This window comes from Lynx rufus, unplaced genomic scaffold (genome assembly GCF_022079265.1).
Source record: "Lynx rufus isolate CCGP_SWC_20201006 ecotype Redwood Valley unplaced genomic scaffold, mLynRuf1.p SCAF_9, whole genome shotgun sequence".
NCBI lineage: Eukaryota > Metazoa > Chordata > Mammalia > Carnivora > Felidae > Lynx > Lynx rufus.
Window position 1 is genome coordinate 100584043 of NW_025814897.1, and position 72089 is coordinate 100656131.

Sequence of the window (72089 nt, forward strand, 5' to 3'; positions counted from 1 at the left end):
TTTTTAAATTTTTTTTTTTTTGGAAGTAAAAGTCTTTATACGAAAACTAAACAATGCTGCTGAAAGCTATTCTAGAAGACACAAATAAATGGAAGAGTTTCATGAACTGATACAGTTCATATTAAGATGTCAATGCTACCTAAAATAATCTACAGATTCAATGCAATCCCGATAAAAATCCAAAAAGTATATTTTTTGCTGAAAGAGATAAATCCATCCTAAAATTCAGGTGGAAACTCAAGGCACTCCAAGCAGCCAGAATAACCTTGGAGAACAAACAAACAAACAAACAAACGGTTGGAGGACTTCCTGGCTCTAAAACTTACTACAAAGCTACAACAAACAAAACAGAATGATATTGGCATAAATAGGGACATAACAATGGAAGAAAATACAGAACCTGGAGAGAGACCTTTGCATATGTGATCAAATGATTTTCAACGGGTGACAAGAACATTCATGGGGAGAGGACAGGTGGTTCAAAACATGGTGTGGTGAAACTGGATATCCACATGCAAAAGAATGAAGCAGAACCCTTCATGTACACCATTTACAAAAATTGACTCAAAAGGGATCAAAGACCTCAATTGTCAGCTAGAACTATGAAACCCTTAGAAGAAAACATGACAATAAAGTTCATAACTTTGGATTTGGCATTGATTATTTGGGTACAACATGAAAACCACAGGCAAGAAAAGAAAAAACACAGAAATTACTTGATCAAATTTAAGAAATTTTGTACATCACAGGACACTATCAACAGAGAGATAAGGCATCCCACAAACAACAGACAATATTTTCAAAGGATATAGTTGATGATGTGTTAATATCCAGAATATATAACAAATTTCTACATCTCATTAACATAGAAAAACACCATCATGGTAAAAAATGGACAAAGGACGCTATGAAATTAGAAGACAACCACAAGAAAAATTTGGTCAGCCCTCAAACACATGGAAGTTAAAGAAAATCGTACTAAAGAATGAATGGTTACCTAGAAAATTAAAGAAGAAATAAAAAATATATGGAAGCAAGTGAAAATGAAAACATGAAAGTCCAAAACCTTTGGGATTAGCAAAGGCAGTCCTAAGAGGGAAGTATACTGCAATCTAGGCCTTTCTCAAGAAGCAAGAGAGGTCCCAAATACACAACCTAATGTTACACCTAAAGGAGCTAAAAAGGGAACAGCAGATAAAACCTAAAGCCAGCAAAGGGAAATAATAAAGAACAGAGCAGAAATAAATGATATAACAAAAACAAACAAACAAAACAGCACCACACATCAACAACACTAAGAACTGGTTCCTAGAAAGAGTCACAAAATTGATGAACCCTTAGCAGACTTCTCAAAAGTAAAAGAGAAAGGTCCCAAGTAGATAAAATCATGAATGAACAAGGAGGGATCACAACCAAGATCACAGAAATACAAACAATTGGGAAAGAATACTATGCCAAAAAACTGGGCAATCTGGAAGAAACGGACAAATTCAGAAACTCATAAACTAGCAAAACTGAAACAGGAAGAAATAGAAAATTTGAACAAAACACTAACCAGCAAAGAAATGGAATCAGCAATCAAAAATCTCCCAACAAAAAAAGTCCGGGGCTTTTTTTGCCAGAAAAATTCTACCAGACATTTAAAAAGAGTTAATACCTATTCTTCTCAAACTTTTCCAAAACAGAAATAGAAGGAAAACTTCCAAATTCATTTTCCAAGGCCAGCATTACTTTGATTCCAAAATCAGACAAAGACCCTACTAAAAAGGAGAATGACAAGCCAATATCCCTGATGAACATGGATACAAAAATTCTCAACAAGGTATTAGCAAATTGAATACAACAGTACATTAAAGGAATTATTACTCACCACAATCAAGTGGGATTTATTCCTGGACTACAACACAAATCAGTGTGATCCACCATATTAATAAAAGAAAGGATAGGAACCATATGATCCTGTCAATAGATGCAGAAAAAGTATGTGACAAAATATGGCATCCATTCTTGATAAAAGTCCTCAACAAAGTAGGGATCGATGGAACATATCTTAACATCATAAAGACCACATACGAAAGACCCACAGCTAATATCATCCTCAATGGGGAAAAACTGAGAGCCTTTCCCCTATGGTCACGAATAAGACAAAAATATCCACTCTCAACATTGGTATTTAACATAGTACTGGAAGTCTTAGCCTCAGCAATCAGACAACAGCAGCAGCAGCAGCAGCAAGAACAACAACAAAAGGTATCCGATCAGCAAGGAAGAAGTCAAAATTTCATTATTTGCAGACAACATGCAGATGACACTATTTTCTACACAGCTTTTCTATGTAGAAAACCCAAAACACTGTGCCAAAAATTGCTAGAACTAATACATGAATTCATCAAAGTCACAGGATATAAAATCAACATGCAGAAATCTGTTGCACCTCTATACACCAATAAGGAAGTAGCAGAAAAGGAAGTGAAGGAATCAATCCCATTTACAAGGGTACCAAAAACAATATGATACCTACGAATAAACCTAAGTAAAGAAGTGAAAGATCTCTACTCTGGCGGCACCTGGGTGGCTCAACTAGTCTGACTCTTGATTTGGGCTTAGATCATCATCAGTTTGTGGAATCAAGAACCCTGTCGGGTTCTGCACTGATAACATGGACCCTGCTTGGGATTCTCTTTCTCTGCCCCTCGCCAGTGTTTGTACTTTCTCTTTCTCTTTCTCTCTCTCTCCCAAATAAATAACCATTAATAAATAGAAGATCTATATTCTGAAAACTGTAGAACATTGATGAAAGACATTGAAGAGGACACAAAGAAATGGAAAAGCATTCCATGGTTATGGATGGGAAGAACAAGCATTGTTAAAATATACTACCCAAAGAAATCTACACATTTAATGCAATCCCTATCAGTAACACCAGCATTTTTCAAAGAGCTATAACAAACAATCCTAAAATTTGTATGGAACCACAAAAGACCCCAAGTAGCCAAAGCAATCATGAAAAAGAGAAACAAAACTGGAGGCATCACCATTCCAGAATTCAAGCTATATTACAACACGTACTCATCAAGACAGTTTAAAAAAAAGACAAATGTGATATAGACACATTATCAATGGAACGAAAAAGAAAACGGAGAAATGGATCCGCAACTATATGGTCAACTAGTCTTTGACAAAGCAGGAAAGAATATACAATGGAAAAAAGACAGTCTCTTCAACAAATGGTGTTGGGAAAACTGGATAGTGATATACAGAAGAATGAAATTAGGCCACTTTCTTACATCATACACAAAACTAAATTTGAAATGGATGAAAGACCTAACTGTGAGACAGAAAACCATCAAAATCTTAGAGGAGAACAAGGCAACATCCTGTTTGACTTTGGCCACAATAGCTTGTTACTAGACACGTCATCAAAGGCAAGGAAACAAAAATAAACATGAACTACTGAGACTGTATCAATATATACATCTGCACAGTGAAGGAAACAATCAACAAAACTAAGGGCAACCTACAGAATGGGAGAAGATATTTGCAAATGACATACCTGATAAAGGGTTGGTATCCAAAATCTATAAAGAACTTCTCAAACTCAACACCCAACAAACAAATAACCCAGTTAAGAAATGAGCAGAAGACATGAATAGATATTTCTCTAACGAAGACTTCTAGATGGCTAGCAGATGCATGAACAGATGCTTAACATCACTCATCATCAAGGAAATACAAATCAAAACCACGATGAGATATCACCTCACACCTGTCAGAATGGCTAAAATTAACAACACAAGAAACACCAGGTGTTGACAAGGATGTGGAGAAAGGAGAATCCTCTTATACTGTTGGTGGGAATGCAAACTGGTGCGCTCACCCTGGAGAAAAGTATGGAGGTTCTTCAAGAAATCAAAAAATAAAACTACATTATGACCAAGTGACCTAATACACTATTAGGTATCTACCCACAGGATACAAAATACAGATTCAAAGGGGTACAAGCACCCCAATGTTATAGCAGCATTATCAACAATAACCAAACTATGGAGAGAGTCCAAATGTCCATCGACTGATGAATGGATAAAGATGTGGTATATGATGGAGTATTACTCAGCCATCAAAACAAATGAAATCTTGCCATTCAAATGATGTGGATGGAACTAGAATGTATTATGCTAAGCGACATAAGTCAATGTGAGAAAGACAAATACCATAGGATTTCACTTATATGTGAAATTTAAGAAACCAAACAGATGACCATATGGGAAGGGGGGAGAGATAAGAGAAGAGAGGGAAACAAATCACAAGAGACTCTTAATGATAGAGGGAAAAAAACTATGGGTTGACAAAGGGAGGCAGGTGGGAGATGGCTTACATGGGTGAGGGGACTAAGGAGGGCACTTGTTATGATGAACACTGCATGTTGTATGTAAGTGATGAATCACTGATTTCTACTCCTGAAACCAATATGGCACTGTATGTTAACTAAAATTTAAATTTAAAAAGGGGGGACGGGGGACAAAAACTTCTTTTTTATTAAAAACCAAAGAGGAAGGAACTTTAAGAGACCTTGCTCCAAAGAATATATGTGATGCCATTTGCAGCAACGTGGATGGAACTGGAAGATATTATGCTGAGTGAAATAGGTTAGTCAGAGAAGGACAGATATCATATGTTTTCACCCCTACGTGGATCTTGGGAAACTTAACAGAAATCCATGGGGGAAGGGAAGGGGAATAAAGTAGTTACAAACAGAGAGGGAGGGAAGTATACCATAAAAGACTCTTAAGTACAGAGAACAAACTGAGGGTGGCTGAGGGGGTAAGGGAGAGGGGAAAATAGGTGATGGGCATTGAGGAGGGCACTTCTTGGGATGAGCACTGGGTGTTGTGGGTAAGCGATAAGCCACGGGAATCTACCCCAAAAACCAGGAGCACACTTTACACACTGTATGTTAGCCAACTGGACAATAAATTATATTATAAATAAATAAATAAATAAATAAATAAATAAATAGCAAGGAACACCTGTGAATTCCCTATAAAAAATTACACACTAAATGAAAAAAATTTTTGCACACCGAAAGTGTTCCTTATAGTGTACAAAAGATAAAAATACATCACAAGACAGAACAATAATAGTTACATACACAATACTAAAAGAATCATTTCTTTAGGATGTAACCGATCATCAAAATATGTATGGAAAAGAGCAAAGACTGAAGAAATAGGTAAAGGCATGAATAGACAATTCACAGAAAAAGAAATACAAATCATATCCAACATGTGAATAGGTAAACTCAATAATATGAAAAAGATTGCAATTTAATCGGACTGTTTATGCCATAAATCCATATCAGGTATGGGTGGTTGAGAATGTGGACTGAAGTATTCTCACAGACGGTGAGCATCAGTGTAGCTACTAGTACAAACTCTAGGTTGGCAGTTTGGTGATAACTATGAATATCGACATTAAACTATCTGATCACTGTTCCAAATACATACATCAACAATTCCACTCCAAGGAACTCATACTTGCACACATTCACAAACACATAATTATTATAAACTTCTTTGTCATAGAAAAAGGTTAGTAATAACATGAATAGAAATGGACACATTTATTTTACATACATTTTTATTGATTTTATAAGGGAGTAATATGGAGTACAAGAAAAACTAAGAGATCTCTCCGGAGTGGTATGCGGTATCCTCAAGATGGTGCAAATGATTTCACTTATATGTGGAAGTAAAAAAAGAACACATGGACAAAAACAGAAAAGGACTCATCACACAGAGAACAAACTGGGGGTTGCCAGAGCTGCGGAGGTTGGAGGGATAGGTGACATGGGTGAAAGGGACGAAAGGAACAAAGTTTCAGTTACGTCACAAGAATGAAAAGTACAGCATAGGGAACAGAGTGAACATGTTTATAGCAACTTTTTATGGTAACAGAAGTTACACATATCATGATATGAGCATTTCTTAATGTACATGATTGTTAAGTCGCTATGTTGTGTACCAGAAACTAGGATAATATTGTATGACAACAATTTTCAATTGAAATATCAAAAATAAACAAAACTATCCTAAACTTAAAAGTTTATTTTAAAGAAAGAAGTTGTATAATAGGAGCAAAAGTTAAATACACAGAGAAAAATTCACATTACATATACTTGAATACAAATGTCGTTATTATCACAGTAGTCTTAAGAAACAGATTAAATGACGCCCTCTGAGGAAGAGGACTAGACGGTGCTGAGAGATGAGTAGGTAATTTATTCTCATTTTATTCCATTATATAAGGTTTTCTCTATAATTATTTATTACTATCCATTATACATCAATTTTTCTTATAAAAACAAATGTCAAAGTGTTTTACATAAAAGGCCACAGATATTTACTTAGCAAGACCATCTATACATCATTAAATATTATAAACAGTAAAATAAAAAGAATTTCCTTAAATAAGAATCTAACTAAAAATAATACTAAGTATCAGGAAAAAAAACATGTTGATAAAAAAGTGTAATCATTTAAAAATTTCTTCATTAATTCATTACCTATTGTTGACTCCTTCTTTTAAATATGAAATTTATTGTCAAATTGGTTTCCATACAACACCCAGTGCTCATCCCAACAGGTGCCCTCCTCAATGCCCATCACCCACTTTCCCCTCACCACCCCTCCATCAACTCTCAGTTGGTTCTCAGTATTTAAGAGTCTCTTATGTTTTGCCTCCGTCTCTCTCTGTAACTTTTTTTCCCCCTTCTCCTCCCCCCGGTCTCCTGTTGAGTTTCTCAGGATCCACATATGAGTGAAAACATACGGTATCCATGTCTTTCTCTGCCTGACTTATTTCACTTAGCATAACACTCTCCAGATCCATCCACGTTGCTACAAAGGGCCATATTTCATTGTTTCTCATTGCCAAGTAGTATTCCATTGTATATATAAACCACATCTTCTTTATCCATTTGTCAGTTGATGGACATTTAGGCTCTTTCCATAATTTGGCTATTGTTGATAGTGCTGCTATAAACATTGGGGTACAAGTGCCCCTATGCATCAGCACTCCTGTATCCTTGGGTAAATTCCTAGCAGTGCTATTGCTGGGTCATAGGGTAAATCTATTTTTAATTTTTTGAGGAACCTCCACACTGTTTTCCAGAGCGGCTGCACCAGTTTGCATTCCCATCAACAGTGCAAGAGGGTTCCCATTTCTCCACATCCTCGCCAGCATCTATAGTCTCCTGATTTGATCATTTTAGCCACTCTGACCGATGTGAGGTGGTATCTGAGTGTGGTTTTGATTTGTATTTCCCTGATGAGGAGTGACGTTGAGCATCTTTTCATGTGCCTGTTGGCCATCTGAATGTCTTCTTTAGAAAAGTATCTATTCATGTTTTCTACCCATTTCTTCACTGGGTTATTTGTTTTTCAGGTGTGGAGTTTGGTGAGCTCTTTATAGATTTTGGATACTAGCCCTTTATCTGATATGTCATTTGCAAATATCTTTTCCCATTCCACCAGTGGCCTTTTTTTATTTTATTTTTTAGTTTTTTTAAATTTACATCCAAATGAGTTAGCATATAGTGCAACAATGATTTCAGGAGTAGGTTCCTTAATGCCCCTTACCCATTTAACCCCTCCCCCTCCCACGACCCCTCTAGCAACCCTCAATTTGTTTTCCATATTTATGAGTCTCTTCTGTTTTGTCCCCCTACCTGTTTTTACATTATTTTTGTTTCCCTTCCCTTATGTTCATCTATTTTGTCTCTTCAAGTCCTCATATGAGTGAAGTCATATGATTTTTGTCTTTCTCTGACTGACTGATTTCACTTAGCATAATACCCTCCAGTTCCATCCACGTAGTTGCAAATGGCAAGATTTCAATCTTTTTGATTGCTGAGGAATACTCCATTGTATATATATACACCACATCTTCTTTATCTGTTCATCCATTGATGGACATTTGGGCTCCTTCCATACTATGGCTGTTGTTGACAGTGCTGCTGTAAACATGGGGGTGCATGTGTCCCTTCGAAACAGCACACCTGTATCCTGTGGATAAATGCCTAGTAGTGCAATTGCTGGGTCAAAGGGTAGTTCTATTTTTAATTTTTTGAGGAACCTCCATATTGTTTTCCAGAGTGGCTTCACCAGCTGGCATTGCCACCAATAATGCATAAGAGATCCTCTTTCTCCGCATCCTGGCCAACATCTGTTGTTGCCTGAATTGTTAATGTTCGCCATTCTGACAGGTGTGAGGTGGTATGTCATTGTGGTTTTGATTTGTATTTCCCTGATGATGAGTGATGTGGAGCATTTTTTCATGTGTCGGTTGGCCATTTGGATGTCTTCCTTGGAGAAGTGTCTATTCATGTCTTTTGCCCATTTCTTCACTGTATTATTTGTTTTTTGGGTGTTGAGTTTGATAAGTTCCTTATAGATTTTGGATACTAACACTTTATCTGATAAGTCATTTGCAAATATCCTCTCCCATTCTGTCAGTTGCCTTTAGGTTTGCTGATTGTTTCCTTCGCTGTGCAGAAGCTTTTTATCTTGATGAGCTCCCAATACTTTATTTTTGCTTTTAATTCCCTTGCCTTTGGAATGTTGACTCCTTTTATGTAAAGGAATTACACTTTTCTAAATGAACTGATCCACAAGGTATTATCGACCTTACATTCTACTGGAAGGGAAGCTGTTATTAAAGCACAATCATCCAGTTCGTTCTTTATAATTAACTTAAAACTTGACACAAAGACAGTCAGGATCATTTTAAGGAGTCTTCTGCATTCTTAGAAAATGCAGGCCAATGTCAAGTAATTCTCTTCATGGTAGAAAATGCACTCCTTTACTACTTGATGACATTTTTCCTCCAGAGCTTCCTCATAGCATTCGTCATCTCAGAATTTCTCAGAGTGTAGATCAGGGGGTTCAGCATGGGGGTAAGACTGTATAAAACACACTCACTGATTTGTCAATAGGGAAGGTCTTAGCAGGTCTCATGTACATGAAAATATATGGCACAAAGAAGAAGACCACCACAGTGATGTGGGAACCACAGGTCTGGAGGGCTTTCCGCCTCCCTTCCGGACTAAGGTTCTTTAGAGAGTGCAAGATGACACCATAAGAGATGAGCAAGAGCACAAACGCAATTGTGCAGATCAGTCCATCATCGCCCACCACTAACAGGCCAATGATATGGGCGTCAGTACAGACCAGTTTCAGTAAGGGGTACATGTCACACAAAAAATGATCAGTGAATTGGGACCGCAGAATGGGAGCCCATAAATAGTGCTAACTTGAATTACTGAATGCAGAAAACCTCCAACCCAGGACCCTACCAGCAGCACAACACACACCCTTTGCCTCATGATACACAAATAATGCAGGGGTTTACAGATGGCCACATAGAGGTCATAAACCATCACCAAGAGAAGAATGATCTCTGATCCACCAAACAGCTGCTCTGTAAACAGCTGGGTCATACAGTGTTGAAATGACCTGGTATTTTCCCCACATATCAAATCTGAAATCAATCTGAGGGAAATAGAAGAGGAGTAAATGACATCCATAAAACGTAAGTTAGCAAGAAACAAGTACATAGGTGAGTTCAGGGTCTTACTGACAGTTACAGTCGCCAAAATGAGGAGGTTGCCCACCACAGTGAAAATATAGAAGAGTGAGAACACAACCAAAAGGAGCTTCTGTTCCTTTGGATTCTGTGTGAGACCAAGAGGATAAAATAAGTTACATTGCTCCTTGGTTCCATCTAGTCTGCATAGAAGCTGGCTTCTCATATTAGAAGCAGCTGATCTACAAAACAAGGAAGATAAATGCATTATAAGATTACTGGTTCATTCAATTAAAAGAAAGTAGAAGGAGTACCTATTTGTCTCACATGTGTGACATGTGTCATAGACATTAGGATTTCAAGTTGACTAAGCCACGGTTTCCTACACTCAGTGATATCATACATAATAATCACCAATATAATAGGTGCCATTATAAAAATACAGAACACGAAATGTCCAGGGTAGGAGTATATCTACCAAATGGGAATCAAAAAAGTTTCCCAAAGGAAGCAATGCTTCACCTGAGTTTTAAAGGAAGAGTGGAAGAACAAGAGAAGAGGGAAAGGGAATTTCATGGAAAGATGCACAGTTTATAAAGTCCCAAAGGTGAAATACTTGAGACCCATTTAAGGTAACTGACATATTCAAAGTGAGTAGATCAAATTAGGAACAGAAGGTCACTTCCCTAGGTTGTCTCTTCCCCCACTGAGACCTCTTTATTAGGATCTTTGGTTGGATATGCCTCCTTTCCCTGATCAATAAATGGGGAAGCATTCCACTTTTGTGTCTCTCCCTTAATTGTTAAACTTCATATATGCAACATCTCCAACTTCAGAAATCTCCATTGGATATCAATTAGGACTTATAAAACTAATTTTTTTTTGCACAATAAACATAGATGCTTCCCACATTATTAAATGGTACCACCTACCACATCATTGCTCAGACAAGAAATAATCACAGTGTCCTTCATGCCGTCTTGCGGTCATGTCACATATTAATACCTTTAACAAATGATATTTATCCCCTTTAAAATTTATCACAAATTTAATCATTCCCCTCCCCTCCCCACTTCCTCTGGCCCACTGCACTAGCCTCCTACCACGTCCCTCCTCTTTCATTCTGGTCTCCATCAATTTGTTCTCCTGATGAAACTTAAAATGGATTCTCTTTAAATATGATTCTGATCTATCACTCCACTGCTCACAATGCCTACAGTTGCTTCCAATCACACACTCAGAACTTAATGAATCACAGTTCATCTTACAGTAAAGGGAATTATAATCCTCATTTCACAGCTGAACAAACTGAGGCTCAGAACATCTAATTAATTTTCCCAAGGTCAACCATTTTTAAGTGATAAAACTGGAATTGGAATCAAAGTTTGCTTTCTATCAAAGTGATCTCACTTTCACATAATAAAGATAGTTACACAGTTGCAAAGGCTGGTTTCCACTATTTACTGTTAGTCTTACCTTATAGAGGCATGTCCACAATCTGAAGGAACACATTTGACTCTGTCATCCAGTTTGGCAAGAGGGCAAAAGCTGCATTATTGCTTGAAGACATATTTTTTTTTCATTCGACTGTCTATCCATTTTCTCCAGAGTTTCTCCTGGTTATTCAGAAGGTTGCTTTTATTAATACCGTAGATGACTTCCTAGCAATTCCATGGTCCACGCAGAAAACAAACATTTATCACATTAGGATAATATATCAAAAAGACAAGATTAACTCCTATCCTTACATAAGGAAAATAGCCACCAGCCATCTCCCAGGGAGATTTTTCTCAAGTAACTTCTTTCCTACTAATTTCTAAATAGAAAAATACCATTCAATGGCTTAGGCATCCTCATTCTATTGGTTTGGTCAGATTAGCAGACTTGATACTTTAAGAGACATCATTGGGCTTCTCCTTAGGTAATGCTTTAAGCCTAACAGAAACCTCCTAAAAATGTGTATCAGTTGTTAAGAGCATAGCCTCTTCTTCCCCATACGGGCAAATATCACTGGACATTTTATCCCTTCTAACCACATTCTTCATTAAGTCCTACAATTGGAAAATGTCCAGGACCAATTCTTGCTCATAAATTCACTGGGAATTTTCACAAAATTTTTCAAAAATATCTATGTAAAGATACTATTAGGCCAAATCACATAATTAGTGTCAGAAATATGCGACATAAAAAAAAATAGCTTTAGAACCATTGTAAGGCTACTGCCAGTTAAGAATAAAATTTCAGCCCAGTCATTTTGTTTTAGAAAGATTATTTTTCATGTATTTCTCCACTTCCCATAGCAAGTTTCTCTTCCCTTTTATTAATATTCAATTTATGCTTCCTTGAAGTAGGGTTGGGCATTTTATTTTTTTGCAGATTTCAACATAACTCTTTTTTCAATTACAATTTTTTTTAATTTGGAGGGCTTATTTACTGTCAGGAACTGTGCTGCGAGTGAGAATACAGCAATTTATGAAATAGGAAAAAATTATGCAAATAGTCCTTCCTGCATGGTCCTGCACGGACCTTATATTCTCATGGTAGAGGGAGGCAGTATATAAGGGAACAATTTAGTGCGTTAATTACAGTCTTCATCAGTGGTAATAAGACAGCAAACAGGGTACTCAGGGAGAATTCTACTATGGAGAAGATAACCAGGGAAGTCTTTTCTTCGACAGGATAGAAAGTGGCTACCATCAGAAAAATTGTTACAGGTAGTAAAATTAAACAATCTGTTCTCACTTCACTGATGGCATGTCCTATATGTAGAAAATGCTAAAAAGTTACACAGGAATTTTTATTTCAGTGCCCTTTGAAAAGGAGTGGTAAGTGTGGGCACTCTCGTGTTGTGCTGGATAGTAGTGGGAAAGCTTTCAACCTTGACTCGAGTGTCATATTAGCTGTGGATCTGTCATATATGGCCTTTATTATGTTGAGTTACATTCCTTCTATACCCAATTTTTTGAGATTTTTTTTTTAATTCAGGTTAGTTAACATAGAGTGTAGTCTTCACTTCAGGAGTAGAACCCAGTGATTAATCTCTTACATATGACACCCAGTGTTCATCTGGAAAAGTGCCCTCCTTAATGCCCCCCACCCATAACCTGTCCGCCACGCATTTACTTTCCAGCAACCCTCATTTTCTTCTCTGTATTTAAGAGTCTCTTATGGTTTGCCTCCCCAATAAGAGAGTTCTTTAAAATTTCATTCTAGTAAATGATTTTTATCTTACATTTTAGTATGTTTACTGAGCATCTAATTTATTGTGCTACTGGTGAAAGCTATGTGAGAATTCTATATTATGTTTGCAACTTCTTGGAAGTTTAAATTTATTTATTTTTTAACAATAAATAAAACATTTCATTTTATTTAATTTGTTCCTTCTTCGGTGGACTGTTTTTCTTATGTAAATTCAACTTCCTTTTTTTTAATTTTTTTTTATGTTTATTTATTTTTGAGAGAGAAAGAGAGCATGAGCAGGGGAGGGGCAGAGAGAGAGGGAGACACAAAATCTGAAGTAGGCTCCAGGCTCTGAGCTGTCAGCACAAAGTCCAATGTGGGGCTCAAACCTATAGACCGTGAGATCCTGACCTGAGCCGAAGTCGGACGCTCAACCGACTAAGCCACCCAAGTGCCCCTCAACTTTCTTATTTTTTTAATTTTTCATTTATTTATTTAAGTTTTTATTTAAATTTTAGTAAACATATAAGGTAATCTTAGTTTCAAGTGTAGAATTTAGTGATTCATCCTTTACATACAACACCCAATGCTCATCACAAGTGGCCCTCTTAATGCCCATCACCATTTAATCCATTTCCCGACCATCTCCCCACCAGCAACCTTCAGTCTGTTCTCTATAGTTAAGAGTTTCTTATGGTTTGCCTCCCTTACTTTTTTTCCCTTCCCCTATGTTCACCTGTTTTGCTTCTTAAATTCCACATCAGTGAAATCATATGGTATTGTCTTTCTGACTTATTTCACTTAGCATAATATACTCTCTCTCCAACCACATTGTTGTAAATGGCAAGATTTTATTATTTTTCATGGCTGAGTAATATTCCATTGTATATGCCAATCTTCTTTATCGATTCATCAGTCAATGGATGTTTGGGCTTTTTCCACAATTTGGCTATTGTTGGTAATGCTTCTATAAACATCAGGATGCACGTGCCCATTTGCATCATTATTTTTATATCCTTTGGGTAAACACCTAGTAGTGCAATTCCTGGGTCATAGGGTAGTTCTGCTTTTAGTTTTTTGAGAAACCTCCATACTGTTTCCCAGAGTGGTTGCACCAGTTTGCATTCCCACCAGCAGTATATTTCTGCATCCTTACCAACATCTGTTGTTTCTTGTGTTGTTAATGTTAGCCATTCTGACAGGTGTGAGGTGGTATCTCATCATGGCTTTCATTTGTATTTCCCTGATGATGAGTGATGTTGAACATCTTTTCATGCATCTGCTATCCATCTAGAAGTCTTTGGAGAAATGTCTATTCACATCTCACTACCCATTTCTTAACTGGATTATTCGGGGGATGTTGAGATTGATAATTTCCTTATAAATTTTAGATACTAACCCTTTATCAGATATGTCATTTCAAATATCTTCTCAATTCTTTAAGTTGGATTTTAGTTTTGTTGATGGTTTCTTTTGCTGTGCAGAAGCTTTTTATCTTGATGAAGACCCAATAGTTCATCTTGCTTTTGTTTCCCTTGCCAGCAGTGACATGTCAGTAAGAAGACATGGTATGGTCAAGGTCAAAGAGGTTACTGCCTGTGTTCCCCTCTAGGATTTTGATGGTTTCCTGTCTCACACTTAGGTCTTTCATCCATTTTAAATTTATTTTTGTACATGGTGTAAGAAAGTGGTCCAATTTCATCCTTCTGCATGTTGTTGTCCAGTTTCCCCAACACTCTGTTGAAGAGGACTTTTTCCATCTTTTCCATTTTCAATTTGTTTTGTTGAAGATTAGTTGACCATATAGTTGTGGGTCCATTTCTGGATTTTCTATTTTGTCCCATTGATCTACATGTCTGTTTTTGAGCTAGTACCATACTGTCTTGATCACTACAGCTTTGTAATACAACTTGAAGTCTGGAATTGTGATGCCTCCAGATTTCTTCATTTTCAAGATTGCTTTGGCTATTTGGTGTCTTTTGTGGTGCCATACAGATTTTAGGATTGTTTTTTCTAGCTTTGTGAAAAATGCTGGTGGTACTTGATAGGGATTGCATTAAATCCATATATTGCTTTGGGTAGTATGGACATTTTTTAATATATTTTTAAATGTTTCTTTATTTTTGCGAGAGAGGGAGAGAGAAAGAGAGAGAGAGAGAGAGAGAGTGCACACAAGTTGGGTGGAGGGGCAGAGAGAGGGAGGCACAGAATCTGAAGCAGGCTCCAGGCTCCAAGCTGTCAGCACAGAGCCTGACACAGGGCTCCAACTCACGAACTGTGAGATCATGACCTGAGCTGAAGTCAGACGCTTAACCCACTGAGCCACCCAGGTGCCCCTGGTAGTATGGACATTTTTAACAGTATTTGTTCTTCCAATCCATGAGCATGGAAATTTTTTTCCATTTCTTTCTATTCAATTACTTGCATCAGTATTGGTATTGTTATAATTTTCAGAGTAGACATCTTTCTCCTCTTTGTTTACATTTGTTCTTAGGTAAGTTGTGGGTTTTGGTGCAATTGTAAATGGGATGGATTCCTTAATTTCTCTCTTTCTGCTGCTTCATTATTAATAAATAGAAAAGCAACAGATTTCTACACGTTGATTTTGTGTCCTGCAACTTTCCTGAATTCATGTATCAGTTCTGGCAATTGTTTGGTGGAGTCTTTCAGGTTTATACAGAGTATCATGTCATCTGGGAATAGTGAAGTCTTAACTTCTTCGTTGTCAATTTGGATGCCTTTTATTTCCTTTTTGCTATCTGATTGCTGAGGCTAGGACTTCCATTACTATGCTAAATAACAGTGGTGAGGGTGGAAATCGCTTGTTCACGACCTTAGAGGCTCTCAGTTTTTCCCCATTAAGGATGATCTAAGCTGTGGGTCTATTGTTTATGGCCTTTATTGGGAGCTATGTTCCATCTATCCCTACATTGTTGAGGGTTTTTATCAAGAATGGATGCTGTATTTTGTCAAATTTTTTTTCTGCATCTATCGACAAGATCATATGGTTCTTACCATATCTTTTATTAATATGGGGTATTGCATTCATTGATTTGCAAACCACCCTTGCAGCCCAGGACTAAATCCCACTTGATTGTGATGAATAATTCCTTTAATGTACTGTTGGTTTCTATTTGCTTGTTGAGAATCTTTGTATCCATGTTCATCAGGGATATTGCCCTATCATTCTCTTCAGTGGGGTCTTTGTCTGGTTTTAGATTCGAGGTAATGCTGGCCTCGTAAAATGAGTTTGTAAGTTTGCGTTCCATTTCTCTTTTAAGGAACAATTTGAGAATAGATATTAACTTCTTTAAATGTCTGGTAGAGGGCACTTGGGTGGCTCAGTAGTTTAAGCATCCAACTTCAGCTCAGGTGTGTAATGCCCCCAATTTCGAATGGAGAGACCATCAAGGAGCCGATACCGATGCAAACGCACAAGGGTTTATTTGCAAGCTCGAGCTTGGGCCCAAGTACACCCGACACAGCGGAGCAGGGACTTGGATGCCTAGGTTAAAAGGTGTAGCAGTTTTATAGGGGCCAGTGGCCAATGAGATTGTAACACACACAGAAAGTTACATAGTCATGTCAGTCCACACACAGGTAGCCAATTGAACTACAGTTTACCCTGTTTGAACTAGCCTATCACTCTGGTCAGAATTGGCGTGCAAGTTTGGCAGGCAAAAGGCGGGGTTTACATTCTTTGGTGGTTAGGTGTTCCGCATTCCTATTTGAGCCGGTTTCCGGTAAGGGTGCACTCAGCGGCTTGACTAGGGTAGGGGAGTGTCTTAAGCAATAAGCAGGTCATGTGGGGGTTATACATGAGATGGTGGGTGTAGCACAAAATGGAGTTAGTCTTGCTCTGCTTGTCCAGGGGTAGGGGATTTTTGTTAAATTCCTTGGGTCCCACAAGGTCATGATCTCAGAGTTCATGAGTTCAAGTCCCACATCAGACTCTCTGCTGACAGCTCAGATCCTGGAGCCTACTTCAGATTCTGTGTCTCCCTCTCTCTCTGCCCCACCCCTGCTTATGCTCTGTCTCTGTCTTTCAACAATGAACAAACATTTTTAAAAAATTAAATGTCTGGTAGAATTTTTCTGGCAAGCTACTTAGCCCTGGATTTTTTTTGGGGGGGGGGAGATTTTTTCAATACTGTTTCCATTTCTTTGCCAGTTATTGGTTTCTTCAAATTTTCTATTTCTTCCTGTTTCAGTTTTGGTAGTTTATATGTTTCTAGGAATTTATCCTTTTCTTCCAGATTGCTGACTTTGTTGGCATATGATTTTTCATAATATTCTTTTATAATTATTTATATTTCTTCAGTGTTGGTTGTGATCTCTCCTCTTTCATTCATGACTTTACTTCTGGGGGGTACTTTCTCTTTTCTTTTGAAAGTCTGGCTAAGGGCTTATCAGTTTTATTAATTCTTTCAAAGAACCAGGTCCTATTTTCATTGATCTGTTCTACTGGGGGGGGGGGTGTTGTTAGTATATCATTTATTTCTGCTCTGTTCTTTATTATTTCCCTTCGGCTGGCTTTAGGATTATCTGCTGTTCCCTTTTTAGCTCCTTTAGGTGTAACATTAGGTTGTGTATTTGGGACCTCTCTTGCTTCTTGAGAAAGGCCTACATTGCAGTAAACTTCCCTCTTAGGACTGCCTTTGCTAAATCCCAAAGGTTTTGGACTTTCATGTTTTCATTTTCACTTGCTTCCATATATTTTTTATTTCTTCTTTAATTTTCTAGGTAACCATTCATTCTTTAGTACGATTTTCTTTAACTTCCATGTGTTTGAGGGCTGACCAAATTTTTCTTGTGGTTGTCCTCTAATTTCATAGAGTCCTTTGCCCATTTTTTAGAGTCCTTTGCCCATTTTTTATCACAATGGTGTTTTTCTTTGTTAATGAGATGTAGAAATTTGTTATATATTCTGGATATTAACACATCATCAACTATATCCTTTGAAAATATTGTCTGTTGTTTGTGGGATGCCTTATCTCTCTGTTGATAGTGTCCTGTGATGTACAAAATTTCTTAAATTTGATCAAGTAATTTCTGTGTTTTTTCTTTTCTTGCCTGTGGTTTTCATGTTGTACCCAAATAATCAATGCCAAATCCAAAGTTATGAACTTTATTGTCATGTTTTCTTCTAAGGGTTTCATAGTTCTAGCTGACAATTGAGGTCTTTGATCCCTTTTGAGTCAATTTTTGTAAATGGTGTACATGAAGGGTTCTGCTTCATTCTTTTGCATGTGGATATCCAGTTTCACCACACCATGTTTTGAACCACCTGTCCTCTCCCCATGAATGTTCTTGTCACCCGTTGAAAATCATTTGATCACATATGCAAAGGTCTCTCTCCAGGTTCTGTATTTTCTTCCATTGTTATGTCCCTATTTATGCCAATATCATTCTGTTTTGTTTGTTGTAGCTTTGTAGTAAGTTTTAGAGCCAGGAAGTCCTCCAACCGTTTGTTTGTTTGTTTGTTTGTTCTCCAAGGTTATTCTGGCTGCTTGGAGTGCCTTGAGTTTCCACCTGAATTTTAGGATGGATTTATCTCTTTCAGCAAAAAATATACTTTTTGGATTTTTATCGGGATTGCATTGAATCTGTAGATTATTTTAGGTAGCATTGACATCTTAATATGAACTGTATCAGTTCATGAAACTCTGCCATTTATTTGTGTCTTCTAGAATAGCTTTCAGCAGCATTGTTTAGTTTTCCGTATAAAGACTTTTACTTCCTTGTTTAAGTTTATTCTTCAGTTCTTTGTTCTTTTTGATGCTGCGCTAAAAGGAATTGTTTCGGTAATCCTCTGTGGTTGCTCATTGGTAGCACAGATATTCATTATCTTTCATGATAAAATAAGCATCTCAACAAGTTGTATATGGAAGGGATGTACCTTGGGGCATCTGGGTGGCTCAGTCCATTAAGTGTCTGACTCTTGATCTTGGTTTAGGTTACGATCTCACAGTTTGTGGGCTCCAGACCCACGTCATGCTGTGCACTGACAGTGTGGAGCCTGTTTGGGGTTCTGTCTCTCCCTCTGTCTGACTCTCCCACCCCTCTGTCTCTCTCAAAATAAATAAATAAACTTAAAAAAAAAGAGAGAAGGAATGTACCTCAACATAATTGAGGCCATATATGAGCAATCCACGGTAACATCACACTCACCAGGGCAAGGTTGAAAGCTTTCCCACTACAATCAAGAAGATCAGAGTGCCCACGCTCACCTCTCCTTTTCAAAATTGCACTGGAATAAAAATCCCCGTGAAATTGTCAGCATTTCTACTTATAGGTCATGCCATCAGTAAAGTGAGAACAGATTGCTTGTAATGTTTCTTAATTTTACTGCTTGTAACAATTTTTCTGATGGTAGCCATTTTCTATCCTGTGGATCTCAGATCAATCATTCAATTTGAACAAAGGCCTTCCCCTGGTCACCTTCTCCATAGTAGAATTCTCCCTGAGTACCCTGTTTGGTCTCTTATTAGCACTGATGAAGACTTTAATTAGCTTACTAAATTGTCCCCTTATTCACTTCCTGACTCTGCTATGAGAATGTAAGGTCCAAGCAGGAAGGACCTGTTGCATAATTCTTTCCCGTATTTCATTAATTGCTGTGCCCTCACTTACAGCATGGTTCCTAGCAATAAATAGGAGGTCCAACTTGAAAAAAAAATTACCAATTGAATAAATAGTTGTTATGTCTAAATCTGTGAATAAATATCTACAGCATCTAACCACACTTCAAGGCAGCATAAGTTGAATATTAATGGAAAGAAAAACTTGCTATGGCAAGTGGGGAAATATATGATAAATTAATCTTTCCTAAAACAAAATGACTGGCTTGAAATTTTATTCTTGACTGGCAGTCGTCTTACAATGGTTCTAAAGCTGTTTTGTTTTGTTTTCTTTTGTTTTGTTTTGTTTATGTCACATCTTTCTGACCCTCATTATGTGATTTGGCCTAATAGTATCTTTCTATAGGTATTTTTAAAAGATTTTGTGGAAATTCCCAGTGAATTTAATTAAGCAAGAATCAGTGTTGGCAGCTTTCCAATTGTAGGACTTAATGAGGAATGTGGTTAGAAGGAATAAAATGTCCAGTGATGGTTGCCTGCATGGGGAAGAAGAGGCTATGCTCTTAACAACTGATCCACATTTTTGAGGACGTTTCTGTTAGGCTTAAAGCATTACCTAAGGAGAAGCCCAAGCATGTCTCTTTAAAATATCAAGTCGGCTAATCTGACCAAACCAACACTATAGAGTGAGGATGACTAAGCTGTTGAATGGTATTTTTCTATTTAGAAATTAGAGGCAAAGAAGTTGCTTGAGAAAAATGGGAGATGGCTGGTGGCTATTTTTCTTATGTAAGGATAGTTAGTTCACTACCTTTTTGATAGATTATCCTAATGTGATAAATTTTTGTTTTCTCTGTGGACCATGGAATTCCTAGGAAGTGATCTAAAATCTAAAAGCAACCTTCTGAATAACCAGGAGACCTTATGGAGAAAACGGATAGACAGCCGAATGAAATAAAATATATCCTCAAGTAATAAGGCAGCTTTTGCCCTCTCTTGTCAAACTGGATGACAGAAGAAATCCAGGTTGCTGGGAATGAGTAGAAAGCGTTCCTTCAGATTGTAGATCTGCTTTCACAAGTTAAGACTAGAAGTAAGTCCTGGAAACCAGCCTTTGCAATTGTGTGACTCTCTTTATTATGTAAAAGTGAGATCATCTTTAGATGAAGCAAACTTTGATTCCGATTCTGGTTTAATCATTTAAAAATGGCTGACCTTGGGAAAATTAACTAGGTGATCTGAGCCTCAGTTTGTTCACCTGTGAACTGGGAATTATAGCTCATCTTATGGTCACATGAACTGTGATTCTTTGAGTTGTGAGTGTGTGATTGGAATCCACTGTAGACATTGTGAGCAGAGGAGTGATAGATAAGAATCAGATTTAAAAAGGATCAATTGGGCTGCATGAACAGAATGTACTGATGGAGACCAGAGTACAAGGGGAGGGATGTGGCAGGAGACCAGTGGAGTGGGTCAGGAGAAGTGGGGAGGGAAGGGAAATGATCAAATTTGTGATATGTTTTAAAGAGCATTAATAGTATTTGCTAAAGGTATCAATATGTGACATGAAGAGAAGAAAGACATAAAGGCACTGTGATATTTCTTGTCTGAGCAATGACATTTAATGAATTGTGGAACACTAGATTTATGGTGAAAAATGAAAAATTTAGTTTTATAAGTACAGAATTGATATCCTATTGGAGATGTCCAGAGTTAGAGATGTTGCATATGTGAAGTTTAAAAATTAAGGGGAGACATAAGGGTGGAATGCTTTCACATTTATTGGTCAGAAAAGGGGGGATATCCAGCCAAAGACCCTAATAAAGAGGGATGAGACACTCCAGGGCGGTGACCTTCCATTCCGAATTCATCCACTCACTTGGAATATGCCAGTTACCTTACATGGTTCTCAAGTATTTCAGTCTTGTGACATTATGAACTGTGCACCTTTCCGTGGAATTCTCTTGTCCTCTTTTTTTTTCCTTCCACTTTTGCTTTAGATAACTCAGCTAAAGCATTGCTTCTTCTGGGATGTCTTCACTGATTGCTCTTTGACCGGTATATTCCTACACTGTGTGTCACTTATTACATTGGCGATCATTATGTATGCTCTTTCAGAGTGTAGGAAACCATGGCTTATTTAACTTGGGAATCACAGCACCAGTGAAATACTCCACACAAACAGGTAGTCTTCTACTTTTTTTAAACTGATGAATCAATAAAAGATTAATCTTATTATGCATTTAAGTTTCCCTCCTTGTTTTCTAGGAAACCTACATCTAATATGTGAATCAGGTCCTATACAGACTGGATGGAATCAAAGAACAACGTAACTTTCTTTGTCCTCCTGGGCCTCACACAGGATGGAAAGGAACAGAAGTTTCTGTTTGTTATATTCTTGCTCTTCTATATTTTGACGGTGGTGGGCAACCTGCTCATTGTGGTGACTATAGCTGTCAGTAAGACGCTGGGCTCCCCTATGTACTTGTTTCTTGCTAACTTATCCTTTATGGATGTCACTTATTCGTCTTGCATTTCCCCCAGATTGATTTTGGACTTGTTCTTTGGGAAAAATACCATATCCTTCCAATCTTGTATGACCCAGCTATTTACAGAGCACCTTTTCGGTGGATCAGAGGTCATTCTTCTGCTGGTGATGGCCTATGACCGCTATGTGGCCATCTGTAAGCCCTTGCATTATTTGGTTGTCATGAGGCAAGAGGTGTGTGTTGTGCTGCTGGTAGGGTCCTGGGTTGGAGGTTTTCTGCATTCAGCCATTCAAGTTAGCACGATTTATAGTCTCCCATTCTGTGGTCCCAATGTCATTGATCATTTCATCTGTGAAATGTACCCCTTACTGAGACTTGCCTGTACTGACACATATGTCATTGGCCTGTTAGTGGTGGCCAACGGAGGGATGATGTGCACAATTGTGTTTGTGCTCTTGCTCATCTCTTATGGTGTCATCTTGCACTCTCTAAAGAACCTTAGTCTGGAAGGGAGGCGGAAAGCCCTCCAGACCTGTGGTTCCCACATCACTGTGGTGGTCTTCTTCTTTGTGCCATGTATTTTCATGTACGTGAGACCTGCTAAGACCTTCCCCATTGACAAATCAGTGAGTGTGTTTTTTACAGTTATAACCCCTATGCTGAACCCCCTGATCTACACTCTGAGAAATTCTGAGATGACAAATGCGATGAAGAAGCTCTGGATGAGAAATGTCGTATCTGTTGGTGTATAAGTGCATTATCCACCATGAAGAGAATTATCTGTCATTGGAGGCCATTTTATAAGAATGCAGATGTCTTTTTAAAATGATTCTGAGTTCCCTTGTTCAAAGAACTTAATTATTTTTGAAGGATGAACTGGATAATTGTGCTTTAATAACAATTTCCCTCCCTGGTAGAATCTATAGTCCATTATCCCTTGGAGATTGCTTCATTTAGAAAGGTGCAATACCTTCATAGCAAGGTGTCAACAATACGTGATTATTTAGTAAATTTTTATGGTTAATTTTCAATCAGTTTATGTTTTTTAATTTTTTTGATACTTAGTAATATTTTAGTTATATTCTTGTTATTTCAGGTAATTCTTTTTATTATGCTAATTATAATGTTAATGATGCATAGACTGTCTTGTTCAGTAAATTTCTGTTGCCTTATCTGCAAAATATTGTGTAGCACTTTTATTTTTACAAGAAAAATTGATGTGTAATGGATAATAATGAATAGTAAAAGAGAACACCTTACATAATGGGATAAAATGTGAATAAATTACCTACTCATCTCTCAACACGGTCTCTATTCCTCTTTCCCCAAAGGAAGTCACTTAATCTGTTTCTTAAGCCTCTTGAGGTATTAACATCATTTATATTTATGTATGCAAAATTTTCTCTGTGTATTTAAATATTTGTTTTTATTATCAACTTACTTTTTTAAAATAAACTTTTAAGTTTAGGATAGTTTTGTTTATTTTTGATTTTTCAGTTGAAAAATTGTCCTACAATATTATCCTAGTTTCGGGTACACAACATAGCGACTGAACTATCATGTACACTAAGAAATGCTCATTATGATCATTGTAGCTTCCATCTGTTAAGATAAAAAGTTGCTACAACATATTGGATGTGTTCTTTATGCTATACTTTTCATTCTTGTGATGTAATTATTTTATAAGTGAAACTCTGTACCCTTTATCTCCTTCACCCATTTTGCCTATCCCTCCATCCCCCTCAACTCTGGCAACTGCCAGTTTGTTCTCTGTATGCGTGAGTTTGTTCCTGGTTTTTGTTTTTGTTTTTGTTTTTGTTTTTTTTTAAATTCCACGTATAAGTGAAATCATTTGCGACATCTTGAAGATATTGCATAGAGATCTCTTAGTTTTTCTTGTACTACACATTACTTATTAACATATACTAAAATAAATATATCCATTCCTGTTCATGTTTTTACTAACCTTTTTTTTTGACAAAGAAGTTTGCTATAATTGTATGCTTGTGAATAAGTGCAAGTATGAGTTCTTAGGAGTGGAATTGTTGAGATATGTATTTGAAACAATGATCACATAGTTAAATGTCGATATTCATAGGTATCGCCAAAGTGCCGTCCTAGAGATTGCCCCAGTAGCTACACTGATGCTCACCGTCTGTGAGGGTACTTCCGTCCACATTCTCAACCACCTGTAGCTGACCAATATTTGTGGCATAGAACAATCTGACTAAATTGTAATCTTTCTTATTATTTAGTTTATCTTTCCAGATGTTGAATATGGTTTGTATTTCTTTTTCTGGGAATCATCTATTAATACCTTTACCTATTTCATTCAATTGTTGCTTATTTCCATACTGATTCTTATTGATTACATTCTAAGAAAGGATCCCTTTTACTATTGTGAATGTAAGTATTATCTTTCTGACTACTGGTGTGTTTTTAACTTTTGTATACTCTGTAGAATGCTTTTGGTGTGTCATGATGTTTTCTTTAAAAACATTTTTTTAATGCTTACTTATTTGTGAGAGAGACAGAGACAGAGCTTGAGCAGGGGAGAGGCAGAGAGAGAGGGAGACACAGAATCTGAAGCAGGCTCCAGGCTCTGAGCTGTCGGCACAGAGCACAGTGTGGGGCTCAAATTCACTAGCTGTGAGATCATGACCTGGGCTAAAGTCGGATGCTTAACTGACTGAGCCACTCAGGTGCCCAATGTTTTCTTTTAAATCCAATAAGGATTTTTTTTAAAGACTCTTTGTTCATACCAAAATATTCTTCAACTTTATTTGAGCACTTAATTTTTAAAGTATTTTTGAGGTTATGTATCATACATTAGAACTTTTGCTGCATTTGGAATTTATTTTGATCTATGAGTTGAAAAGAGATAGAATTTTAGTGGATTTTCTAAAATTTAAGATTTTTTTATAGTTGCATATTTTTCTTTTTGCCATTGACTTGAAATCCTGATATTATATTCCTAAGCCCCATATATGTTTGTATCCAATTCAAGAATCAATTCTGTTTCATTGATCTCTTTATTCATGTCCCAGTTGATATGAAATATAGTTGCTTTGATACAATGACACATTTTGATATGTGATGAGACCAGCAGTCCCTCCTTAATATGCTTTTTCAGAATTATGTCTAGTTTTGCATATTTACATTTCCAAATCAAGTTTAAAATGAAATAGTAAGTTTACATTTAAATAAGATAATACAAGTTTAACATTACAATAAGTTTACAATGAAGTTAAACAGGTTTAAAATAGTATAGTTAGAAAACAAAAGTCAGTTATGATTTTCAAGAAGATTCAATTAGAGAAGATTAAGGAAATTTACCTCTTCTGAGTGCTGAGAACTGTTATCCCCCACCGGGTCTTGACATTTAACATTGGGTACTGCTTCCATTTTCCACCTGTATGACTTATCCCTTCTAGAAGTCTGCTGTTCATCCTCCATGACCCCTGAAATGCTGCCTGGCACTTTTCTGTAAGAAAACCATCTCTTTGAGGAAGTATATGACTTATTTCTTTGCTGAGCATCCATATGGCCATCTGCAAACCCCAGCACCATGACATCATCACGAGTGACAGGGATATGGCTTCCTCTTTCAGGTGGCATGTGCTAGAGACTTTGTCCCAGCAGCCATTTAGGTCCTCTTCACAGTGTGGCTGTGTGTTTGTGGCCCCAATGTCATAGACCATTTGTGTGTGATGTAAACCCGTTTTTGAAAGTTGTCTGCATGGACCCAATCATACCCTTGGTCTCTTTGTTGCTGTCGACAGTGGGTTCATTGACCTGTTAACATTTTCTTCTTGATGGTCTCATAGGTGGTCATCTTCTACTACTCTTGCTCCCTGAAGACCTATAGCTTCAAGAGGAGACACAAAGCCATGTCCACCTGTGTCCCTCACGTCACTGTGGTGGTCTTAGTATTGTGTCCGTATATTTATATATTTGCACCCAATCACCACCTTTTCCATTGATCAAGTTGTGGCTGGGTTGTATACAACAGTAACTCCCTTGTTAAACTTCTTAAACATGTGCACTCAGAAATTTGGAGGTGAAAAATGCCGTGAGGAAGTTCTGGAGGAAAAAAGGTAACTGAGAGATATCGTAACTTTATTAAATGTTGGTCTCTTTAATGGAAAAGGGAAAAGAAGATAATTTCTGTGGTGCAGAGGCACATGAACACTATTTGTCCCAAGTATGTTTATTTTGTTATATAGGTACTGTGAGGAAAGGTCCAGGCAGGAAATTATTTATCATTGTAAAAATAGCGTATTTAGACTTATGTATGTCTAATTGATTGTCAAAGTTTAACGTACTGTCCGAATTAGAGTTCTTGTAAATGCAGATTATCAGGACACAGCTCTGGAGATTTTCATTTACTAGCTTTGTTGTTGAATGACGTACTACTTTCTAAAGAGGTGTACATAAAGCCAAAGAGTTCTGCATGTACTCTTGCTATTGTGCTGTGCTTTGTGTTGACATCATGCACCTTTTAATGAAGTCAACTTAGTTTTTACACTTAGTTTTTAACTTGTAGTAAAATACAAATAACAAACTTGCAGTTTTAGCCATTTGTAAGTGCATAGTTCAGGGGCGTTGAGTTAATTCACATTGTCATGATAGTTAAGTTAATTCATCTTGGTTATGCAAACACAAGCACCATCTGCCTCCAAAGCTTTTTCATCTTCCCAGATTGAAATTCCACACTCATTAAACATTAATTCTCTATTTCCCTTTCTCTGGGCCTTAGAAGACACCATTCTACTTACTTTCTGTCTATGAATTTGGCTACTTTAAGCCCTATATGTAAGTGGAATCATACGTTACATTGTCTTTTTGTGACTGTCTTATTTCACTCAAAAAGTGAATGTATGTGTTAGCATGTGTCAGAATTTCCTTCATTTTTAAGGGTGAATAATAACCCGTTGTGTACATAAACCTCATACTGTTCATACATTTATCTGTCAGTAGACACCTTGGCTGCTTCTACTTTGTCTATTATGAATTATAGTGCCATGAATATAGATATAGAAATATCTGTCTGAGACTGTGGTTTCCATGATTTTGTGTATATACCCCAATTGTGGATCATATAATAATTTTTTGCTTAATTTTTTAGGAACTACCATAACATTTTCCATAGCAGCTACATCATTTTACATTCCCACCAGAATGCACGGTTGTTCCCATTTCTCCACTTTCTTACATGTGTTGTTATCATTACATTTTGTGGTAATAGCTCTCCCGTTGGATGTGAAATGGTATTGCACGATGGTTTTGAAGTGCCTTTCCTAAGGAAAATGATTAATGTAATGTAAGCACATCTTTTCATGTGCTTATAGGGCATTCATGCATCTCTTCTGGAGAAATGTCTACTGAAGTCCTTTTCTCATTAAAAAAATTTTTTTAATGTTTATTTATTTACTTTGAGATGGAGAGAGAGCAAGTGGGGGAGGGGCAGAGAGAGGAGGAGAGAGAGAATCCCAAGCATGCTCTGCGCTGTCAGGCGCTGGCACTTTTGCTGTAAGAAAACCATCTCTGTCAGGAAATATACGACTTAAGTCTTTCCTGAGCATCCATGTGGCCATCTGCAAACCCCTGTACTATGACATCATCATGAGTGACAGGGATATGGCTTCCTCTTTCAGGTGGCATGTGTGAGAGGCTTTGTCCTTGCAGCCACTCATGTGAGACTCGAACTCACAAACTGTGATATCATGACCTGAGCCTTAATCAAGAGTTGGACGCTTAGCCTACTGAGGCACCCAGGTGCCCCCCTTTGCTCGTATTTCATCAGGTTCTTTTATTTTTTGAGATGCAGTAGTTCTTTATATAATGTTGATATTAATACCTTATCAAATATATCATTTGCAAATATTTTCTCTCCTTTGTGGGATACCTTTTTGGTCTGTTGATAGTGTCTTTTGGTGTATAAAAGTTCTTAAATTTGATAAAGTAATTTATGCATTTTTTCTTTTCTTGCCTGTGGTTTTGGTGTCCTACCCGTGAAATTATTGCCAAACCCAAAGTTATGAATTTTTCTTTCATGTTTTCTTCCAAGAGTCTCATAGTTCTGTCTAGTAGTTGAGGTCTTTGTTCCATTTTAAGTTAATTTTTGTATATGCTGTGCATTAAGGGTTCAGTTTCATTTTTTTTTTTTGTGGATATCCAGTTTCACAGCACCATTTTTTTTTTAACCACCTGTCCTCTCCCCATGAATGTTCTTGTCACCTGTTGACAATCATTTGAAGACATATGCAAAAGTTTATAGGCTCTGTATTTTATTTCATCGTTATGTCCATCTTTATGCCAACATCATACTGTTTTGATTACTGTAGCTTTGTAATAAGTTTTAGAACCAGGAAGTCCTCAACTGTTTGTTTGTTTCCCAAGGTTATCTTGGCTGCATTGAGTTTCCACCAGAATCTTAGGATGGATTTATTTATTTCAACAAAAAACTTTTTTTTTAAAATTTTGATAGGGATTGCATTCAATATGTAGATTACTTTAGGTAGCATTAACATCTTAATAACATGAGCCACATCAGTTCATGCCATTTATTTGTGTCTTCTAGAATATTTTTCAGCAACATTTTGTAGTTTTTCATTGTAGAAGACTTTTGCTTCCTTGTTTAAGTTTATTCTCAAGTACTTTGCTCTCTTTGAAGCTATTGTAAATGGAAGTATTGTCTTAATTCCCTCTCTGGGTTATTGGTAGCACAGAAATTCAGCGTCTTTCTGTGAAAACAAAACAAAACAGAACAGAACAACCAAAACCAGAAAACTCCCAACAAATTGGGTGTAGAAGGAATGTACCTCAACATAAGAAAGGCCCCGTATGACTGATCCATAGGTAACATCATACTCAACAGGGAAAGGTTGAAAGCTTTCCCAATCAGGAACAAGATGAAAGTGCCCATGATCACCCCTCCTTTTCAACATGGCACTGGGATAAAAATCCCTGTGACATTTTTAGTGACATGAGGTTATTTTGCTTACTTAATTTTTACTAAATTTTACTATAACAGTTTTTCTGATGGTAGCCGCTTTCTATCCTGTGGATCTCAGCTTAAGCATCAACTTTAAAGAAAGGCCTTCCCTGGTCACCTTCTCCATAGTAGAATTCTCTCTGAGTACCCTGTTTGCTCTCTTATTAGCACTGATGAAGACTGTAATTAGCTTACTAAATTGTCCCCTTATTTACTGTCTGACTTTATTATGAGAATATAGACTTCATTCAAGAAGGACCTTATACATGATTTTTCCCATCGTTAATTGCTGGATCCTCACTCTTAGTACATTTCCTATTATTAAAGAGTTGCTCCATATAAGAAAAATACTTAAACAAAAAAACTTGAATAGTGATTACATTAAAATTTGTGAATAAATATTTAAAATATGTAACAACACTTCTAGGCAGATTTAATTGAGTATTAAATAAAATGAAGGAAAAACATTATATGACAAGTGGGGAAATATATGATAAATTAATCTTTACTGGAACAAAATAATGGCTGAAATTTTATTCTTGACTGGCAAAGGTCTCATAATAGTTTTAAAGCTTTTTTTGTTTTGTTTTGTTTTTGCTCCATGTTATATCTTATAGGCCTTCATTATGTGATTTAGTCTAGTAGTATCTTACGTTTAGATGTACTTTCAAACTTTTGCGAAAATCTGAGTGAATTATGTAATTAAGCAAGAATCAGTCTTGGACACTTTCCAATCCTATAACTTAAGGAGGAATGTGGTCAGAAGGGATGAAATGTCCAGTTATCTTTGCCTGTATGGGACAGAAGATGCTAGAACTGATAAAATTTTCAGGAGGTCCTTCTTAGGCTTAAAATATTGCTTAAGAAAACGTACAAGGGTGTCTCTCAAATTTCAAGTCAACTTTCTGCCCAAACCAATACTATAGAATAAGGACTCACTAACTGAATGGTATTTTCTATTTAGAAATTAGTGGGAAAGAAATTACCTGAGAAGGTCTCCTTGGGAAATGGCTGGTGGCTCTCTCCTTATGTAAGGATAGGAATTCCTTGTCTTTTTGATAAATTATCCTAATGTGATCAATTTTTGTTTTTCTGTGTAGACCATGAAATTCCTAGGATGTAATCTACAGTGCAAATAAAAACAACCTTCTGAATAAGAAGGAGACTCTACAGAGAAAATGGATAGACAGTTGATTGAAATAAAATATATCCTCACGTAATAATGCAACTTTTTGTCCTCTCTTGTCAAACTGGATGACAGAGGAAATCCAGGTGGTTGGAAATGAGTAAAAAGTGTTCCTTCAGATTGTGGATTTGCCTTCACAGATAAGACTAACAGTAAATAGTGGAAACCAGTTTTTGTAATTGTGTTGACTATCTTTATTATGTAAAAGTGAGATCACTTGGAGATAAAGAAAACTTTCATTCCAATTCTAATTTTATCACTTAAAAATGGGTGACCTTGGGAAAATAAATTAGATCATCTGATGAGCCTCAGTTTGTTTAACTGTGAAATGGGGATTATAATTCCTGTTACTGTAAGATGAACTGTGATTCATTAAGTTGTGAGTGTGTGATTGGAATCCACTGTAGGCATTGTGAGCAGTGGAGTAATAGACCAGAATCATATTTAAAAAGGATCATTTTTAAGTTGCATCAAGAGAGCCAATTGATGGAAGCCAGAATGAAAGGGGAGGGACAAGGCTAGTGTGGTGGGCCATAAGAAGTGGGGAGGGGAGGGAAATGATTAAATTTGTGATATATACATATATTTTTAAATGTTTATTTATTATTGAGAGAGAGAGAGAGAGAGACAGAGACAGAGACAGAGAAGAGAGAGAAAGAGAGTGTTAGGGAGGGCAGAGAGAGAGTGGGAGACACAGAATCTGAAGCAGGCTCCAGGCTCCAAGCTGTCAGCACAGAGCCCTACGTGAGGCTTCAACTCACAAACTGTGAGATCATGACCTGAGCTGAAGTTGTATGCTTAACTGACTGAGCTCCCCCCCACCGGTGCCCCAAATTTGTGATATATTTTAAAGGAGGTTAAAGATTTGTTGAAGAGATCAATATGTGATATAAGAGCAAGAAAACAAGAAGGGCACTGTGATGTTTTTTGTCTGAGCAATGACGTGGAAGATGGTTCCATTTAATGAGGTGGGGACCACCTATGTTTGTTGCTGAAAAGTAAAAAATTGGTTTTATAAGTCCTGAACTGATACCCAATTGGAGATGTCCAAAGTTGAAGATGTTGCATATATGAAGTTAAGGGAGAGACACAATAGTAGAATGCTTCCGCATTTATTGGTCAGGAAAATGGGGCATATCCAGCCAGGGAAGTGACCTTCCATTCCTAATTTGATCCATTCAATTTGAATATGTCAATTACCTTAAATCGGTCTAAAGTATTTTACTTTTGTGACTTTATAAACTGTGCATCTTGTCGTGAATTCCCTTATTCTCTTTTCTTGTCCTTCCATTTTCCCTTTAAAAGTCAGCTAAAGCCTTGTTTTCTCCGGGAAGACTTCTCTGATTGCATTTACTATTTGGTTGATATATTCTTACCCACGACCTTTGTATTGTGTAACCATTTTCATATTTTTATTAAATTGATGTGATTATTATGTATTTATCACTGAGTATATGAAAGCATGGCTTATTCAACTTGGAAACCGCAGCATCTATGAAACACTCCACACAAACAGGTAGTCCTTCTACATTCTTTAATTGAATTAATCAATAAAAAATTAATCTTATAATGCATTTAAATGCCCCCCCCCCCGCCTTGTTTTGTAGATCACCTGCTTCTAATGTGAGAAGTCAGCTCCTATGCAGACTGGATGGCATCCAGAAACAATGTAACCCACTTTGTCCTCTTGGGCCTCACACAGGATGGAAAGGAACACAAGGTCCTTTTTATTATATTCTTGCTCTTCTATATTTTGACCGTGGTGGGCAACCTGCTCATTGTGGTGACTATAGCTGTCAGTAAGACCCTGGGCTCCCCTATGTACTTGTTTCTTGCTAACTTATCCTTTATGGATGTCATTTATTTCTCTACTATTTCCCCCAGATTGATTTCAGACTTGTTGTTTGGGAAAAACTCCATATCCTTCCAATCTTGTATGACCCAGCTATTTACAGAGCACCTTTTCGGTGGATCAGAGGTCATTCTTCTGCTGGTGATGGCTTATGACTGCTATGTGGCCATCTGTAAGCCCTTGCATTATTTGGTTGTCATGAGGCAAGAGGTGTGTGTTGTGCTGCTGGTAGGGTCCTGGGTTGGAGGTTTTCTGCATTCAGCCATTCAAGTTAGCACGATTTATAGTCTCCCATTCTGTGGTTCCAATGTCATTGATCATTTCATCTGTGAAATGTACCCCTTACTGAGACTTGCCTGTACTGACACATATGTCATTGGCCTGTTAGTGGTGGCCAACGGAGGGATGATGTGCACAATTGTGTTTGTGCTCTTGCTCATCTCTTATGGTGTCATCTTGCACTCTCTAAAGAACCTTAGTCTGGAAGGGAGGCGGAAAGCCCTCCAGACCTGTGGTTCCCACATCACTGTGGTGGTCTTCTTCTTTGTGCCATGTATTTTCATGTACGTGAGACCTGCTAAGACCTTCCCCATTGACAAATCATTGAGTGTTTTATACAGTCATAACCCCTATGCTGAACCCCCTGATCTACACTCTGAGAAATTCTGAGATGACAAATGCTATAACGCAGCTGTGGAGGAGAATGTGCACATGAAGTAGTAAGTGAGTGTATCATCCCTCATGAAGGGAGTAACTTAGCATTAGGGCCAGTCTTCTCAAGTGTTGAAGTCCTTTTTACTGTAAATGCATTTACAGTTGGAGTCAATAAATAATCTGCAATGAAAACATAAGTGAAATACAGAGTTACACTAATTCATAATTAGTTGCTCCATTTACTTTTATTACTCTTATTTTCATTCTTAATTTTATTTCTATTCAGTTTCTTGTCTTTTATTTATATTCTTTTCATTGTTAAAATATTTGTTGCTCAGGATCCGCATAAGAGTGAAACCATATGGTATCTGTCTTTCTCTGTATGGCTTATTTCACTTAGCATCACACTCTCCAGTTCCATCCACGTTGCTACAAAAGGCCATATTTCATTTTTTCTCATTGCCACGTAGTATTCCATTGTGTATATCCTGAGAAACTTAACAGGAACCCATGGGGGAGGGGAAGGAAAAAAAAAAAAAAGGACGTTAGAGTGGGAGAGAGCCAAAGCATAAGAGACTGTTAAAAACTGAGAACAAACTGAGGGTTGATGGGGGGTGGGAGGGAGGGGCGGGTGGGTGATGGGTATTGAGGAGGGCACCTTTTGGGATGAGCACTGGGTGTTGTATGGAAACCAATTTGTCAATAAACTTCATATATAAAAAAAAAAAACAATCCTATACTGAAAAAAAAAATTTGTTGCTATATAGACTTTCTTCTCTATTTAATTTCTTTCCATTACATACAAGATTTTAATGTAATAGTTACTTTAAAAAAGTTTATTCATTTTATGAGAGAGAGAGAGAGAGAGAGGAGAGTGGAGGTGGGGGGACAGAGAGAGAACCCCCTACAGCCTCCTTGCTGTCAGTGCAAAGCCCTACACAGAGCTCTATCTCATGAATCACAAGATCATGACCTGGGCTGGAATCATGGGTAGGACACTTAAACAACTAAACCATCCAGATGCCCCAACATTTTAAGATATATTTGAAAGTATAGTAGATAATAATAAACATTAAAAATAGAATCCATACTAAGGGGACATAGTATGGAATAAGCATCCTCCCCATCTCTCACTGTAGTCTCCCTGTTCTATATGTAATCAGTATACTAAGAGTATCATTGTTTCTAAGACTTCTCTATTAATAATCTTTGCTAATAAAATCATATTTCCATATATGTGTTTGTGTTTATGTCTCTGTGTATAACTTCTGTACTTACTACTCAGCCTCTGAAGATCTTTCCATATCAGTCTATAGATGTAATTGATTCTCAGGTTCCTCATACTGCCTAAAACTTCTCTATAAAGATACAGTAAAATTAGTGTTTCCAGTCCTTTTCATGTTCCTGAGCCTTTTTCTATGGTCAATAACTCTGTCTTTGTGAAAATTTTCAAGTATGAGTTTTAGAAGTGGAATTGTTCCATCATTTGGTATGTGTATTTGAAATCGTTGATAATGGAGTTATTGCCCAAATATCATCCATGAGCTTGGACCAAACTACACTACTTCCCTTGGTCTAGAAAACACCTTTTTGTGCACATTCTCATCAACCAGTGCTTGACAAACATTTATGGTATTTTAGAATCTGATTAAAGGACTTGTGTTTCATTACTTTAATTGAAATTCAGTAACTATAATTGAACTTGAGCATCTATTCATGTTTAAAATTATTATATTCTTCTTTTGTGAATTATATATTAATGACTTTTACCTGCTTTATTTGATTGCTGATCTTTTCCACGTGGATTTGTGTGATTCAGTCATACAGTGAAGAAGCTATCCCTTTCACCATTGTATGTGTATATTCAATTTGGATATGATTCAGTTTGGATATTATTATAGCATGCAGAATATTTTTGGTCATGTAGAAATATTATTACATTTATATAATCAAATCTCTTAATAATTTCTTTGGCTTTTGTATCTTGCTCAGAACATCTTTCACTATTTCAATGTTAACAAAATATTCTTCCACATGCTTTCCAACATTTAACTTTTTCATTGTTTTGTGGTCATATATTTTACATTGAATTTTTTGATCCATCTACATTTTGATGTAAGGAGTTACTAGAGATTAAATTTTATTTATTTTTCTAGGTATTTCTACAGATGTATCCTTCTTTTCCCCCATTGCCTTGATATCCTAAGTTTGTATTCTAAAATATGGCATATGCTTAGATCCAATTAAGACTGTTATTTTCCATTTTTTTTATTCATGTGCCATTTAAGATACAATGTAATTGCACTTTATTTATAAGACACCTTGATATCTGACAAGCCTAGTACTCCATACTATTTCTTATCAGAACTGTGTCTATTCTTTCATATTTATGTTTTAACATAAAAATTTAATAGGTTACTCTGGTAAAAACTAAGTTTAATTAATATTTTCAATGCGATTTGATTTAGAAAGAGCTAATATCTTTAGAGAATTGAGAATTCTCATCCAAAAACTGGGTAGGTCTTTTCATTTAACAAACCTTCTTTGATGTTCATATAGACCTAGTGTGTTTCTTTGTAAATGTAGTCTTTTTGAGTAAAGTTCTTTTATGCTCTTTTGCAAATAGAATCTTATATTATGTTTTCCAAGTGTCTGTTGTTTCAGTGTAGAAAATGTTTTTTCCCCACTTTTAAATAAGATATAATCTTCATAGTACATATTTCATCCTTTTTAGTCTACGTTCCCCCAAGTTTTGACAAATACATACAGTTATGTATGGTATGGTAAACACCATCACCATCAGTATGTGAATGTTTCATCACCAAAAACATTTCTCCATGTATCTTTGTAGGCCCCTTCTACTCTAGCCTCTAGATCCTGGCCAATTCTGATATATTTCTATCCCTATTGTTCTATCTTTTCCAGAATGTCATATGAATTGAATCATCCAGATAGAGTCCTTTTTTCTTCTACCTTTATTGAGGTATAATTGACTAATTGAAATTGTATAGATTTAAGATGCAATATGTGATGATTTGATATATGTACACATTGTGAAGTGGTTACCACAATCAAACTCATGAACACATCTATTACCTCACATATTTTTTCTTTTTTTTTTAAATGGTAAGACCACTTAAAATGTACTCTTAGCAAATTTCAAGTAAATAATAAGAGTATTATTAACCAGAGACAGCATGCTGTATATTAGATCCTCAGAATTTATTCATCTTATAACTGAAAGTTTATAGTTTTTGAACATCATTTTGGCGCCTCCTTGTCCCTGGCAATCAACATTTTCCTTTCTGCCTCTATAAATTTGACTTTTTTTTTTTGCTTCCACATATAAATGAGGTCATATAGTGTTTGCCTTTATGTATCTGGCTTATTTCACTTAACGTGGCTTGTTTCACTTAACGTCCTCCAGGTTTATCCATGTCTCAAAAGGCAGAATTTCCCTTTTTATGACTGAATAATATTCCACTGTTTCTATATGCCTCATTTCTTTGTCCCTTCATCATTAACAGACACTTGGGTTGTTTTTGTATCTTGGTTATTGTGAATAACTCTTCAGTGAGCATGGGGGTGCAGATATCTCAAGATACTGATATCATTTCCTTTGGATATATACCTAGAGGTAGGATTGCTATATCATAGGAATAGTTCTACTTTTAATTATTTTAGGAATTTTCATATGTTTTTCACAGTGATTGCACCAATTTACATTCCCACCAACAGTTTATAAAGGTTTCACCTTTTGTACAGCCTCACCAACAAGCTTCTTTTATAAGGGTTAATTTCATTCATGAGAGCTCTGCCCTCATGATCTAATCACTTCCCAAAGGCACACCTCCTAATACCATTACATTGGACATTAGAATTTGAAAATATGAGTTTTGGGGAATACAAATGTTCAAACAATAGCTCAGGTCCAATTTCATTCTTTTGCATATTGATATCCAGTTTTCCAAGCATAACAAAGTAACTTTCCTTTCTCCACAGTATGTTCCCGGCCCTGTTTTCAAAGATCAATTGACTGTATATACATGTAATTATTTCTGAGCTTTCTTTTCTATTCCATGGGTCTGCATACCTGTTTTAATGCCAGAACTATACTCTTGATTAACGTAATTTTGTAATATATTTTGTGATGTCTCTAGCTTTTTTCTTTCTCAAGATTGTTTTGGCTACATGGGGTCTTTGGGGTTCTTTCTGAATTTTATGATTTTTTTTTCAGTTTCTGTGAAAATTGCCATTGGAGTTTTGATAGGGATTGTATTGAATCTGCAGATTAACTCGGATAGTATGGACATTTAAATAATATTTATTCTTTCAATCCATGAACACAGGATATCTTTCCTTTTATTTGTATCTTTAATTTCTTCATCAATGTCATATCATTTTAAGGGAGCAAATTATTCATTTCCTTGGTTAAATTTATTCCTAAGTATTTTATTCTTTTTGATGGCATTATAAATGGGATTTTCTTAATTTGGTTTTTGGATGGTTAATTGCTAGTATGTATAATGCAACGGGATTTTTAAAAATTTTTTTATTAAAAAAATTTTTTTAGATTTATTTATTTTTGAGAGACAGAGAGAGACAGAGCGTGAGCAGGAGAGGGACAGACGGAGACACAAAATCCGAAGCAGACTCCAGGCTCTGAGCTATCAGCACAAAGCCCGATGCGGGGCTCGAACCCATGAACCATGAGATCACGACCTGAGCCGAAGTCAGATGCTTAACCGACTGAGCCACGCAGGTGCCCCTGCAGCTGGATTTTGTATATTGATTTTGGATTTTGCAACTTCATTGAATTTGTTTATTAGTTCTAACAGTTTTTGGTGGAACATTTAGGGTTTTTATATATAAGATCATGTCCAGTATGTAGTCTTTTCAATCTGGCTTCTTTCTCTTACTATTATGCATTTAAGAGTTATGGATATCACTGTGTTTATCAGCAGTTCATTGATTTTTATTGCTGACTACTATTCCATCTTATGGATATATGAGGGTTTGTTTATCCCTTTTTTGGTTGAGAGGTATTGGGTTATTTTCAGATATTTGAAATTATGAGTGAAATTACTATAAATATTCATGTATGGGTTTTTGCATGAATGTAAGTTCCCATTACAATTGGATATGTTCCTAAGAGCAGGCAAGATGGGTCTTATGGTGAGTGTATAATTTCATAAAACACTTTTAAACTGTTTTCCAAAGGGTAGCATATTACCAGCAGAGAATAACATTTCTAGGTTTTCTCTACCTTTGTCAGAACCTGGTATTGTCAAGTTTTTAATTCTGTCCTTTGAATAGGTCAGTAGTGATACCTTGTTGTGGTTTTGCTTTGTATTTCCTGAATCGTTAATGATTTTGGACAGTTTTCATGTACTGTTTTGCCACTTATGTATCTTCTTTGGTGAAATGTCTGCTCAGTTCTTTGGACTTTTATATGCTGAGTTGTTTATTATTCTTGAAAGTTGAGAGTTCTTTATGGTTTTGAAAACAAGCCCTTGTTCAGATATATAATTTGCAAATGTTTTCTTGCAGTCTGTTCTTGTCTTTTCATTTTTTTAAAATAAACTTATTACCAAATTGGTTTCCATACAACACCCAGTTCTCCTCCCAACAGGTGCCCTCCTCAATGCCCATCACCCACTTTCCCATCCCTCCCACCCCCCATCAACCCTCAGTTTATTCTCAGTTTTTAAGAGTCTCTTATGGTTTGCCTCCCAACCTCTCTAACTTTTCCCCTCCTTTTCCCTCCCCCTATGGTCTTCTGTTAAGTTTCTCAGGATCCACATAAGAGTGAAAACATATGGTATCTGTCTCCCTCTGTATGACTTATTTCACTTAGCATAACACGCTCCAGTTTCATCCACGTTGCTACAAAAGGCCATGTTTCATTCTTTCTCATTACCAGGTAGTATTCCATTGTATATATATAAACCACATCTTCTTTATCCATTTGTCAGTTGATGGACATTTAGGCTCTTTCCATAATTTGGCTATTGTTGAGAGTGCTGCTATAAACATTGGGGTAGAATGCCCAATGCATTCTACAAGTGCCCCTATGCATCAGCACTCCTGTATCCCTTGGGTAAATTACTAGCAGTGCTATTGCTGGGTCATAGGATAGATCTATTTTTAATTTTTTGAGGAACCTCCACACTGTTTTCCAGAGCGGCTGCACCAGTTTGCATTCCCATCAACAGTGCAAGAGGGTTCCCAGTTCTCCACATCCTCGCCAGCATCTATAGTCTCCTGATTTGTTCATTTTAGCCACTCTGACTGGCGTGAGGTGGTATCTGAGTGTGGTTTTGATTTGTATTTCCCTGATGAGGAGCGATGTTGAGCATCTTTTCATGTGCCTGTTGGCCAATTGAAAGTCTTCTTTAGAGAAGTGTCCATTCATTTCTTCACTGGATTATTTGTTTTTCGGGTGTAGCGTTTGGTGAGTTCTTTATAGATTTTGAATGTCATTTGCAAATATCTTTTCCCATTCCGTCGGTTGCTTTTTAGTTTTTTGATTGTTTCCTTTGTAGTGCAGAAGCTTTTTATCTTCATGAGGTCCCAATAGTTCATTTTTGCTTTTAATTCCCTTGCCTTTGGAGATGTGTCAAGTAAGAAATTGCTGCAGCTGAGGTCAGAGGGGTCTTTTCCTGCTTTCTCCTCTAGGGTTTTGATGGTTTCCTGTCTCACATTCAGGTCCTTCATCAATTTTGAGTTTAATCTTGTGAATGGGGTAAGAAAGTGGTCTAGTTTCATCCTTCTGCATGTTGCTGTCCAGTTCTCCCAGCACCATTTGTTAAAGAGACTGCCTTTTTTCCATTGGATATTCTTTTATGCTTTATCAAAGCTTAGTTGGCCATACTTTTCTGGGTCCAATTCTGGAGCCTCTATTCTATTTCATTGGTCTATGTGTCTGTTTTTGTGCCAATACCATGCTGTCTTGATGATGACAGCTTTGTAGTAGAGGCTAAAGTCTGGGATTGTGATGCCTCCTGCTTTGGTCTTCTTCAATATTACTTGGCTATTTGGGGTCTTTTGTGGTTCCATACAAATTTTAGGATTGCTTGTTCTAGCTTTGAGAAGAATGCTGGTGAAATTTTGATTCGGATTGCATTGAATGTGTAGATAGCTTTGGGTAGTATTGACATTTTAACAATATTTATTCTTCCAATCCTTGAGGATAGAATGTTTTTCCATTTCTTTGTATCTTCTTCAATTTCTTTCATAAGCTTTCTATAGTTTTCAGTATACAGATCTTTTACATCTTTGGTTAGGTTTATTCCTAGATACTTTATGATTCTTGGTGCAGTAGCGAATGGGATCAGTTTCTTTATTTGTCTTTCTGTTGTTCATTATTAGTGTATAAGAATGCAACTGATTTCTGTACACTGATTTTGTATCCTGAGACTTTGCTGAATTCATGTGTCAGTTCTAGCAGACTTTTGGTGGAGTCTATCAGGTTTTTCATGTATAGTATGTCATCTGCAAAAAGCGAAAGCTTGACTTCATCTTTGCCAATTTTGATGCCTTTGATTTCCTTTTGTTGTCTGATTGCTGATGCTAGAACTTCCAACACTATGTGAAACAACAGCGGTGAGAGTGGACATCTCTGTCGTGTTCCTGAATCAGGGGGGGAAACTCAGTTTTTCCCCATTGAGTATGATGTTAACTGTGGGCTTTTCTTAAATGACTTTTATGGTGTTTAAGTATGTTCCTTCTATCCTGACTTTCTCGAGCGTTTTTATTAAGAAAGGATGCTGAATTTTGTCAAATGCTTTTTCTGCATCGATTGACAGGATCATATGGTTCTGTTCTTTTCTTTTATTAATGTGATATATCACATTGACTGATTTGCGAATATTGAACCAGCCCTGCAGCCCAGGAATGAATCCCACTTGATCATGGTGAATAATTCTTTTTATATGCTGTTGAATTCGATTCGCTAGTATCTTGTTGAGAATTTTTGCATCCATATTCATCAGGGATATTGGCCTGTAGTTCTCCTTTTTTGCTGGGTCTCTGTCTGGTTTGGGAATCAAAGTAATGCTGGATTCATAGAATGAGTCTGGAAGTTTTCCTTCCCTTTCTGTTTTTTGGGACAGCTTGAGAACGATCAGTATTATCTCTGCCTTAAATATCTGGTAGAATTCCCCAGGGAAGTCATCTGGTCCTGGACTCTTATTTGTTGGGCGATTTTTGATAACTGATTCAATTTCTTCACTGGTTCTGGGTCTGTTCACGTTTGCTATTTCTTCCTGTTTGAGTTTTGGAAGTGTGTGGGTGTTAGGAATTTGTCCATTTTTTCCAGGTTGTCCAGTTTGTTGGCATATAATTTTTCATAATATTCCCTGATAATTGCTTGTATTTCTGAGGGATTGGTTGTAATAATTCCATTTTCATTCATGATTTTATCTATTTGGGTCATCTTCCTTTTCTTTTTGAGAAGCCTGGCTAGAGGTTTGTCAATTTTGTTTATTTTTTCAAAAAACCAACTCTTGGTTTCATTGATCTGCTCTACAGTTTTTTTTAGATTCTATATTGTTTATTTCTGCTCTGATCTTTATTATTTCTCTTCTTCTGCTGGGTTTTGGGTGTCTTTGCTGTTCTGCTTCTATTTCCTTTGGTGTGCTGTTAGATTTTGTATTTTATATTTTTCTTGTTTCTTGAGATAGGCCTGGATTGCAATGTATTTTCCTCTCAGGAGTGCCTTTGCTGCATCCCAAAGCGTTTGGATTGTTGCATTTTCATTTTAATTTGTTTCCATATATTTTTTAATTTCTTCTCTAATTTCCTGGTTGACCCATTCATTCTTTAGTAGGGTGTTCTTTAACCTCCATGCTTTTGGAGGTTTTCCAGACTTTTTCATGTGGTTGATTTCAAGTTTCATAGCATTGTGGTCTGAAAGTGTGCATGGTATGATCTCAATTCTTGTATACTTATGAAGGGCTGCTTTGTGACCCAGTATGTGATCTATCTTGGAGGATGTTCCATGTGCACTCAAGAAGAAAGTATATTCTGTTGCTTTGGGATGCAGAGTTCTAAATATATCTGTCAAGTCCATCTGATCCAATGTATCATTCAGGGCCCTGGTTTCTTTACTGATCCTGTGTCTAGATGATCTATCCATTTCTGTAAGTGGAGTGTTAAAGTCCCCTGCAGTACCACATTCTTGTCAATAAGGTTGCTTATGTTTGTGAGTAATTGTTTTATATATTTGGGGGCTCCTGTATTCGGCACATAGACATTTATAATTGTTAGTTCTTCTTGATGGATAGACCCTGTAATTATTATATAATGCCCTTCTTCAACTCTTATTACAACCTTTAATTTAAAATCGAGTTTGTCTGAAGGGCTAGTATCCAAAATCTATAAAGAGCTCACCAAACTCCACCCCTGAAAAACAAATAATCCAGTGAAGAAATGGGCAGAAGACATGAATAGACACTTCTCTAAAGAAGACATCCAGAGGGCCAACAGGCACGTGAAAAGATGCTCAACATCCCTCCTCATCAGGGAAATACAAATCAAAACCACACTCAGATATCACCTCACGCCAGTCAGAGTGACCAAAATGAACAAATCAGGACACTATAGATGCTGGCGAGGATGTGGAGAAACGGGAACCCTCTTGCACTATTGGTGGGAAAGCAAATTGTTGCAGCCGCTCTGGAAAACAGTGTGGAGGTTCCTCAAAAAATTAAAAAGAGACCTACCCTATGACCCAACAGTAGCACTGCTAGGAATTTACCCAAGGGATACAGGAGTACTGAGGCATAAGGGCACTTGTACCCCAATGTTTATAGCAGCACTCTCAACAATAGCCAAATTATGGAAAGAGCCTGAATGTCCATCAACTGATGAATGGATAAAGAAATTGTGGTTTATATACACAATGGAATACTATGTGGCAATGAGAAAGAATGAAATATGGCCCTTTGTAGCAACGTGGATGGAACTGGAGAGTGTGATGCTAAGTGAAATAAGCCATACAGAGAAAGACAGATACCATATGGTTTCACTCTTATGTGGATCCTGAGAAACTTAACAGGAACCCATGGGGGAGGGGAAGGAAAAAAAAAAGAGGTTAGAGTGGAAGAGAGCCAAAGCATAAGAGACTCTTAAAAACTGAGAACAAACTGAGGGTTGATGGGGGGTGGGAGGGAGGGGAGGGTGGGTGATGGATATTGAGGAGGTCACCTTTTGGGATGAGCACTGGGTGTTGTATGGAAACCAATCTGACAATAAATTTCAAAAAAAAAAATAACGTGTAGTTTGTCTGATATAAGTATGGCTGCTCCAGCTTTCTTTTGACTTCCAGTAGCATGATAGATAGTTCTCCATCCCCTCACTTTCCATCTCAAGGTGTCCTCAGGTCTAAAATGAGTCTCTTGTAGACAGCAAATAGATGGGTCTTGTTTTTTTTTATCCATTCTGATACCTTATGTCTTTTGGTTGGAGCATTTAGTCCATTTACATTCAGTGTTATTATTGAAAGATGTGGGTTTAGAGTCATTGTGATGTCTGTAGGTTTCATGCTTGTAGTGATGTCTCTGGTACTTTGTAGTTCTTGCAACATTTCACTCACAGAGTCCCCCTTAGGATCTCTTGTAGGGCTGGTTTAGTGGTGAGGAAATCCTTCAGTTTTTGTCTGTTATGGAAAACTTTATCTCTCCTTCTATTCTGAATGACAGACTTGCTGGATAAAGGATTCTCGGCTGCATATTTTTTCTGTTCATCACATTGAAGATTTCCTGCCATTCTTTTCTGGCCTGCCAAGTTTCAGTAGATAGGTCTGCCACTAGTCTTATGGGTCTCCCTTTATAAGTTAGAGCCTGTTTATCACTAGCTACTTTCAGAATTCTCTATTTATCCTTGTATTTTGCCAGTTTCACTATGATATGTCATGCAGAGGATCGATTCAAGTTATGTCTCAAGGGAGTTTTCTGTGCCTCTTGGATTTCAATGCCTATTTCCTTCCCCAGATCAGGGAACTTCTCAGCTCTGATTTGTTCAAGTACACCTTTAGCCTCTTTCTCTCTCTCTTCTTCTTCTGGAATTCCTATGATAGGGATATTGTTCCGTTTGATTGCATCACGTAGTTCTCTAACTGTTCCCTTATACTCCTGGACTTTATTATCTCTGTTTTTCCATAATTTTGTCTTCTAATTCACCTATTCTCTCCTCTGCCTCTTCAATTCGTGCTATGGCCACCTCCATTTTATTTTGCACCTCATTTATAGCATTTTTTAGTTCCTCATGACTATTTTTTAGTTCCTTGATCTCTGTAGCAATAGATTCTCTGCTGTCCTCTATGCTGTTTTCAAGCCCAGTGATTAATTGTATGACTATTATTCTAAATTATCCTATTATTCTAAATTATTCTATTATTCTATTATTCTAAATTATTCTAATTTCTTAAATAGGTTTTGATCAATTTGTTAGCTGTCACTACTTCCTGGAGTTTTTTTGAGGAGCATTCTTCTGTTTCGTCATTTTGGCTAGTCCCTGTGGTAGCTCCAAACTGCAGGGCACCTCCTCTGTGTTGTCCAGAGAAACTTTTGTTGGTGGGTGCGGCTGCAGTCAGAACTGATGTCTGACCCCAGCCCACTGCTGGGGCCACAGTCAGACTAGTGTGTGCCTTATCTCCCCCTCTCCCAGGGGCAGGACTCACTGTGGAGTGGTGTGACCCCTGTCTGGCCTGCTTGCACACTGCCAGGCTTGTGCTACTTTGATGGGATCTGGCCAAGGGCGTATTAGCGGGGGTGGATCTGCAAGGTGTACAGGGGTGGGAGGGGCAGGCGTAGCTCGCTTTGCTGTTGGTGGTCCCCTGCGGGAGGGGCCCTGCAGCACCGGGAGGGAGGCAGGCCCATCAGAGGGCTGGATCCACAGAAGCACAGTGTTGGGCGTTTGCGTGGTGCAGGCAAGTTGGTGAGGGGAACTGCTTCCCTTTGGAATTTCAGCTGGGGGATGGAGAGGGAAATGGCGCTTGCCAGTGCCTTTGTTCTCCAGCCGAGCTCTGTCCTTTTGGGGCTCAACATCTCTCCCTCCTGGTATCCTCTCGCCCTCCCTGCTCTCTGACAGCAGAGATGTTGACTTTTAACATTCCAGATGTTAAGTCCCGCTGGCTGTCAGAACTCACAGAGTCCGGACCTTCTGCTTTTGCATTCCAGACTTTGGGGGCTCTGCTTTGCCGGTTGGACTGCCCCTCCACCGCCCTGCTCCCTCCCGCCAGTCCATGTAGCACGCACCACCTCTCTGCCCTTCCTACCCTCTTCTGTGGGCCTCTTGTCTATGCTTAGCTCCAGGGAGTTTGTTCTGCTAGTCTTCTGTCAGTTTTCTGGGTTATTTAGGCCCATGTGGGTGGAATCTACACAATCAGCAGGACGAGGTGAGCCTAGCATCCTCATAGTCACCATCTTCCTGTCCCCCCCCCTTTTTTAAAGCAAGCTCTATGCCCAATGTTGGGCTTGAACTCACAACCCTGAGATCAAGAGTGGTTTGCACTACCCACTGAACCAGCCAGTCAGTCACCTCCAGAATACTTCTTTTCTGTAAGGCTTGGGAGAAGTGACTCATTTTCTTTAAAATATTTTCTGAAGTGCAGAATTTCTGTGTTATGGAATCCAATTTATCATTTTTTAAAATTTAAACATGGTTTTATTGTCATACCTAAGAAATCTTTGCCTGATTTAAGGTCACAAACATCTCTGATGTTCACATTGAGAAGTCCTACAGTTTTAGGTTAAACATTTAACTTGGTGAGCCATTTTGGATTAAATTTTATTTATGGTTTGAGGTATTGATCAAAAGTTCACTTTTTGCAAATAGGTATCTTATTGCAGAGCCATTTGTTGAAAAAACTATCATTTCTATCCTGAATTGCCTCTGTGCATTTGTCATAAGTCATTAGATATGAGGGTCTGTCTGTAGACTTCTCCATTTAATTGATCTCATATGTATCTTTTTTCCAATACTGTATATTGAGTCTAGAAAGCAGATAGTACAAGTTCTTAAAATTGTTCTTTTCAAAATTAATTTTGGCTATTCTAGTTATTTGACCTTTCTATATAAATTTTTAAATCAGCTTGTTAATTTTTACACACACACACACACACACACACACACACACACACACACACACACACAACTTAGTGGGATTTGTTGAGAATTGCCTTGAGTCTACAGATCGATATGAGGAGATTTGAGATTTTAATAATAATGAGTGTTCAAGTTCCTGACTATGGTATATGTCTCCACATATTTAGTTTTCCTTTGTCATTTTCATCAGTATTTTGTAGTTTAAGTATCTTACAGCATATATTTATGTATTTTATGCCTAAGGATTTCACAATTTGTATTGTTAGTTTAGATGGTGCATTTAAAAATTACAATTTCAAATTGCTTTTTTTGTTAGTTTATAGATATATGATTAATTTTTTGACCATGTATGTATCCTGTGACCTTATTATACTCATAGTAGTTGTTTTTGTAGGTTCTTTGCGATTTTCTAGGTAATCAACTATTTTGTTTGTGAATAGGGAGATTTTAATCCCATTCTTTCCAGTACGATGCATTTTATTTTTTTATTTTGCCTGTTTGCTCCCATTAGGACTTATGTCTGGTGTCGAGTAGGAATGGTGAGAGAGGCCATCCTTGTTCATGATCTTAGGAAAAGCATTTAGGTTTCCGTGATTAAGTATGATGTTAACTATAGGGTTTTGGAGATGCCTCGTAACATATTGGAAAAGTTAACTTCTATTCCTAATCTGCCAAGGGTGTTTCTCATGACTAGACATTGCATTTTGTCTCCGTATTACTATTTTTTAGTACAAACTGGGTGTCTGAGGGCTGACTTTCAGTAGATTGCCATGAGAGAGCTGCTGTGCTATGTATGAAGCCTTGACCTAGAAGTGGGTCATCTATAAATGGTTTAGTACAAATTTCTCCATGAATGTGCTTTGCGTGACAGGTGAGGGGGTGGTACCTTTCTGGCCATGCCCTGTTTCCTGGGATACAGGGCTCTCAGTACCAGACCTCGGTCCCCATGTGTGGTGAGGCATACTGAATCAAAGAGGGCTAGAAAAGCAATATGCTTATGGGGATGGTTGGGGACTCAGAGAATTGGGAGTTTTCTTTTAAAATAACCTATTTTCTTGAACAGTTTAAACGGCTTTGGGATGATATTTTATTTGAAGGTTTGTGAGTAACAATTACACCTAGCATTTATTGTCTATTATTTTTGGGGAACTTTTCTAAGCACATGTATGTTTACTCATTTGTTCCTTATAATCACATGATGAGATTGATAGTATAATTGGGCCCATTTTCTTCTTGTAGAGTTGGGGGTTTTGGGGGGTTAAGTAACTTACTGATGGCCACCACCCTGAGAGAGTGTCAATGCTAGAATCAATTCAATGTGTTGTTAATCACAACCTACAGCTGCTTCTTAGGTGGAATTCTCCCAAGTGTTTGGTCCACTTCATTGATTTCTTTCATAGACATCAGTCCATTAATTTTTCTTTCTTTACCATTTTTTAGTTTAGGTAAATTATATTTCCTTAGATAATTGTCCATTTCATTCAGGCTTTCAACTTTACTTGCATAAATTGAGTGGATATTATCTAATGACTCTTATTTTTTGCTGTGCCTGGAGATGTATCTTCTTTTTTTTTTTTAACATTTTGTTTATTTTTGAGAGACAGAGAGAGACAGAGCACGAGCAGGGGAAGGACAGAAAGAGAGGGAGACACAGAATCCGAAGCAGGCTCCAGGCTCTGAGCTGTCAACACAGAGCCCAATGCGGGGCTCAAACTCACAAACCCTGAGATCATGACCTGAGCCGAAGTTGGTTGCTTAACTTACTGAGCCACCCAGGCGCCCCTCCTCTTTATAGTTTTTTAATTAAAAAAACATGATAAGTCTGTCATAATTTCAGACTTATGCAGCCCTATTTATTCTAGAAGTCTGAACAACAAAATTGTAAAGGGTCAAGGGTTATTTGTATTTGGAAAGCCCAGGTTTTAGCTTTCCCTTTCCTACTTTACTTTTATTTTAGTGTTCATTTATTTATTGAGAGAGAGAGAGAGAGAGAAAGAGAGGGAGAGAGAGAGAATCCCAAGCAGCCTCCACACTCATGGAGCCTGACGCAGGGCTCGATCTCACAACTGTGAGATCATAACCTGAGTTTAAATCAAGACTAACAAGATTAACAGACTGAACCCCCAAGGCACCCCTATCTTTCCCTACTTTCAACTGATATTTGCTCCCATAAGAGGGAAATATCCTCCTAGACACAATAAAATAACAGGACAGGCAGCTTGTTTGTACCACGCATGTTGTGAGTGCTGAAGTCTCATTATTATTCTCCTTCTCCTCTCCTTCTCACAGAAAGATACTAACAGAGAGAAAATTCTAAAGAGCTGTTAGGATCCCCCTGGATTGTTCATCAGAGTAGGGACCAGTGCTGCATTTGAGGAAACTACTTGAACCTGGGTGGAGTTTTCCTGGGTACATTAGGGAGGAGTGCCCGGTACTCATTGGTCCAGGAGTGGTGCTTGTTCTCCCAGCTGGACAACCTCCTAGTTCACAGGGCAGGGCACTGGGTTGAGTAAATTACAAAGATCGTGCCCCAGTAGTGGGATGTAATTAGCACTATGCTGAGCGCTGTTCCAAACCTGCCTCGTAAACATTAACAGTAAGAATTTTAAAAAATCCAAAAGAAACTAAATATTGTATTCAAGATTTTGTGTCTCTGCTAATGTGAGATATTAGTCTGATTATTTTTCTTATAATCCCCTTAATATCTTCTTATTATTGTTTCTTTCTGGTATTAGGGTTATTCTGAGTGTATAAAATGAGTCTGGAAGTATTTTAATTTCCCCACATTCCCTGAACTTGTTTATATAAGATTGGTACTATATTTTGATTAATTTTTATATAGAATCCTTGATAAAGCTGTATAGGAGTGAAATTTTATTTTGGAGGGGAAGGATTTTTTTTTTAGGTTTATTTGAGTAATCTATACACCCTGCATGGGGCTTGAACTCACAACCCCAAGACTGAGAGCTACATGCTCCCCCAACAGAGGGAGTCACCCTGGGAGGGGAAGAATTTTAAAGAAATAATTTAATGGTATTAGAATATTCCATTAAAAAATATTATTATTTGACTTAAGTAACCTTTACACCAATGGCGGGCTGGACCTCACCACTCTGAGATCCAGTGTGGCAGGTTCTACTGATTGACCCAGCCAGGTGCCCCAGGTTATTCATTTTTAATTATTTTTCTGTGCCTGTTTAGAAAGCCATATATTTCATAGCAGTGGTCCACTTTCTAATTGACAAGTTTGCCAACATAAAACCATTTATGATATTCTTTTGTTATCTTTTTCACATCAGTAGAATGCAGTAATGGCTCTCCCTTCATTCTTGATTCTGATCCTTTTTCTTTCTCTTAGTTTTTCTTAATCCATTTAGCTAAGAACATCAATCTTATGAATCTTTTGAGGAACCTATTCCTGGATTTAGTTTTTTTACTGTTTTGTTTTAATACTCTTCTACTTTCTATTTAATTAATTTCTCTTTCCAGGATTTATTTTATTTACTATTTCTATCCTACAATTTTCTCTGGGTTTATTTTGCTTTCCCTTTTTTCAGGTTCTTAGGATGGAAGCTTACTTCATTTCTGTAATATCTCTTGTTTTCTAGTACTTCTACCTAAAGCTCTATATTTCTTTCTAAGCACTCCTTTAGCTGTATCTAGCGCGCGCACACACACACACACACACAAACATCTTTCATTATCTTTCTCTTGAAATTTTATTTTAAAAACTATTCACTGGTATTTCTTCTTTAATCCATGGTAATTCAGGTTTATGTTGCTCAATTTGTAAATAATTAGGAAACATTGTTATATTTTTGTTATCAATTTCCAGCTGAATTTCATTATATATATTCTGTATGATTTAAGTTCTTTGAAATGCATTGCAACTTGTTTTCTGGGCTCCTGTGTATCTGTTTTGGTGAGCATTCCCTGGGCACCCCGAGATAGTGCAATCCTCCCACACTCTTTTTTCCCTCCCCCCCCCAATACTGACACGGATGCTATCAACTTACCTGTGTGCCACTATGTGACAAACTCAAGACTCTCCTTTTAGGGGAGAAGCTTGCCTTATCTACATTAGAGATGGTTTTAAATGGCTTATTATGAAATTTGTTTTCATCATCTTCTGGAAGTCAGTGCAGTTTCTGTGGGCAAAGACGTAGCTTAAACCTAACTGACACACCTTTGTCTATTTTGAAAGTCATGATTTAAAGAAGAGAGTGTTGGGGTGCCTGGGTGACTCAGTCGGTTAGGCGGCCGACTTCGGCTCAGGTCATGATCTTGTGGTCCGTGAGTTCGAGCCCCGCGTCGGGCTCTGTGCTGACAGCTCAGAGCCTGGAGCCTGTTTCAGATTCTGTGTCTCCCTCTCTCTCTGACCCTCCCCTGTTCATGCTCTGTCTCTCCCTGTCTCAAAAATAAATAAAATGTTAAAAAAATTTTTTTTAAAGAAGAGAGTGTTTACATGTTTTATTTCTGCCCACACTGGACATTTCCCTTTTGGTGACTCAATCTCAAGTTGTTCTTTTGTGATCCACCCCGTCCCCTCACCCCAAGGACGTGTTTCTGCAAGTCCTGTTGTACATGGTGATTATTCTGCTGGCATCTCTGGAGATGCAGGGTCTACTCTCAAAATTATGATGAAGGTCCCAATGAATTTAATTAGGGAAAAATGACTCTTGGAGATGCACCAATTGAATGACTCATCCATATGTGTTGTAGTCCAACCCCAGATAAAGTGTTTACAGATATTTGTCTTGACCTCAGAGAGTGTTTGTATCACTGTTCACACAACTGGCTTTTTCAGGAATTGAAATGATGGACTCAGAACATAATGAAGTATGTATATGAGTTATTCTCCATCATTCAGGAAATCCAAAATTTTACTGTGCTTTGTGAAGACAGGCCAGTGTAATTGATAGAGAATTGAATGTTGTCAAAGGATATTTCCCTATTTTACTTATATTGACATAAAAACCAAACCACATAACCTTTGTTTAAACAAATCACAATTTTATCTCCTATAAAGCTGACCCCTTTTTTTAAACTCACGATGTTTGTTTAACATTCATTTGTTGTTAGAACAAATTCTGCCAACAATGAAGATTTGGGGTCTCTTTGTTCCCAGTCGAGATTCAGACTTGTTTAGGTTACAGGACCTTCATATTTGTTTTGAAAAAACCCGGCAATTTAAGGGGTAGCCTTTTTCTGAAAGACTGAAATGACTGAGACTTTCTGCAAGCATGGAAAGCATTGTTCACATGGAAACAGTTCAAGGTCCAGTGATGGTGCATGTGTTTTCCTGCTCTGTGTGCACAGAGGTGTCATCAGCGTACAAAATACATGGGAGAAGGGACTACAACCCAGACCTTGGACTGAACGGCTGTCTTAGTTGCAGGTAACCCAGGAAGGTTAACTAGATGTAAGAGTCCAGCCTAGGCTTTACATTTTAGATTTTGGTGGTGTGGGAATTCACAGTCCTTTAAAAGTTCTCCTGTGTGATTCTTAAAATCAGCCATGTTAGACACTCTTTGGGATACTAACATATGTGAGGATTGACTCAGTTTTGTAATATTCTTTTAGCTATTTTCACATACAAAGATCCACAATAAATGCACTTTCTCTAACATCTGTGTTTCTAGACATAGTTTCAGGTGTAACTATTTAGGGATATTTTAATGGGCAGATCCTTGTAAATCTCATGATAGTTTCAACTCATGTGTTCTCTGAGCATTGCTTGTTAACCTGTGAAAGTTTAGAAGATGATGTAGCATCCACATATCTTGAAAATGTGATTTTGAAGAGTCCAAGGGAACACTTTCATAAGCCAGGTGTTACTTCAATTCATGTTTCTGTTCATAGGTGAGTTTCAGCATCAGAACATGCATTTGTTGGCCATTCCTTTTATTACTTGCTTATATGATTTACTCACTTTGCCATTGAGTCATTTGTCATTTACTTAAATGTTTAGAGCTCTGTGTCCATTTTGATATTAACTCTGTGTATGTCCTCTAAAATGTAAATATTTTCTCCAAAATACTTTCATCTATTGATGTTGTGGTATCTTTTTTTAAATCATTAAGATGTTTTGAAATTGTAAAATACAATTTGTGATTTTATTTACTAGTTAAGAGGATTCTAGAATATAGATAGTCACCTCTTTTATTAACTGGGGAGTAAGTATAAATCTTGCTTTAGTCTTTCATTAAACCTTAATCCATTAAAAATTTTTTATTTGAAGAATCTCTATTGGTAAAATTGTACTAGTTTCCAGATGGAAAGCTGCTTGTAGCAACCCATTTATTTAATATTCCCCTTCCCCACAAATGTCTTTAATTACTTGTCTCTCCATTAATCTGCAATATTGCTGAGCCTAGGGAGCATGCCTTAATCAGCCTTGTATACTATAATTTCTGAAAGTAGTGGGACATAAGAAATTATAATATTTATTTGTTGAGTGAATAAAAAGATTAGGTTAAAGTTTTAGGAAGTCACTAGTCATAATTATATCTCTAGCTAATTTTGTCCTGAACTCTGAAATAAGGACATGCATAAGGACATATGGAACATAGGATCAATGTGACTGAGTTTGTCCTCTTGGGGCTCACTCAGAGCCTCCAAGGTCAGAAAATATTATTTGTTGTGTTCTTGCTCATCTACATTGTGACAATGGTGGGCAACCTCCTCATTGTGGTGACCGTGGTGGTCAGTCCAACCCTGGATTCCCCTATGTATTTCTTTCTTGGTTACTTATCATTTATGGATGCTGTGTATTCAACTACAGTCACTCCAAATATGATTATAGACTTACTCTATGAGAAGAAAACCATTTCCTTCCAAGCTTGCATGTCCCAGCTCTTTATAGGACACTTGTTTGGTGGTTCAGAGATTTTACTCCTGGTGGCCATGGCCTATGACCGCTATGTGGCCATCTGCAAACCCTTGCATTATTTGACCATCATGAATCAACGGCTGTGTGTTTTGTTGCTGCTGTTGGCCTGGGTTGGAGGTTTTTTGCATGCTGTTGTTCAACTTCTCTTTGTTTACAACCTTCCCTTCTGTGGTCCCAATGTCATTGACCACTTCATCTGCGACATGTACCCATTATTAAAACTTGCCTGCACTGACACTTACATTATTGGCCTCACTGTGGTTGCCAATGATGGGGCAATCTGTGTGGTCATCTTTACGGTCTTGCTCATCTCCTATGGGGTCATTCTGCACTCTCTGAAGAACCTAAGTCAGGAAGGGAGACGCAAAGCCTTATCCACCTGTGGCTCCCACATTACAGTGGTGGTCCTCTTCTTTGTCCCCTGCATCTTCATGTATGTGAGACCTCCTTCTACATTACCCATTGATAAATCCTTGACTGTATTTTACACAGTTATCACTCCTATGTTGAACCCCCTAATCTATACTCTGAGAAATGGAGACATGAAAAATGCCATGAAGAAGCTCTGGACCAGAAGAAGAAAATGAGGCAGAAGAGAAATGTATCACCTTTTTTTTTTTTCAGTGAAGAGTTTGCTCCATCCAGGAAAGGATTATTTATTTGTAGTAAGTTTCTCCTGAGGTTTAAAGTTGTGCATGATGAAAAGCATTTAAGATGTAAGTACTTCCAATGGTCAAAACATATTTCTAAGATTTTCATAATTTCTTAGGAAAGTAGATGTATAGCTTTTGCATATAAAATGTCTCTTTTGAAACTATAGGTTTAAGTTCTATGTGATCAGTTATGCTGTAGTTAACACTATAAATTTATTTATGTTAGTGGACATTTTTCGCTTTTCGCTCTTACATAATTGTTCACTTTCAGAATTCATAGTGCTCTTTGTATATTTCAGAGAAAGAAATTCAGAAATGGGACATAAATCCTTGGTTCATTCCTCCCCTACAAAAACAACTCATATTAAGACTTGAAGTATAGATCTTATTTTTGTATCTGCAAGACATTTAAGTATATAATTTTGTTCATGTTGCTTAGCACGTTAAGGGTGAGGAGGAATGCTGCTTCCTAGGTAGAATATTCATCATAAGGAAGCTAATTGTAGAAAAAAAATCAGAACAAAAGAGATCGATATAATAAGTAAGTTTTACTCATTTTTCTGAGTGGGGGATCCTATTATCTCCTAAAATGGAATGACTTTGTTTAGTGTTATATTTCATAGAAATGATTCATTAAATTTACTACATAGTTTAGTATATCTGATAATTCTCTGCCATTTTTTCGGTGCCCCCACATCTTTTTTTGTTTACAGGGTTTAGTAGCCTCCTATAGGGACCCAGGCCTTACCTTTCATATATAAAATTATCATAGTACATAATCCATGAGGTTTAAATATGCAACACAGAACCTGGGTGTTTGGGTGATATCATTGGTAAGAAAGGCGCTGACAATGGGTGCCTGGGTGGCTTAGTTGGTTAAGCGTCCGACACTTGGTTTTGGCTCAGGTCATGATCTCAGGGTTTGTTCTGACAGCAGAACAGGCTCTGTTCTGACAGCAGGGAGCTTGCTTGGGAACTCTTTCTCCCTCTTTCTCTGCCCCTCCCTTACTCTCTGTCTGTCTCTCAAAAATAAATAAACACAAAAAATAAAAAGAAAAGAAAAGTGCTGACGATATGGCATGCCATTCTGACCTCTGCTCTTAATGGAATGCAGATTATTAGGTAATAAAGAAGCCATGATATATATTGATTTATTTAACAGAGACCTCTTTCATAAGCCTCCCTCTCTCAATTAGGCTTGAAAGAAAATATTATCTGTCCCTACTACAGTAGGAATCATGTGGTCAAAGAAACTCATGGTTCTGCCTCTTTTACTTGGTCTGGATCTATGAGGCGCCCAGGCTATGGGGACATGGAACCTTTTCCCTGGTAAATCACAGTGTATGAGAAACTTTATATCCTGATTTTCATCCCTATTATTATTACATGAAGACTTGTTATGTCGTCGCAAAGTCTTCCCAAACATAACACTATTCTTTAAATAAGATTAAACATTTGACTTTATCAGAATTTGTATAATTAAGTCATCAACTTTTGGATGTTGCTATGCACTGAATATTAGTGTTCCCCTCGAAATTCATGAGTTACGTCCTCTATGATATGTGGTGTTTGGAGGTGGGGCCTTTGAGAGGTGATTACATCATGAGAGGAGAGCTCTCATGAATGAGGTTAGTGTCTCTGTAAAAACAGACCTGATAGAACTCACTTGCCCCTTCTGCCATGTAAGGGCACAGCAAAAAGAGCCTAGTCTTGAATTCTTGATCTATTGGAGTAAGAATTTCAGTCTTTTCTTCATTAAACGTAAATATATATATATATATTTTTTTTTTCTTCTACAAATATTTAGTATTCTTTGATATTGTTACAAATATGTTGTTTTGCTGTAACTATGGGTGTTTTTATATAAAGACATTATATTGTATTATTCTTTTACTTTTTGATTTCTTCTATTGCATCACTCTTGGAAAATTTCATTTATATTCACTGAATTTATACATTTTAACATTAAAAAATAACTCTCAGAAAAGTTTCCTTTTATATTACTGCTTTTATTTTAATCAATTAATTTTTTTAAAGTAGGCTCCACACTGGGTGTGGGGCTTGAACTCAAGACCTTGAGATTAAGACCTGAGCTGAGATCAAGGGTTGGACACTCAACCAACTGAGCTATCCTGGGGCTCCAAAAAGCTTTCTTTTAAAATTATCTAGAATTCGCTTTTGTTTGCGATGAAGACATGTATAATCCTGTTTTCCTCAAACAGGATAAGTAATCTGCCAGTGTTATTATTAATTTTAGTAATTGAAAATTTTCTATATAATATGTCAAATTTTATACAACTAGTAGGTTTGATTTGGGGGCCATTTCACCTCCTCTTCTGTCGCTGACTCCTCCGCCTCCTCCTTCTTTACCTTTGGTGTCATTCTTTACCACTAACATTCTATATCAGTAGTCAAGGATTTTCACTTGTTTTTATACCTCATAGGGATAATTGCTCTTAAATACTCACCCTTTCAAGTTTCTTGCCATTTATAAACATTTATTTTTCCTGATAAGCTTCAGGCTTATTTTGTTTAGTTTGAAAAGTTCACTCAAAATATTTAGAATTTCATGACTCTCCACATTGATTTTGAGGAAAACAGCATGTTTTAATATCTTCTTTTACCATCCAGAAAGAGACATGTATTATGAAGGCTTGATCAGTGTCTCAATAACAATTTGTAATCATCTTTTTTTTTTTTTTTTTGTAATCATCTTCATAGAGTGTACAGGCATCTTGCCTTTTGGTTTTCTTATTTTAAAAGTGGCTTGCCTTATTTACCTTTGATTCACATTTTCAAAGAGCTGATTGGAAAGAGCTTAGTGTCTTTTGCTGGCATGAATTACAGCACAGTCCTCAAAGGCATTGGTGTATGTTTGTATGCAATGTTGATAGGCCTACATGACAATACACAAGTATATATTCAACCACAGAGATCTGTATCTGACCTCACGTAGGTACATATTCAATGATATGTAGGTCGTATCCAGCTTCATATGTGTGTCTGTATGTGAACACACAGAGGTCTGTATCTGACAGCACATGGATCAGTATACGTGTATATATACGTATTTGATCTGATCACCCACAGGCCTGTATCTGTCTACACACAGAGCTATATCTTTCCATACACAGGTCTGAATCTGAGCACATATGAATTTTGGCAGTATTGACTGAACAATTCTTCTGTTCATGTGGCACGGACTGAGGTCCCTCTTTGGTTTTCAGTAGGTTGCCTGGCTTTTAGGGAGTATTTAAGATGACTTTACTCATGTAAGTGGTGCCTTGGCAGTGATGGCTGGAAGACCAGTCTCCTCTGGCCCCTTCTTCTTCTCCATGTAGCCTGTCGCTCCAGTGAGTTTGTCAGACTTGTAAAATGGCAGTTCAGGACTTCCGGAGGGAGGGCACAGAAGGTCTTAAGCCAGTTAAGATCTCATCTCATCCTGACCTCAGCTTGAAGTTCAGGATCTCAAGTTGTAAATCCAGACTGCATCTGACCAAACGAAAAGGCAACCTATGGAATGGGGGAAAATATTTGCAAGTCTTATACCTCACAAGGGGTTAATATCCAAAATGTATGAAAGACTTTGCAACCAAATAGCAAAAAACAAAACAAAACAAAAACCTGGTTAAAACTAGGCAATGGGCCTGAAAAGACATTTTCCAAAGAAGACATACAAATAGCCAATAGGAACATGGAAGGGTGCTCAACATTAGTAATCATCAGGGACATGCAAATCAAAACCACAATGAGGGGCGCCTGGGTGGCTCAGTCAGTTAGTGGCTGAGTTTGGCTCAGGTCATGATCTCACAGCTCAAAGCCTCCTGAGTTCAAGCCCCCCATCAGTCTTGGTGCTGACAGCTCAAAGCCTGGAGACTGCTTCCAATTTTTTGTCTCCCTCTCTCTCTCTGACCCTTCCCTGCAGGTGCTCTCTCTCTCTCTTTTTCTCTCTCTCTCAAAAATAAATAAACATTAAAAATATTAAAAGCCACAATGAGATATTGCCTCATACTTGTTAGGATGGATGTTATCAAAGAGAAAAGAGATTACATGGCTCAGTCAGTTAAGTGTCTGAGTCTTGATTTGGGCTCAGGTCATGATCTCATGGTTCGTGAGATTGAGCCCCAGATCAGGCTATGTGCTGTCAGGTCAGAGCCTTCTTGGGATTCTCTCTCCACCTCTCTCTCTGACCCTCCCCTACTTGTGTGCATGCTCTCTCTTTCTCTTGCTGTCTCTTTCAAAAGAAATAAATAAAAACTTTAAAAAAAGAGGGAGTCCAGTTTGCTGTTGGGCATGTAAATTGTTTTAGCCACTCTAGAAATCTCTATGCAGATTCCTCAAAAAAGTGACATAGAATTACTATACATTCCACATATTCCACTTCAGTGTGTATATCTAAGAATATGAAATCAGAATGCTGAGGAGATATCTGCATTCCCATGTTCACATCAGTATTATTCACCGTAGTCAAGACATGGGAACAACCTAAGTGTCCATCGATTAATGAATGGAAACATAAATATATATATATTTATATAAATATATAATACATATACTATAATATATAATATCAGATATTATATAACATATATATTATGTGTGTGTGTGTATATATATATATATATATATATATATACACAAGAGAATATTATTAAGTAAAACAAAAAAGAAAATCCTGCCAATTGCAACACCATGAGAGGCTTTGAAGGCATTAAGCATTAAGCTAGGTAGAATTAGTCAGACAGAGAAAGACAAATACTGTATGATCTCATTTATATGTGGAATTAAAAACCCAGATTATAGAAGCCGGAGAATGGTGCTTGCCAGGGCCTGGAGGGTGGGGCAAATAGGGAGATGTTAGTCAAAGGGCACAAAATTTTCTAGTTATAAGATGAATAAGTTCTGGGGAGCTAATGTATAGCGGGGTACAGTAGTTAACAATAATGTATTATATAGACATAGTTGCTGAGAGAGTGAATCTTAAATAGTTTCATCCCACACCGAAATTCTAATTATGTGAGGTGACATATGTGTTAGCTACTCTTATTATGGTAATCATTTTGGTTGTAAGCCAGCAATTCTGGCCGAGGTTGGCTGGATATTTCTTCTGCTTCATGGGGCATGGACTGAAGTCAGTCTGTGTTATTCATCTGATAGCTGAGGGGTGTGCAGGATCCAGGGAAGCTTCTTTCCTGTTCAGAGTGGCTTTGAAATGGCGACTGGAAGGAACCCAACAGGTCCCTTCCCCTATTCAGTTAGATGCAGGACCACAAGCAGGACAATCAGACTTTTTACATGGTGCTCAGGGACCTCAGTGGTAGAAAGCAGAAGGAGTCAGGTCAGTTAAGGGTTATATCCAAAACCAGCCCAGTGTCATTTTCACCATCTTATACTGGTTAGAGCAGGCACACCCAGATTTGTGGTGGTGGAGAACTAGATGATGACACGTGGTGTGGAGGTCAATGCTTGGCGGCAAAGTCACACTGTGGAACAGCATGTAGGATGGAAGACATTGTCTCCTTTTTGGAAGATACAACCGTCCACATCCCTGAAAGGGCATGCTGGAGGTTTCACGTTATAGATCATTTTGGAGTGAATTGCGTCTTAACAATATTGAATTTTCTAGCTCCTGAACACAAGATATCTATTTGTTGGGGTGTTTTCAAAATTTTGCTTCATAAATATTTGAAATTTTTAGTGGGAGGATGTTGCTCATTTTTTCCTGAGTACTTTTCTTTTCCGATACTAATGTAAAAGGTGTTTAGCATTGTGTAAGTTTTCAGTTGTTATGGATACTAATAGAAATGCAATTGAATGTTTTATTTGGACCTTGTGTTCCTGAAAACTCGCTAAATCCACTTATTATTTCTAGTAATCTCTGTAGATTCTTTAGGGTTTTCTATGACACAACCATGTTGTTTACAAGAAAGGGACAGTTCATTTCTTGGAGAGATACAGGAGTATTTTTGTAATTCTTTTTTTTTGTAATTCTTTTGTAATTTTATTTATTATTTAATAATAATAAATTATATATATTATATATATATAATATATTATATTATAATATTATATTATTATATATTATTATTATTATAATTATATATAATATATTTATATTTATATTTATATTTATATTTATATTTATATTTATATTTATTTATATTTATATTTATATTTATATTTATATTTATTTATAATATTTATATTATATTTATATTTATATTATATTTATATTTATTATTTATATTTATAAATTTATATATTTATATATATTATATATAATATAATTATATATATATAATATATAATTATAATTATTATATATTATTATTATTATATAATATATATAATATATTATATTATATATATTATATAATAATAAAAAAATAAATTTATTTATTATTTATTATAGAATAAATAAAATTTATTTTAATATTTATTTTTAATTATTAAATTTATTTTTAATAAATAATAAATAAATTTTATTTATTATATAATAATAAAAGTATTATTAATACTTTTGTAATTCTATTTATTTTTGAATCTTTTTCAGAAGGTTGTCTTTTTCCTTTATTTTACACATTTTATCTGAGGATTCAAATTTATAGAATAATTGGAACTTTTTAAACTCTGAAGCATCAGTGCAATTTTATGTCCTTTTCAATTCCTGATATTGGTAATTTTCTCTTGATTTCACCTGCTATAATGTTATCAGTTGTAATATAAAATACCCAACTTCACAAGTTTGGCTATTTTAGTTTACTCTGTGTACTCAATTTCATTCATTTTTATCTTTCTTCATTACATCTTTTTTTTTTTTTTTTTTTTTACTTTGGCTTTAGATGTCTTTGTCTAGCTTCTTAAGATAAAAGCTTAGATGCTTTTTGAGCTTTATATTTAACACAAGCATAAAGCTATACATACATTTTAGGTAAGCTATGAATACACTTAGGTAAGCAATTTTGTGTGGCTTAGCATGTAAGAAAGATCTTCAGTTATTTATTTGTATATTTATTTATACATACAGATATTTATTTGTATTTATATTTATATATATACACTATTTTTATATATTTTAAAGAATTTATTTATTTAAATTCAAGTTAGTTAACATACAGTGTATGTTCGATACAGTATGTTACTCCTTGGCTTCAGGAGTAGAATCTAGTGATTCATCACTTACATATAACATGCCGCACTCACCCTAAGAAGTGCCCTCCTTAATGGCCATCACCCATGGAGCCCTACCCTCACCCATATCCCCTCCAACAACCCTCAGTTTGTTCTTTGTATTTAAGAGTCTTTTAGGGTTTGCTCTCCTCTCTGTTTTTATCTTATTTTTCCTTCCCTTCACCTATGTTCATCTGTTTTGTTTCTTAAATTCTACATATGAGTGATATGATATTTGTCTTTCTCTAACTAAACTATTTTGCTTAGCATAATATACTCTAGTTCCATCCACATTGTTGCAAATGGTAAGATGTTATTCTTTTTGTTCACCAATATTCCATTATATATATATATATGTATATATATTCCATTATATAATATATATAATTATAATATACTATAATTCCATTCTATATGTATATATATATAAAATCACATCATATCATATCTTCTTTATCCATTCATCAGTTGATGGATATTTGGGCTCTGCCATACTTTGGCTATTATTTTGGGGGGGGTCTTCATTTTTCTTTTAATTTTATTTTTAATTTTTTTTAATTTACATAAAAATTAACATACAGTGCAACAATGATTTCAGGAGTAGATTCCTTAGTGCCTCTTACCCATTTAGCCCATCCCCCCTCCCACAACCCCTCCAATAACCCTCAGTTTGTTCTCCATATTTATGAGTCTCTTATGTTTTGTCTCCCTCCCTGTTTTATATTATTTTGTTTCCCTTCCCTGATATTCATCTGTTTTGTCTCTTAAAGTACTCATATGTGTGAAGTCATATGATATTTGTATTTCTCTGACTGACTAATTTCACTTAGCATAATACCCTCCAGTTCCATCCACGTAGTTACAAATGGCAAGATTTCATGCTTTTTGATTGCCGAGGAATACTCCATTGTATGTATATACACCATATCTTCTTTATCCATTCATCCATTGATGCACATTTGGAATCTTTCCATACTTTGGCTATTGTTGATGGTGCTGCTATAAACATTGGGGTGCAGGTGTCCCTTCAAAACAGCACACCTGTATCTCGTGGATAAATGCCTAGTAGTGCAATTGCTGGGTCATAAGGTAGTTTTATTTTTAGTTTCTTGAGGAACCTCCATACTGTTTTCCACAGTAGCTGCATCAGTCTGCATTCCCACCAACAATGCAAAAGAGATCCTCTTTCTCCACATCCTCGCCAACATCTGTTGTTGCCTGAGTTGTTCATGTTAGCCATTCTGACAAGTGTAAGGTGGTATCTCATTGTGGTTTTGCTTTGTATTTCCCTGATGATGAGTGATGTGGAGCAACTTTTCATGTGTCTGTTGGCTACCTGGATGTCTTCTTTGGAAAAGTGTCTTTTCACGTCTTCTGACCATTTCTTCACTGGAATATATATATTCATCTTTTCTCCCCTCAGAGAGTCCCCTTAAAATTTCTTGCAGGGATGGTTTAGTGGTCACAAACTCTAGTTTTTGTTTGTCTGGGAAACTTTTTATCTCTCCTATTTTGTTTTGTTTTTATTTTTTTTTAACATTTATTTATTTTTGAGACAGAGTGACAGAGCATGAACGGGGGAGGGTCAGAGAGAGGGAGACACAGAATCTGAAACAGGCTTCAGGCTCTGAGCTGTCAGCACAGAGCCTGATGCGGGGCTCGAACCTACGGACCGTGAGATCATGACCTGAGCCAAAGTTGGCCGCTTAACTGACTGAGCCACCCAGGCGCACCTATCTCTCCTTTTTTGAATGACAGCTTTGCTGGATAAAGAATTCTTGACTGCATATTTTTCTGATTCAACACATTGAACATATCCTGCCACTCCTTTCTGGACTGCCAAGTTTCTGTGGATAGATCTGCTGCAAACTTGATCTCTCTTCCCTTGTAGGTTAGCGACTTTTTTTCCCTTGCTGCTTTCATGATTCTCTTTTTGCCTGAGTATTTTGTGAATTTGACTATGACATGCCTTGTTGATGGTCGGTTTTTGTTGAATCTAATGGGGGTCCTCTGTGCTTCCTGGATTTTGATGTCTGTGTCTTTCCCCAGGTTAGGAAATTTTTCTGCTATGATTTGATCACATAACCCTTCTACCCCTATTTCTCTCTCTTCCTCTTCTGGGACCCCTATGATTCTGATGTTGTTCCTTTTTAATGAGTCACTGATTTCTCTAATTCTTAAATCATGCTCTTTTGCCTTAATCTCCTCTTTTTTTCTAAATCATTATTCTCTATAAGTTTGTCCTCTATATCACTGAGCATCTTTTGCTCATTTTAAATCAATATGGTGTTTTGATGTGTGTGTTTTTGAGATGTAGAAATTTGTTATGTATTCTGGATTTTAACACCTTATCAGCTATAAAATTTGTCAATATTTTCTCTCATCTGTGAGTTGTCTTTTTTCTGTTAATAGTGTCCTTTCATGTACAGAAGTTCTTAAATTTGATAAAGTAATTTATGTTTTTTTTCTTTTCTTGCCTGTGGTTTCAGTGTAATATGAGTGTCAATGAGCTGCAGGGCTCATTCGATATTTGCAAATCTATCAATGTGATACATGACATTAATAGAAGAAAGGATAGGAACCACATGATCCTGTCAATAGACTCAGAAAAAGCAGTTGACAAAATACAGGATCTCTTCTTAATAAGTGCCCTCAAGAAAGTCGGGACAGAAAGAACATACCTTAACATCGTAAAAGCCACATATGGAAGGCCCACAGCTAATATCATCGTCACAGGGAGAAAAACTGAGAGCTTTCCCCCTGAGATCAGGAACATAACACAGATGTCTATTCTCACCGCTGTTGTTTAACATAGTATTGGAAGTCCTAGTATCAGAAGACAACAAAATGAAATAAAAGGCATCCAAAGTGGGCAAGAAGAAGTCAAACTTTCACTTTTCACAGATGACATAATACTGTACATGGAAACCCCAAAAGACCCCACTGCAAAACTGCTAGAACTGATACATGAATTCAGCAAAGTCGCAGGGTATAAAATCAGTGTCCAGAAATTGGTTGCATTTCTATACACCGATAATGAAGCAACATAAATAGAAATGAAGGAATCTATCCATTTACAGTTGCACCAAGAACCATAAAATACCTAGGAATAAACCTGACCAAAGAGGTAAAAGTTCTGTACTCTGAAAACTATAGAAAATGTGTGAAAGAAATTGGAAGAAGACACAAAGAAATGGAGAAACATTCCATGCTCCTGGATAGGAAGAACACATATTGTTAAAATGTCAATACTACCCAAATCAATCTACACATTCAATGCAATCCCTATCAAAATAGCACCAGCGTTCTTCTCAGAGCTAGAAAACACAATCCCAAAATTTGTATGGAACCAGAAAAGACCCTAAATAGCCAAAGCAGTCCTAAAAAAGAAGACCAATGCTGCAGGCATCACGATCCTGGACTTTAGCCTGTACTACAAAGCTGTAATCATCAGACAGTATGGTATTGGCAAAAACCTAGACACATAGTCAGTGGAATAGAATAAAGAACTAAGAAGTGGACTCAAAAATGTATGGCCAACTACTCTTTGACAAAGCAGGAAAGAGTCTCCAATGGACAAAAGACAGTCTCTTTAGCAAATGGTGCTGGGAGAACTGGATAGCAACATGCAGATGAATGACACTGGGCCACGTTCTTACACCATATATAAAAATAAACTCAAAGTGGATGAAAGACCTAAATGTGAGACAGGAAACCATCAAAATCTTAGAGGAGAAAACAGGCATCGATCTCTTTGACCTCAGCCACAGCAACTTCTTACTTTCCATGTCTCCAAAGACAAGGTAAATAAAAGCCAAATGAACTATTGGGACCTCAACAAGATAAAAAGCTTCTGCACTGCAAAGGAAACAATCAACAGAACTAAAAGGCAACCGACAGAATGGGAGAAGATATTTGTAAATGACATATCAGATAAAGGGTTAGGTTCCAAAATCTATAAAGAACTTACCATGGTCAACACCTGCAAGTTGTTTCTTTCGTAGAAGTAGTCCACTTTCTAAATTGGCAAGTTTACCAACGTAAATCCATTTATGGTATTCTTTTTTAATCTTTTCCATGTCAGTAGAATGCAGTAATGACTCGCCCTTCATTCTGATTTTGATCTCTTTTTTCTCTTAGTTTATCTTAATCGATTTTGCTAGGAACATCAATTTTATGAATCTTTCAAGGAACCAATTCCTGGATTTATAGATTTTCTCTGTTCTATTTTAATACTATGCTAATTTCTATTTAATTAAATTCTCTTTCCATTATTTCTTTTATTTACTGTTTCCATTCTACAATGTTCTTTGTGTTTATTTTGCTTTTCCATTTTTTAGGTTTCTAGTAAGCTTACTTCATTTCTGTAATATCTCTTGTCTTATAATATTTCCATTAAAACTATACACTTCTTTCTAAGCACTCCTTAAGCTGTATCCAGTACACACACACACACACACACACACACACACACATATCCCTCATTATCTCTGCTTAAAATTTATTTAAAAAAATATTCACTGATATTTCTTCTTTAGTCCACGGTAATTCATACTTACGTTGCTTAATTTGTAAATAATTAGGAAACATTGTTATATTGTTCTTATCAATTCCCAGGTGAACTTTGTTATATATATTCTGGATGATTTAAATCTGTGGGACATACGTTTAGGAATTCCCTGAGCTTGCACCAATAGGTTAACAAGGCTTAGGACAGAAGTATCCGAGAATCAGTAAACAGGCAAAAGTGCCTCAGCATAGAACTAAAGCTTTGAGCAGAAAGCTCCTTCCACAGGACGAAAGCGTCCAGAATAGGGAAACAGGGAAATAGACTGCCATAGCAGGGTGAAATTGCCTGGGCTAATTAGCAAAAAAAAAAAAAAAAGTGACTTGTTGACCCTGAGGTAGCATGCTCTATCTGTCTTATCCCCTAGGCAAGTTAAGATGAACAGACCCAGTGCCTGGTGCCTGCTGTAAACAGCTATCTGCTCCTTGCCAGGATTTTGTCTTGTATTGAGCCAAACCCCTAACACCATATATCTTCGAAACCCCCTTTCTCTCACACACTTGAGTTAATGATCACTGTTTCATTGTCTCACGTGTTTCATTCTGCACGTGCATCATGTTTGTAAGCCTTCTGATCCAATAAATACGGAGCAAGGATCCTTACTCAGGGCTCTTATCTCTTCCCTGACATTAGCCTCTCTTATATTCAATTCTGCATCTGCTCTCTTTCTGGGCAAGAGAGAACTCCAGACTCAAAGTCTGTGACATAAGTCCATTGAAATGCTTTGCCAATTGTTTTCTGGGCTCCTGTAATGCCCATTTCTGTGAGCATTTCCTGAGCACTCAGAGATACTGGAATCTTCCCACACTCTTTTCTCCCTCCCTCCTCGCTTACTAACACAGATGTTATCAACTTGCCTGTGTGCCAATATGTGACAAACTCTTCCTTTTCTTGGGGAAGCTTGCTTGATCTACATTTGAGACAAGTTTAAATTAAAAAACATTTTTAACATTTTTATTTATTTTTGAGAGAGAGAGACAGAGCATGAGCTTGAGAGGGGCAGAGAGAGAGGAAGACACGGAATCTGAAGCAGGCTCTGAGCTGTCATCACAGAGCCTGACCCAGGGCTTGAACTCACAGACCATGAGATGATCAACTGGGCTGAAGTCGAACAATTAACTGACTGAGCCACCCAGGTGCCCCAATGTTTTATTATTTTTAAGAGAAAGAGAGAGAGAGCGAGACCAAAGCAAGTGCAGGTTCTGAGCTATCAGCACAGAGCCCAATGCGGGGCTCAAACTCACAAACCATGAGGTCATGACCTGAGCCGAAGTTGGCCGCTTAACTGACTGAGCCACCCAGGCGCCCCAAGACTAGTTTAAATGTCTTGTTCTGAAATTCATCGTCTTCTGAAAGTCAGTTCAGGTGCCAGTGTGCAAAGATGTAGCTTAAAGCTAACTGATATAGCTTTGCCTATTTTGAAAGTCATGCTTTAAAGAAGAGAGTTCTTACGTATTTTATTTCTGCCCATACTGGACATTTCCCTTTTGATGATTCAATCTCAAGCTGTTCTTTTGTGATTTCCCTGCATCCCACCCCCAGAGGGCATGTTTCTGGAAGTCCTGTTGTACATGGTGATTATCCTGCTGGAATCTCTGGAGATGCAGGTGGCATCTCTGGAGATCAAAATTAGAAGAAGGTCCCAATGAATTTAATTAGGAAAGCACCACTCTTGGAGATGTACCAACTGAATGACTCATGCATATGTATTGTGGTCCATCCCCAGATAAAGTGTTTACAGACCTTTGTCTTGACCTCAGAGAGTGTTTGTATCACTGTTTACACAACTGGCTCTTTCAGGACTTGAAACAATGGACTTAGAACATAATTAAGTATGTATATTAAGTTATTCTCCATCATTAAGGGAATCCAAAATTTAACTGTAATTTGTGAAGACAGGTCAGTATAATTGATTGAGAATGGAATGTTGTCAAGGATATTTCACTATTTTACTTATATTGACATAAAAACCAAACCATATAAAAATCTTTGTTTAAACAAATCACAATTTTCTCTCCCATACAGCTGAACCCTCCCTTTTGTGTAAGCTCACAATGTTGGTGTAACATTCATTTGTTGTTAGGACAAATTCTGCCAACAATGAAGACTTGGGGTCTCTTTTATCCCAGTCAAGAGTCAAACTTGATTAGGTTACAGGACTTTGTAGTCATTTTGAAAAACCCAGCAATTAAGAGGTAGCCTTTTTCTGAAAGACTGGAATGAATGGCTTTCTGAGAGCATGGAAAGCCTTGTTTACACGGAAATGGTTCAAGGTCCAGTGATGGTGCGTTTGTTTTCCTGCTTTGTGTGCACAGAGGTGGCACCCGTGTACCAAAGACAAGGGAGAGTGGACTACAACCCACACGTTGAGCTGAACGGCTGTCTTAGTATGCAGGTAACCCAGGAAGGGTAATTAGATGTAAGATTGCAGCCTAGGCTTTACATTTTTGATTTTGGTCGTGAGGGAATTCATAGTCCTTTAAAAGTTCCTCTGTGTGGTTCTGATAATCATCCATGTTAGACATTCTTTGTGATTACTAACATATATGAGGATTGACTCAGTTCTGTAATATTCTTTTGGTTATTTTCACATACCAAGATCCAGAATAAATTTTCTTCCTCTAATATCAGTGTTTCTACACATTAGTTTCAGGTGCCACTATTTAGGGATATTTTAATGGGCAGATCCTTGTAAATCTCATGATAGTTTCAACTGATATGTTCTCTGAACATTGCTTGCTAATCTGTGAAAGTTTAGAGGATGATGTAGCAACCACACGTCTTGAAAGAGTGATTTTGAAGCGTCCAAGTAACGATTTCATTACCCAAGTGTTACTTCAGTTCCTGTGTTTCTGTTCATAAGTGAGTTTCAGCATGAGAGCATACCTGTGTTGGCCAATCCTTTTATTACTTGTTTATATGATTTACTAACTTTGCCATTGATTCATTTGTCCTTTATTTAAATGCTTAGAGTTCTGTGTTCATTTTGACATAACTCTGTGTATGTCTTCTAAAATGTAAATCTTTTCCCTAAGTACCTTTGTCTATTGATGTTATGATATCCTTTTTAAATCCTTAAGATGTTTTGAAATTGTAAAATACATCAATTTGGGATTGAATTTATTAAAGTGATTCTTGAATATAGCCAGTCATTTCTTTTATTATCTGGGGAGTAAATATAAATCTTGCTTTAGTTTTATATTAAACCTTAGTCCATTAAAAAATGTTATATGTAGAATCTGCTATAGGTACAATTGTACTAACTTCCAGATGGAAAGCTGGTTGCAGCAAACCATTTTTTTTAATATGTTTTTTTCCCACATATGTCTTTAATTTCTTGTCTGTCTATTGGTCTGCAGATTGCTGAGCTTACTAAGCATGTTTTTTAATCAGCCTTGAATTCTTGGAATTTCTGAGGGTACTGGAAGATAATAAATTGTAATGCATATTTGTTGAATTCACAAACAGATTCTAATAAGGATGCAGGCAGTCACTAATAATAATTACATTTGTAACTAATTTTGTCCTGAACTCTGAAATAAGGACTTGCAAAAGGACATATGGAACATAGGATCAATGTGACTGAGTTTGTCCTCTTGGGGCTCACTCAGAGCCTCCAAGGTCAGAAAATATTATTTGTTGTGTTCCTGCTCATCTACATTGTGACAATGGTGGGCAACCTCCTCATTGTGGTGACCGTGGTGGTCAGCCCAACCCTGGATTCCCCTATGTATTTCTTTCTTGGTTACTTATCTTTTATGGATGCTGTGTATTCTACTACAGTCACTCCAAATATGATTATAGACTTACTCTGTGAGAAGAAAACCATTTCCTTCCAAGCTTGCATGTCCCAGCTCTTTCTAGGGCACTTGTTTGGTGGTTCAGAGATTTTACTCCTGGTGGCCATGGCCTATGACCGCTATGTGGCCATCTGCAAACCCTTGCATTATTTGACCATCATGAATCAACGGCTGTGTGTTTTGTTGCTGCTGTTGGCCTGGGTTGGAGGTTTTTTGCATGCTGTTGTTCACCTTGTCTTTGTTTACAACCTTCCCTTCTGTGGTCCCAATGTCATTGACCACTTCATCTGTGACATGTACCCATTATTAAAACTTGCCTGCACTGACACTTACGTTATTGGCCTCACTGTGGTTGCCAATGATGGGGCAATCTGTGTGGTCATCTTTACAGTGTTGCTCATCTCCTATGGGGTCATTCTGCACTCTCTGAAGAACCTTAGTCAGGAAGGCAGGTGCAAAGCCTTATCCACCTGTGGCTCCCACATTACAGTGGTGGTCCTCTTCTTTGTCCCCTGCATCTTCATGTATGTGAGACCTCCTTCTACATTACCCATTGATAAATCCTTGACTGTATTTTACACAGTTATCCCACCTATGTTGAACCCCCTAATCTATACTCTGAGAAATGGAGAGATGAAAAATGCCATGGAAAAGCTCTGGACCAGAAGAAGAAAATGAGGCAGAAGAGAAATACATCACCTCTTTTCAGTGAATAGTTGCTCCATCCAGTAAAGAATTGTTTATTGATAGTAAGTTTCTCCTGAGGTTTAAAGTTGTGCATGATGAAAAGCATTTAAGATGTAAGTATTTCCAATGGTCAAAATATATTTCTAAGGTTTTCATGAGTTCTTAGGAAATTAGATGTGTAGCTTTTGCATATAAAATGTCTCTATTGAAACTATAGGTTTAAGTTCTATGTGATCAGTCATGCTATAGTTAATACTATAAATTTATTTTTGTTAGTGGACATTTTTCACTTTTCGCTCTTACATAAGTGTTCACTTTCAGAAATCATAGTGCTCATTACATATTTCTGAAACAGGACGTAAACCTTTTGTTCATTCCTCCCATACAAAGACAACCCATATTAATACTTAAAGTATGGATCTTATTTTTATATCAGAAACAATTTTAAGTATATAATTTTGTTCATATTGCTTAACACATTAAGGTTGAGGAGGAATGCTGCTTCCAAGGTTGAATATTAATCATAAGCTAAGTGTAGGAAAAAAATCTGAACAAAAGAGATAGATATAGTAAGTAAGATCTACTCATATTTCTGAGTGGGGGATCCTATTGTCTCCCGAAGGAAACAACTTTTTTTGGTGTTATATTTTCATAAAAATGATTAATTAATCTTCCCAGATAGCTTAGTATATCTGAAAATATCTCTGCCATTTTTCAGTATCCCCATCTCTTTTTTTTGCCTGTAGTGTTTCATAGCCTTCTAAAGGGACTTAGGCCCTCCTTACATATATAAAATTACCATAATCCATAATCCATGAGATTTACATATACAACACAGAACCTGAGATGAGATATTTTGGGTGATATCATTGGTGGGAAAGGTGCTGACAATATGGCATGCCATTCTGACCTCTGCTGTTAATGGAATACAGATTGTTAGGTAATAAATAGGCCATAATATATATTGATTTATTTAACCGAGATCTCTTTCATAAGCCTTCCTTTCTCTGAATTAGGCTTCAAAGAAAATATTAATCTGCCTCTACTACAGTAGGAAGCATGTGTCAAAAAAACTCATGGTTCTGCCTCCTTCAGTTACTCTGGATTCAAGAGGTGCCCAGGCTATGGGGGCATGGAAGCTTTTCTCTGGTAAATCACAGTGTATGAGAGACTTTATATCCTGAGTTTTATCCCTATTACTATTATGTGAAGATTCCTTATGTCATCTCAAAGACTTCCCAACATAGTGCTTTTCATTAAATAAGATTAAACATTTGATTTTAGCGGAATTATATAATTAAGTCATCAACTTTTGGATGTTGCTATGCACTGATATTTGTGTCTCCCCCCCCACCCCCCAAGGTTCAGATGTTATGTCCTCTATGATATGTGGTGTTGGGAGATGGGGCCTTTGAGAGGTGATTACGTCATGAGAGGAGACCTCTTATGAATCAGAGAGTGTCTGAACTCACGTGCCCCTTCTGCCATGTAAGGACACAATGCAAAGATGGTTAGCTATGAACCAGGAAGTGGGCTCTCACTAGACACAGAACCAGCCAGTGCCTTGAATTTGGACTACCCAGACGCCAGAACTTTGAGAAATAAATGACTGTGGTTGAAGCCACTCAGGCTGTGGTATTGTGTTACAGCAGCCCAAATGGATTTAGACATATTTTATGTTATCTCCAACTTGTATTGTTATTTCAAGTGAGGAGATAAAATCTTGGTTGTCTGTGTTCATTGGTCTGTAAGTTCTCTTAAGTCAGGAACAGTGACTTAATTGTCTATGTAGTCTGTATTTGTGTAGTGTGAGGGACATAGAATTCACTCCATGAACTTTGTCTATTACTTACATTCTTGAAGTCTTGATCTATTGGAGTAAGGATTTTGAGTCTTTTCTTCATTAAATATATATATTTGCTATAGATATTTAGTCTTCTTTGATATTTTCTACAAATATGTTGCTTTGGTAGCATTATATTGTATATTATATTATATTGTATTATTCTTTTACTTTTTGATTTCTTCTATCCCATCACTCTTGTAAAATTTCATATACATCTTTTTCAGTGAATTTATACATTTTAACATCTTTCTAAAAAATATCTCTGGAAAAAGTTTTTCAAGATTACTACCTTTTTTTTTAAAAATAGGCTCCATCCCCAGTGTGGAGCTCAATGCAGGGCTTAAACTCAAGACCCTGAGGTCAAGACCTGAGCTAAGATCAAGAGTTGAACACTCAACCAACTGACCCACCCAAGGGCTCAGAAAATCTTTCTTTTAAAATTATCCACCATTTGTTTCTGTTTGTGATGAGACATATCTAACTTGTTTTCCTCAAACAGGATATGTAATCTGCCAGTGTTATTATTAATTTCAGTAATAATTTCAATATCTGTATGTAATATGTCAAACTTTATACAAATAGTAGGTTTGATTTGGGGCCATTTCCCCTCCTCTGCTGTTGCGTCCTCCACCTCCTCCCCCTTTTTCTCTGGTGTTGTTGCCTACCACCAACATCCTTGTCAGTAGTCAAGGATTTTCATGTGTTTTATACCTCATGGGGATAATTGCTCTTAAATACTCACCCTTTTCAAGTTTCTTGCAATTTCTAGATATTTATTTGTCCTGATACACTTTAGGATTATTTTTTTTTAATTCTGAAAGCTTCCCATAATGATATATTTAA

The 72089-nt window shown here is 36.9% G+C and overlaps 4 protein-coding genes and 1 pseudogene across 4 annotated transcripts; 4 read left to right on the forward strand and 1 right to left on the reverse strand.

Moving 5' to 3' along the window:
- Nucleotides 1-8862: 8862 nt before the first annotated feature.
- Nucleotides 8863-9780, reverse strand: LOC124506029 (olfactory receptor 4A47-like; annotated as a pseudogene).
- Nucleotides 9781-21654: 11874 nt separating this feature from the next.
- On the forward strand, nt 21655-22584 carry LOC124505538 (olfactory receptor 4A47-like). Its single transcript, XM_047071504.1, has one exon. The coding sequence runs from the start codon at nt 21655-21657 to the stop codon at nt 22582-22584; it is 930 nt and encodes a 309-aa protein (XP_046927460.1).
- Nucleotides 22585-31666: 9082 nt separating this feature from the next.
- On the forward strand, nt 31667-32536 carry LOC124506145 (olfactory receptor 4A47-like). Its single transcript, XM_047072161.1, has one exon. The coding sequence runs from the start codon at nt 31667-31669 to the stop codon at nt 32534-32536; it is 870 nt and encodes a 289-aa protein (XP_046928117.1).
- A 19656-nt stretch (nt 32537-52192) lies between these two features.
- Nucleotides 52193-53110, forward strand: LOC124505301 (olfactory receptor 4A47-like). Its single transcript, XM_047071206.1, has one exon. The coding sequence runs from the start codon at nt 52193-52195 to the stop codon at nt 53108-53110; it is 918 nt and encodes a 305-aa protein (XP_046927162.1).
- A 15363-nt stretch (nt 53111-68473) lies between these two features.
- LOC124505384 (olfactory receptor 4A15-like) lies at nt 68474-69391 on the forward strand. Its single transcript, XM_047071325.1, has one exon. The coding sequence runs from the start codon at nt 68474-68476 to the stop codon at nt 69389-69391; it is 918 nt and encodes a 305-aa protein (XP_046927281.1).
- The last annotated feature ends 2698 nt before the right edge of the window (nt 69392-72089 follow it).

Coding starts and splice junctions, on each gene's coding strand:
- LOC124506145 (XM_047072161.1), top strand. CDS start 31,667: ATGGCATCCAGAAACAATGTAACCCACTTTGTCCTCTTGGGCCTCACA.
- LOC124505538 (XM_047071504.1), top strand. CDS start 21,655: ATGGAATCAAAGAACAACGTAACTTTCTTTGTCCTCCTGGGCCTCACA.
- LOC124505384 (XM_047071325.1), top strand. CDS start 68,474: ATGGAACATAGGATCAATGTGACTGAGTTTGTCCTCTTGGGGCTCACT.
- LOC124505301 (XM_047071206.1), top strand. CDS start 52,193: ATGGAACATAGGATCAATGTGACTGAGTTTGTCCTCTTGGGGCTCACT.